The following is a 72089-nucleotide window of genomic DNA, read 5'->3' as shown; positions in this document are numbered from 1 at the left end:
CAGACATTTCCTCATTGCCTGCATATCATTAAGCTACGGGTAGATAACATCTCTCACTGCTAATGCAAAGTATATTTATCATTTCCCGATGCTTCAGCGGAATGGAATTATTAAACCATACCAGGTGCTACACAAGCTCAGCCAGCGAAATCTGCTTGGATATGCCATGTGATCCACAACATACAAATATGCGTCGACTTCAATAAATAATCAAATGGATTTTAAAAATAAGCTTCTTTTTAAATTGGCAACAAGTGCAGTTCGCACATGTTTCCAAACGTGTTCTTAAACGTTGCTATCCTAACTGTATCATTAATTATTGTGGATCAATGATCTGGACACCGAATCACTCCAATAAGTTGTGGACAATTGCGGGCCAGCAACCTTCATATCAATCAAACATAATTAGATTAAACTCCATCTGTCAGGGACAAATTGCCTCAAGCATTTGACAATAATCTTGCTGCTCGTTATCTCGCTTAACCAAGGAGGCGGAACCTCCTTTGGGTTATTCCAATCTGGCCAATGCTGAGGCGCTTCTGCAGCGCAAGGCTACTCCCGAGTATATAAATTAATTTCCAGGAGACGTATGCATTATGTTCTCCAGCGATCTCGAGGACGTTGCTGTTTGATTTGGATAATGCGATCGCTTTCTATTTGGAGACTTCTGCTTCTCCTCTCAGTGAAGAAGGGTTTGGCGATTCAACCTCCATGCAAGCAGCGGGAAAGGTTCAATCGCGGAGTCTCTCAAAATGGAGATATTGTATTGGGTGGCTTATTTCCAATACATTTCGGTACAGCACCAGATGATCACACATTTCGCTCTAAACCTAAGCCAATGCGCTGCTTTCTGTAAGTGAATTTACCAATCTGCTTCGAAGAATCGCAGTTTGAATAGCAATGTTTCCCGAAATATGATCAAAGCTGCGTTTGTCAAATAGCACCCAATTCTTAGAACAGGATGGGCAACAGATTTAAGTTTCGATAGTTCTATAGCGTATCGAAAAACGTGGGCGTTGTGGACACAATCGGGAGGACGAGCCGATGTGTTTCTGTGCCAGATCTTCGGCAGTAGAAACAAAACGGCAAGAGGGCAAGAGTTCTAACGACTGCAATTAAAAGGCAAACTAGTAATTGATTATAAATTCTACATTACAATTGGAAAAATAAAATCAGAGATTGTTCAAGGATCATCAGATGTTTAGCTGCTGAATAATGATGGAGAGTCAAGACCAAATGATTCGCTTCGGTGGCGGGGGGTGAGGGGCGGGGAGGGAAGGGGGGGCGATGGGTGGCGGGGTTGGATGGGGAGGAGTTCTAGTTGGTTCTGAGATGTTGAATATTTCTAACATTTTCTGTGCTTTGTTTTCAATCGCGGAAAGCTAAACACGATTCGTTCTATACACTTCTGATCACGTGTCTCTCGATCTTTTTACTTACAAAGCGAATTGTCTCGAGATTTTCTCACTGGGGTTACATTTGTCCTAATTTCGTATTTATTTCACTGTTGATTTGTTCTATCCAGGGATCTCTCTAGTTTGGAGAACACAATAAGGATATCACAACCTATCTGAGATTTGGTCGAATTTCAATTTGGCGACAAGCAGAAGATAAGCCAATTCGCTTCCTGTTTGTACTCTGACCAAATTCAATCCAGTAACTTCAAGAACCGGGAACTGGTGGCGAGGCCCTTCCATCCGGTTTACGCGGCCGCCCAAGAAAAAATTGCCAAACTAGCCCGTTAGAATTCAGGTACAGGGATTTGGAGAACGCAGACAACTAACAGGAGTGTACTTTTTCACGCTTGTTCTGTAAACTCTATGAGAATGAATTGCATTGCCACAGAGAGACAAAGAACATGGCAATACAACTTGTTAGGGCGGCACGGTAGCGCAGTGGTCAGGACTGCTGCTCCACAGCTACAGCAACCCAGGTTCAATTCCAGCCTTGGGTCGCATTCTGTGTGGAGTTCGCATATTCTCTGGTTAGGTGCATTGACCCGAACAAGCGCCGGACGGTGGTGACTAGGAAAATTTCACAGTAACCTCATTGCATTGTTAATGCAAGCCTTACTTGTGACTAATAAGTTAACTTTATAAACGTTTTGTTCAGTAAACAAGTCCAATTTACAGAATTGGTAAATGGATCTATACATTTAGAGTAAAATGCTATCTCAAATGCTTTCACTTTTGTTGCAATGTCTTATAAAACTGCTCAATCTTTGGCTTGCAAAAGGCCGTCGTAAAATTATACAAAAGCAAAGAACTGCGGATATTGGAAATCTACAATAAAATGCAGGAAACGCTCAGCAGCCCAGATAGAACCTGTGGGGACGAAAACAGATTAGATGCTTCAGGTCGATGACCTTTCATCGGACCTTAAAAAAATCCACGATGTCTATCTAACGTGCTTTCACATTCAGAATGTCGATGTTTATTTAATAGACTCCGGCAAAGAGAGCTGCGCTGGATGCAAACGATGATCTTCGCAATAGAAGAAATAAACAGGAATCCAGAACTGCTTCCCCATGTAACATTGGGCTACAAGATCTTTGACAGCTGTCACACACATTCTAACTCGCTGAAAGGAACTCTCAAATTACTGAACGATGATGAGTCTGAATCCAGCTACAGGTGCGCGGAACTTCCGTCAGTGCCGATCATTGTGGGAGACGCGGCCTCTTCACAGTCCATTGCCGCGTCACGCTTGTTGGCTCCCTTTGATATTGGCCTGGTAAGATTCATTCATTAACTTCATGGATTAAAGCACGTTTACTGAATGTCACATGGGTGCTGAACAAGTGTGTATTTAAATAAATAGGTGCACCCAACGGTCAACTGTAGGCACTGGAGAGCTCGTGTTAGGGTGGCCATGTTTGATTTATTCTGTATTACATACGGGTAGCATGTGCTGGCATATTTTTACCGGAAGTATTCTTTATCACGAAATCTCATTCCACACAATCACTAATTGTATAACATCTCGTGAAGGCAGAATAAATTAAATCACAATCAGAGTAACATACGCAGGGGATTTGATTTGTAGCCCCTTTAGCGGCCAAATTGATCTGATTTCTATCGGGCAGGTGGCTGACATTGATTCGATCCGGAAAAAAACCCAATCGATTTCAAATGAAACAGACCGGGTGATATTCCCTCCGAGCCACTGAGTAAAACTAACGCCAGTGGATCATGTAATATTTTTTTAGTCGGAAGTGTTCGGGATTGCACCTGACACATGCATATTGTCCCAAGTTTTTGCTATTTTTCTGATGATCATCGAGTTTTTTTTACGTTCTGTTCTCTGGTTCAATTCCCCTTGCTAAACAATTTTGGAACTTTATACTCAATGAAATAATTGCTGGTCCCGGAACAATGCTTGAACTTTTCCTTGTTTAGACGCACGACCCATTGAATTACAAATGTGTTTTTGTGTTATAACTGAAAATGTGTGTTAACATCTAGGTCAGCTACTCTTCGTCCTGTACCTGTCTGAGTGACAAGCGCGAATTCCCAACTTTCTTCAGGACAATTCCCAGTGACGGCGTTCAAGTCAAAGCGTTAGTGAGGCTGGTGCAGCGCTTCAAATGGATTTGGGTTGGGATTGTAACTGAAGACAGTGAATATGGCCGATTTGCGACAATGTCCTTTATTGAAGAAGTTTCCAAGTTCGAAACATGTATCGCCTTTATTGAATTCATGTCTCCAGACAGCACCAGAATTAAGCTGCTTCGGGTTGTAGAGACTATTCAAAGGTCTTCTGCTAAGGTGCTCATAATATTCTCCCTTGAGCGCGATACAAAATCTTTGGCAATAGAACTCAGACGGCACAACGTAACCGACATTCAGTTGATTGCAAGTGAAGCCTGGATCACATCCGTCAGATTATGGACAAAAGAAACACGGCAAATATTTTCAGGAACAATCGGATTCGGAATCAGGAGAGCGGAAATTCCGGGATTGAAGGAGTTTCTAGTCAAACTCCATCCTTCCAGAACAGCAGACAATCCCTTTGTGGAAGATCTCTGGCGGGCTGTTTTTGGATGCAGCATTAAAATTTCCAATCAGAGTCTGGAAGAAAACTCATCCCCTTACAAACCGTGTACAGGTTTAGAAAGCTTGGAGACCATTGAAAATACATACACCGATGTGTCACAATTACGAATTTCGTACAATGTGTACAAAGCAGTGTATGCGATAGCTCACGCTCTCCATAATTTAAAGTCTTGTGAAAATGGGAAAGGCCCATTTCTCAACAAAACGTGTGGCCAACTACCTCGTATTCTCCCCTGGCAGGTGAGGAAAGATCTGATCATCTAAGCGAGGCAAAATATAGCCTTTATTTCTTCACAACATATTTATTTAAAATGTTCCTTGGAAGTTAGAATAACATGATACATATCCTTCTCATAGCCATGTCAAATTTTTTATTTGTGTTGCAATAATTGATCAGACAGGCTAGGGACCATTGGATGATTTATTGTTCTTCAGAATGGAATTGATTTTCTGTGTTTAAAGGTCTTGCACTACCTGAGGGAGGTCCGCTTCACAAACCAGTTAGGCGAGGAAATACGGTTCGATAAGAACGGAGATCCTATCGCTTCCTATGACTTGATAAATTGGCAGCAGCGCGCAGATGGATCGGTGCATTTTGTTAAAGTTGGATATTACGATGCCGCATTGCCTGAAGGCGAAGAATTCGTCCTGAATGAAAGCAAAATCATTTGGCATGGATCCGAAAGCAGGGTAAGGATTTTTCTACTGACTGCAGAACTACACAATTTCACAATTACATTTTACTTTCAGTTTCACCCTGTACATGTCTCTGACGCATCTCACCCACTAGACGAAACAATCACTTATTCTACCCATAGCGCACAGTGGAAACTGAACCATCAATCGAATGCAAAACAATAGCTCGCCAAATCTTCTCCCGCTGCATCTCGAAAAACTAGCCACATTCAATCGAGGGGCAATAATGACAAGCCCATGATCGCCAAACTCCCTTCCAAGTCATCCCCTATCTTTGCTCGAACATTTCACATTATTCCTTCATTCGTGGCAAGTACAAACCCTGTAAGTTCAGCTATCTACAGTATTTACCGAGCACTGCAACGGCAGGTTTTGAACAAGGCGCATCACTACCTTAATCTGAAACAAAAACACAAAATGCTGGAAAATCTCAGCAGGTCTGACAGCGTCTGTGGGGAGAGAATAGAGCCAACGTTTCGAGTGTAGATGACCCTACGTCAGAGCCTTGCTGGTGTGATCAGGGATAATTGGAGTTCCTCCTCACAAATCTCACATCTGGGTGATTTGTAAAAGAGTGTCTGTTCCACAACCTTTCTCCATACCAACGGCTTCTTTATCTTTATCATTTGTCTACGGTTTTATTAGTTTGTTTTTTATTTTTCCAAATTCTAAATTGTGCGTTGCAAAAACCGAATTAAACTGGGAAATAAATGTATTAGTCCTGAATTGAACAAGAGGAAATATACTGATGAAGTCTAAAAATTATTGAATACATTGAATATACAATTTATGAAATTAATTATATTCATTAGTCAAAATGACATCCCAAAACCGATCGAATTTTATCACCAACTTCAGCCTTTCCACAGATATGCGAGCCAACAGATAAGATTCAGGCGCTATAAAAGTTGTATAACCAAGGCAAACGAGGTACCTTGCAAAATGAATGCATCCATATTAAGATAAAGTTCTAAACCCAGACTGTGTTTCAGAGTGGATTATTTTTATCTCCACAGGTACCAATATCAGTCTGCAGTGGCATTTGTCCTGTGGGTACAAGAAAGGGCACTCGGAAAGGGCAACCAATCTGTTGCTTTGATTGTTTGCCATGTTCTGACGGAGAGATTAGCAACCAAACAGGTAAACAGCATTAACATCTTAAAGAAGAAGAATGAACATCCAGTACCGACTCATAATGCAAATGTCGGTGAAATAACCTGAGGTTCAGTATACCACAGGCGAGGTGCAACGTTAAAGAGACTAATCTCAGACTGTAGGGGGATGTAAACGCGTGCTGTTGACCTCCCTCTACATCACGAACACGCCGTTTAGCCAACTGGGCTAAAGCGACTGGCATATCAGAATGACCTCGCACAATATTTAATTCGGCAATTCATGCTGACTTTACCCAATTCTTCCACAGGTTCGACAGAATGCATCAAATGCCCTACAGATTACTGGTCCAATAGCCGAAGAGATCAGTGCCTTCCAAAAGAAATTGAGTTCGTTTCCTTTCAAGACATTCTGGGAATAACACTGGCGGCGGTTTCACTGTTTGGAGCATGTATCACAGGAGCTGTTGCAGCAGTTTTCTTATATTTTATCAACACTCCCATCGTAAGGGCCAACAATTCGGAATTAAGTTTTCTTCTGTTAATCTCATTAATACTCTGCTTTCTCTGCTCCATTGCATTCATTGGACAGCCATCACCATGGTCATGTATGGTGCGTCACACTGTGTTTGGGGTTAGCTTTGTTCTGTGTATTTCCTGTATCCTTAGTAAAACTCTGGTGGTTCTGATGGCATTTAAAACAACTCTACCATCCAGTAATGTGATGAAATGGTTTGGACCCAAACAACAACGATCAATTGTCTTTCTCTGCACATTGATTCAAATTGTAATATGTGTGATCTGGCTGCTGACATCTCCCCCAGTCCCAGTTAAAAACACCAAGTATCAAAGCTCTAAAATTATCCTCGAGTGTGATGTGGGTTCTACAGTTGCTTTCTGCTGTGTGTTAGGTTACATCGGGATATTAGCTTCTGTGTGTTTAATTTTAGCTTTCTTTGCCCGAGCTTTACCGGACAAGTTCAATGAAGCTAAATTTATAACTTTCAGCATGCTCATATTTTTTGCAGTTTGGGTAACTTTCATTCCCGCTTACGTGAGCACTCCTGGAAAATATACGGTGGCTGTGGAAATATTCGCAATTTTAGCATCAAGCTTTGGGTTGTTGATCTGTATCTTTGCTTCAAAATGTTACATTATCTTACTCAAGCCAGAAGAGAACTCGAGAAAGCAAATGATGAGTAGAACAGAAACATTATAGAATCATAAATTGATAGAATACAGAAGGGAGCTAATAGGGCCATTTCTCCTCAGCCGGACGAAACAGTGAATTGACTTTATTTTTAAATTTAATGCTTCTTTGAAATTATGAGAAATTATGGAATACTGTGAAGAATGTTCTTATGTTTTGCCTTCACATAAACAAGAGCTGTTCTAATCGATTGTAGCCGTTACAAACTAGGATAGAATGTAACATAGCGCAAGGCTGGAACCTAAAATTTCCCTTTAAGCATTGGCCTTAGGAACGTATTTGTTGATTTGAATGCTGAATTTATTGATTAATAATAATGAATGCTATTCAATAAACCCTTTTGATCTTTTAATGGGCATTTCATACGAATAAACGGACAAGCGAACGTATGAATTCGGAGCAGGAGTAAGCCATTCGGCCCTTCGAGCCTGCTCCACCATTCAATAAGACCATGGCTGTTCTGATGCTATCCTCAACTCCACATCCTTGCCCACCCTCCATAATCTTTCATCATCTTGCGTATCAATAATCTATCAACGTCTACCTTTAAAACATTAAAAGATTCTGTCTCCACCGCTTTTTATGGAAGATAGATCCAAAGAGTCAGGACCCTCTAAGAGAAAATAATGTCCTCGTCTATCTTAAATGGCTGACCCCTTATTTTTAAACAGTGACCCGTAGTTCTAGATTCGCTCACAAGAGAAAACATCCTCTCCACATCCACCTTGTCAAGAGCACTTCACGATCTTATATGCTTCAACCAAGTCGCCTCTCACTCTACACTCCAGCCGATACAAGCCGACTGTGCCAAACCTTTCCTTATAAGATAGCTTGCCTATTCCAAGTATTAATATGACGGATATTACAAGACTGTCATCTTGGCTGTGCAGTAAACATACTACACAGCGCAACTATTATATATGCCAGGTGATCACTTCTGCTCTAATCCGTCCAATTCACTGGAAATAATGTGAATTGACAAAATGATCGCACCCAAAGCATAAACTCGTCCGCGTTATGCAACTGTAGCCAAATCTGGAAACATCCCGCCCAAAAGCATAACGAAGTCAATGTCTGGAATCCCCTTTCTCCCCATTCTTTCCGCAAAACATCCGTTTATTATTTAATCGAGATTTCTACTTACTTAACGTACTGAGATACAGTTTCCGCAACATATTTTAACGCCACATATCAATTAGAGAATCATTGGGTATCAAAGAAAATCTTACTGCCCTCGGGCACTGAATTGAATTCTATAGATTCTGCCATTGTTATCCACTATATATATAGTTTCCTAAACGCATAGGTTCTGGTAAGCTATTAACTTGTTCACGAGTTGTGGATCCCCTGTCGAGGAGAAAGGCAATCCTGAGCTCCACACTTCCCTTTATTTTTCAGCAGTGGATGTTTAACTTCCACTGTTGATATTTTCCCTATCTAAAAAAAACTACCTGGTAGTATTCTGTCCTCCTCAGTTTCTTTACACAGAAGTCGATTATCTGTTACTTGAGTTTTTTCCATCTGCCCTATAGCCAATAATCCAGTTGTGTCCTGGGCTCTGGAACATTTCATGTCATTTCCATTTATATCTCGGAAGAAGATCATTGGTCCATCATTGTCTATGAAGACGCGTTGCTGCAGTGATTAAAAATGTCAACCTTCCCTCCTCACCCTACATTTCTTTTGCTTGTTCCGTGTGTAATAGCCGTTACACTATCACTTCGTCTGGAAGATGCCTGAAAGTTGTGAGACATTTTTACACAAAAGCACGAATAATTACGCCTTTCCTTTAGTTTTGCACTCACAGACTCACTACATAGGGCGGCAAGGTGGCACAGTGGTTAGCACTGCTAAATCACAGCACCAGGGACCCGCGTTCGATTCCCGACTTGGGTCACTGTATGGGTGGAGTTTGCACGTTTTCCTCGTGCCTGCGCAGGTTTCCTCCGCATGCTCTGGTTTCCTCCCACAGTCTGAAAGACGTGCCGATTAGGTGAATTGACCCGAAAAAGCACCGCAGTGTGGCGACTAGGGTAATTTCACAGTAACTTCATTGCTGTGTTAATGTAAGCCTTGCTTGTGACCAATAAATGTACTTTAATTTTTTATTAGGGTCACAAGTAGGCGTACATTAACACTGCAAGGAAGTTACTGTGACAATCTCCTAGTCGCCACACTCCGGCGCCTGTTCGAGTACACTGTGGGAGAATTTAGCACGGCCAATGCACCGAACAAGCACGTCTTTCGAACTCTGGGAGAAAACCGCAGCACCCGAAGATAACCCACGCAGACACGGGCAGAACCGGCCAGGAATTGAGCACGTGTCCCTGTGTTAACCACTGTGCTACTGTGCCGCCGATGCCTCTCGGCAATTAATGACTTGCATTGCAACTCCTCTTGCGCTGCCCCTTTCATTACCCCCTCCCCCTCAAACTTTGCGACGTAAATTCAAGTGTAATTTGAGCGTGATCATTTAACTGTTCATTTTCAGATTGTTCTTGGCTATTTTAAGCAACATCATGCTTCACTCTATTCAGCCAAAGCTGTGTACTGTTTTTTTCTGATTCTAGGGGGTAAGGATAGACACACTCAGTTTCCACTGTGAACAGCTTTTCACGTCATCATTCCACATTACCTCTTCAAGCAACGTGTTGATCGTTTTCTTCACAATAGCTGTTCTAGTGGTCCCTGCATGTCCTCCGGCCCCGGGTGCAGAGCCTTCCAATTCTCAAACTCACGATCCACAAATAACCATTGCCTTACAGATTCTCTTCTTTTCCCCCTTGGTCTCTCCAAGCTTAATCTCTCTTTGAGCTTTCGCAGCTGTCCTCTCGACCCCCTTCATACTCAACCATTAATCACGCAATTCCCATTCCAATTATCAGGCAACCTTTTACTTTCTTCGGGCACGTACAAACATAGGAACATCGAAAATAGGAGCAGTATTAGGCGAATCAGCCCTTTCGGCCTGCTACGCCATTTAATATGGTCATGGCTGGCCCTCTATCTCAACGTCATCCTCCTGCGCTCTCCCTTCGCTTTCAAAGACGTAATTATCTCCCTCTCCTGAAAACATGCGCTCGGGACACACCATTGCACTGGTTGTCTGATTGGCTTGCTCATCCACAAATCGTCTTGCCAATTGGTGATCACCAGTGTTCACTCCCCACTAACAAGGTGACCTATCTTCCGTCAGCAACTCTTCCGGCTTCAATAACTCCAATACCATTTCCAAACTCCAGTTCCAACATTTCCAGACCTGTCCCCACGTCTTCTGTAACCTTCCTTTTGAATTCTTCCTTGCTCTCAGTTTTATTCGTACTTCTGAACAATAATGGCGGCGAATTTGGATGCTCCACTGACCCGTTTTGCCCTCGTTAATCATTCTTTTTGGTTTAGAACATAGAACATAGAAAAAATACAGCACAAACAAGCCCTTCGGCCCACATGTTGCGCCGGTCATGTCCCTACCTACCAAGGCTTATATATAGGCTTACCTATAACTCTCAATCCTATTAGGTCCCATGTACTCATCCAGAAGTCTCTTAGAAGACCCTATCGAGTTTGCCTCAACCACCACTGACGACGGCCGATTCCACTCACCGACCACGCTCTGAGTGAAAAACTTACCCCTGACATCTCCTCTGTACCTACTCCCCAGCACCGTAAACACGTGTCCTCTCGTAGCAGCCATTTCAGCCCTTGGAAAAAGCCTCCGAGAATCCACCCGATCTATACCTCTCAACATCTTGTACACCTCTATCAGGTCACCTCCCATCCTTCGTCTCTCCAAGGAGAAAAGACCGAGCTCCATCAACCTACCCTCATAAGGCATGCCAACCAATCCAGGCAACATCCTTGTAAATCATCTCTGCACCCTATCAATCATTTCCACAACCCTCCTGTAATGAGGCGACCAGAACTGAGCACAGTACTCCAAGTGGGGTCTGACGAGGGTCTTATAAAGCTGCATCATTATCTCCCGACTCCTAAACTCAATCCCTCGATTGATGAAGGCCAGCACACCATACGCCTTCTTAACCACCTCCTCTACCTGCGAGGCCGATTTAAGAGTCCTATGGATCCGGACCCCAAGGTCCTTCTGATCCTCTACACCGATAAGAGTCTTACCCTAGATATTATACTCCTTCATCCCATTTGACCTGCCAAAATGGACCACTATACATTTATCTGGGTTGAAGTCCATCTGCCACTTCTCCGCCCAGTCTTGCATCCTATCTATTTCACGCTGCAGCTTCTGACATCCCTCCAACCTATCCACAACACCACCAACCTTCGTGTCGTCGGCAAACGTACCAACCCATCCCTCCACTTCCTCATCCAGGTCATTTATGAAAATGACAACCTGCAAGGGTCTCAGAACAGATCCCTGGGGCACTCCACTGGTGACCGACCTCCATTCAGAAAAAGACCCGTCTACAACCACTCTCTGCCTTCTGCAGGCAAGCACAGTAAGAAGTCTCACAACACCAGGTTAAAGTCCAACAGGTTTATTTGGTAGCAAATACCATAAGCTTTCGGAGCACAGCTCCTTCGTCAGATGGAGTGGATATCTGTGCTCCAACAGTGCACAGACACAGAAATCAAGTTACAGAATACTAATTAGAATGCAAATCTCTACAGCTCTGCAGGCAAGCCAGTTCTGAATCCACAAGGCAACAGCCCCTTGGATCCCATGCCCTCGCACTTTCTCGAGAAGTCTTGCATGGGGGACCTTATCGAACGCCTTGCTGAAGTCCATGTAAACCACATCTACCGCTTTTCCTTCGTCAATGTGTTTAGTCACATTTTCAAAGAACTCCACCGGGCTCGTAAGGCACGATTTGCCTTTGACAAATCCGTGCTGACTACTTTTGAGCATACTAAACTTCTCTAAATGTTCATTAATCCTGTCCCTCAGGATCTTCTCCATCAACTTACCAACCACTGAGGTTAGACTCACCGGTCGGTAATTTCCTTTGCTATCCCTATTCCCTTTCTTGAATATAGGAATCACATCTGCAATCCTCCAATCCTCCGGAACCTCTCCCGTCTCCATCAACGACGCAAACGTCATTGCCAGACGCTCTTCAATCTCTTCCCTCACGTCCCACAGTAACCTGGGGTACATCCCATCTGATCCCGGCGACTTGTCTATCTTGATGCTATTCAAAATTTCCAACACATCCTCTTTCTTAATGTCCACATACTCAATCTTTTCAGTCCACCTCAATCCTGTAGTACAACCACCCAAGTCTTTTTCCACCGTGAATACCGAGGTAAAATATTCATTAAGCACCTCTGCTATTTCTTCCAGTTCTGTACAGACTTTCTCACCTTCACCTTTTATAGGTCCTATTCCTTCACGTCTCATCCTTTTACTCTTCACATATTTATAGAACGCCTTAGGGTTCTCTTTAATCTTACCTGCCAAGGCCTTCTCATGACCCCTTCTGGCTCTCCTAATTTCTTTCTTAAGTCCCTTCCTACAAGCCATATACTCATCTAGATCCCTATCATCGCCGAGCTCTCTGAACCTTTTGTACGCTTTCCTTTTCTTTCTCTCCAGGTTCAGCGCAGCTTTCATGCACCATGGTTCCCGTAACCTACCAACACCTCCCTGTCTCATCCGAACATTGTCATGCCGAGCTCCAGACAAACATTCCTTGAAAATCTGCCACCTTACTTCATTACTTTTCCTCGAGAATGCCTCCTTCCAATTTACGCCTCTAATCTCCTGCCTGATGGCTTCATATTTCCCCTTACTCCAGATAAACACTTTCCTAGCTTTCCTGATCCTATCTCTTTCCAATGCTAGCGTAAAGGAGATGGAGTTATGATCACTATCCCCAAGATGCTCCCCCACTGAGATATCCGACACCTGTCCAGGCTCATTAGCCAGTACCAGATCGAGTACAGCCTCTCCTCTTGTAGGCTTATCCACATGCTGTGTCAGGAACCCCTCCTGAACACACCTAACAAACTCCTCCCCGACCAGACCCCTTACCCTAGCGATATTCCAATCGATGTTTGGGAAATTAAAGTCTCCCATCACGACAACCCTGTTATTCCTACATCTCTCCAGGATCTATTCCCTATCTGCTCCTCAACATCCCTGTCACTATTGGGCGGCCTGTAGAAAACACCCAGCGAAGTTAGTTTGATGTGGTCCATCATACTAATCTCCTTCCCCCATTATCCGGCTGCACGGAAAGGCTCTTCTGCTCGTCAAGACAATTGTAGCCTCAGCATCTAAAGTAATGGCTTCTCGTCCCAATAACAGAGGGTCTTCCATCGTCTCCCAATGTTGTCCTTAACCATTTCCTAATGGTCACTTACATGCTTCTCCTCAGTTACGTCATCAGCAACAGGAGGTCAGCACATATAGAACAGCTTAAAATCACAACACAGAAACTGACTATTCAGTCCAATTAAACCAGGGACGGGTGGCCTGTTTACGGAGAGGGGGCAGGGGTCTGGAGTTGTCATCGATAATACGGTAGGTGGGCGAACGACGAAATGAACAGCCATTTTAAAATAAACAACTAAGACTCAAGTGACGTTGTCATCAAGCAATGGACGCGGGCAATACGCAGCCCTTGCGCCGTAATATGGTTGGAGAGAGCAGGCGGGCGAGAGTGGACAGACGTTATTTTTAATGCAGATTGATTCAAAGACCTTTGGGAAAGTGTCCCCAGCGCAGCATTAGCACAACTCCCACCCTGCCCACCCAAGGTGATAAATCACTTTGTTCCTACCCAATGGGCCTGCAACACCAGCCGTCTGCACCCTGGCTCCCCTCCCCCGCCCCCCCCCCCCCCCCCCCCCCGCCCCCCCGCACATCTCCCTCCTCCAGGCTCCCCGATCCCTCCCTATCCAAAAGCCCAGACTGTCCTCTCTCCGGTCGCCGTGTCCTCTTTATGGTCATCATTGCACTACCGCAGCGTCCACTACTGAGTGTTGGGACTGAGACTTAGATTGCTAGAACTGCCCGCCAATCCGATTGGCCGCCTTGCCTGCATGAAACACCAAAGAAGCTTTAAATCATCCTGTTCAAAGCAGCCCACTTGATTGCACAACATCCAGGAACATTCACCCCCTTCACCACCAACAAATAGTGACATCCGTGTTTAACATCTACAAGATGCACTGCAGGAACTCAGCAGCATCTTCCAAACTCACAACCACTAGCATCTGAAAGAGCAACAGCCACATCGAAACCACCGAGAGGTTCCTCTCCAAACTACAAACCATCCTGACTTGGAAATATATTGCCGTTCCAGCACTGACGCTGGGTAAAAATGCTAGAACTCACTACCAGCAGAGTGGGTGTACCTACACACATGGACTGCAGCGGTTTAAGAAGGCAGCTCACCACCGCGTTCTCGTTGAAAATTGGAGATGGACAATTAACGCTGGCCTAGCCAGCGACGCCAATGTCCCTTAATGGAATCAAAAAAGGAATCAAAAAGGAAACATGAGCACCTGGAGAAAACTAACGCATACACAGGGAAAACGTGCAAACTCCACACAGTCACCCAAGGCCGGAATTCAACCTGGCTCCCTGGCACAGTGGTTAGCATTGCTTCCTCACAGCGCCAGGGACCTGTTATCAATTCTGGCCTTGGGTGACTGGTTGTGTGGAGTTTGCACGGTCGCGCCGAATCTGTATGGACTTCCTCCAGGTGCTCCGATTTCCTCCCACTGTCCAAACATGTGCAGATTAGGTCTGTTAGCCATGCTCAATTGTCCATTAGTTTTTTTTATTCATTCGTGGGACATGGATGTCGCTTACTGGCCAGCATTTATTGCCTATCCCTACTTGCCTTTGGAGGGCACTTGAGAGTCAGCCACATTGCTGTGGTTCTCGAGTCACATCTCGGCCAGACCGGGTAACGATGGCAGATTTCCTTCTCTAAAGGACATGAGTAAACCAGATGGGTTTTCCGACAATCGACAATGGTTTCACGGTCATCAGTAGCTTCTAAATTGCAGATATTTTTAATTGAATTCACATTCTTTCATCTGCCCTGGTGGGATTCTAACGCCGGTTACCAGAACATGAGCTGAGTTTTTGGATTAATAGTCTAGCGATAATATCACCAGGCCATCACCTCCACTATAATTAGTGTTATTAGTGTCCCAAGATGTGTAATTAGTGGATTAGTGGGGTAGGTACGGGGATCGGGTGTGGGTAAGATACGCTGTGGGATACTTGCTGCAGATCTGCAGAATGGCCTCCTTCGGCAGTGTAGGGATTCTATGATATTTTCCAAAGTGCAGTCACCAGAACTGGATGCTACACTGTAGCTGCTATCTAACAACGCTTTAGAAAGGTTTAACGTTGGTTCTCTGTTTTTGTATTTCTATTGATGAAACCTAAGGCAACATATGCTTTGCCAACCATTTCCTCAGTATGACTGTCCACTTTCAAAAATTGATGCACATTCATTTCCAGGACCCTCTGTTCGTGCATACTCTCTAGAATTATGCCATTAAGCTGACGATGCAAGGACCAAAGGTATGGATTTAAGAGCAAGATATGCCGGGTGAGTGAAAGGAAGAACTTTTACACATTCAGCCTATGTTGTGTCTCCCTATTACTTCTGCCAAAGCGCAGCACCTTCCGGTTCTCTGTATTCAATTGCAACTGCCATTTCTTCACCGGTTCTGTGAGCCTAACTCTTCTGTTGCAAGGGATGCAGACCCACCTCAAAGTTTGGCAATCTTTCAACTTGGGTATCATCAACAAATGTTGAATTGTTACTCCATATTGCAAGCTTCCATGATTTATATTTAACATGAATTGAGTAAAAAAATCTGGAATTAAAAGTCTGGTAATGACCATAAACAATTATCTTAAAAACCCATCTTGTTCATCAATGTACTTTCGGGAAGAACGTGGAGTGGCACGGTGGCACAGTGGTTAGCACTGCTGCCTCACAGCGCCAGGGACCCAGGTTCAATTCCCGGTTTGGGTCACTGCCTGTGTGGAGTTTGCACGTTCTCCCCGTGTCTGCGTGGGCTTCCTCCAGGTGCTCCGGTTTCCTCCCACAATCTGAAAGACGTGATGGTTAGGTGCATTGACCGAACAGGTGCCAGAACGTGGCGACTGTGGGAATTTCACAGTAACTTCATTGCAGTGTTAATGTAAGCCTTACTTGTGACTAATAAATAAACTTTAAATCGGTCGCCTTTAACTGGTCTGGCCTACACGTGACTGCAGATCCACAGTAATACTGTTGACTCTAAACTCCCTCTAAAATGGTCTACCAAGCCATTCAGCTCAATGGCAATCAGGATAGGCAATTGTTGTTGGACGAGTCAGTAACACCCACATCCCATAAATGGATTTAGCAATATATAGCAAAAAAATCATTGGTCCTCGCAGTGACCCATAGGAAACACCAGCGAAACCAAAAAACGACCACCATATACTGCTTTCTCTCCTTGCAGTCTACTTTTATCCAATTAGACACTGACTCTCCTATTCCACAGGCCTCAATTTTTGTTAAAGATTTGTTTATGTGATGCATTGTCAAACGTTTGCCTAATATCCATGTAGACAACATCCACTGCATTGACTTAATCAATTATCTGTGTTATTTCACAACAAAATCCATTAAATTAATGAAACATGTTGTGCATTTCACACACCTGTGCTGACTCTGCTTCATTCATGCAAACCTCTCCAAGTGCCTGTCGATTTTCTTCCACGATTATGGATTCCAAAACCTTATCCACCACTAATATTAAACTAATTCACCTGTCATTGCTGGGACTATCCGTTCACACTTTCTTGAAAAGAGGTATCACATTTTCCTCTGTCCAGTCCTCTGGCACCTCCCTAAAACCTCGAGAAGATATTAATCTAAATCGTTCAACTACTTTCTTTTGCAACCTGAGATGCAATCCATCAGAACAGGCGACTTAATTGATGCAACAACAAAAACAGTGTTTCATCAGATTTCTTGGAAAACATAATTGACATTTCACTTAAAATCAAAGGAGTAAAAAGGATTGAGGTCAGTGTGAAATTAAAGCAGCAGGTTCGCACGAGGAGTGTCAGTTGCGACTTACAAATAGGAGCAATAAAGAATAATATCGTTAATGCAGATCATTCCTGGCATGTAAGCCGAGTTAAATCAAGTCTGAAAAGCTGTAGCACGTCCATAAGAAAAGGTTGAATTTGTTTCCAAATCAATAACCATTCCTTATTAAAACCCAAGTGTTGAAAATGCACCATAGAGCACCAGAAACCATATTCTTCCGAAGACAAGTGTACCCGTTCCCCAGTAATTACTGTCAAAGAAGCGTCTTTAACAATAACAAACAAATAAGTGCAAAATCATAAGAACTGACCAGCTGCCTCACAGACAAGTAAAACAACAGCCTGACATTCTCACAGAAACATGCCTTTCAGATAACACACCAGACACTACCATTATCATTCCTGGATATGCCTTGTTCCACTGGCAGGACAGGCCCAGCAGCACAATAGTATACAGTCTGGAGGGAGTTGCCCTGGGAGTCCTGAACATCGAATCCAAACCCCATGAATCCTCATGGCTTCAGGTTAAACATGGGCAAGGAAACCTCTTACTGGTTACCATACACCATCCTCCTTCGGCTGATGAATCAGTTCTTCTCTCCAACACTTGGAGGAAGCACTGAGAGTGGCAAGGATGCAAAATATACTCTGGGTCGGGGATTTCCATGTCCACCACCAAGAATGGCACGGCAGCAGCACTACTGATCGAGCTGGTCGAGTCCTAACTGATATAACTGCTGGACTAGGTCTGCAGCAGGTGGTGAAGGAACCAACAAGAGGGAAAAACGCACTAGACCTCACCCTTACCAATCTGTCGGCTGCAGATGTATCTGTCCATGAGAGTATCAGTAAGAGTGACCACCGCACAGTCCCTGTGGAGACGAAGCCCCGCCTTCACATTGAGAACAACCTCCATTGTGTTGTGTGGCGCTGTCTACGTGCTAAATGGGAAAGCCTTCGAACAGATCTAGCAACTTAAGACTGGGCATCCATGAGGCGCTGTAGGCCATCAACAGCAGCCATACTCTACTCCAGCACAGTCTGTAACCTCATGGCACATCCCCCACTCAACTCTTACCATGAAGCCAGGCGATCAACCCTGGATCAATGGAAAGTGCAGGAGAGTAGAGCGGGAGCAGAACCAGGCATATGGAACATGAAATGACGACCTGTTGAAGCTACAAAACAGGGCGATCTGAATGCTAAACAACAAGCGATAGATAGAGCTAAGCGACGCCACAACGAACGGATCAGATCGAACCTCGGCAGCAAAGGTGGATAGCTTTTTTCCAGCGTTTTCTCTTTTGGTCTAAGCTCTGCAGTCCTGTCAAATGCAGTCGTGAATAGTGGTGGACAATTAAACTCACTGGAGGAGGAGGTTCCACAAATATCCCATCCTCAATAATGGAGCAGGCCAACACATCAGTGCAAAAGATAAGGCTGAAGCATTCCCAGCATTCTTCAACCAGAAGTGCCCAGTGGATGATCCATCTGGGCCTCCTCCAGTGTCCCCCGACATCTCAGATGCCAGTCTCCAGCCAATTCGATTCGCTCTACGTGATATAAAGAAATGGTTGGGGGCACTGGACACTGCAAAGGCAATGAGTCCTGATAACATTCCGGCAGTAGTACTGAAGACCTGTGATCCAGAACGTATTACTCCCCTAACCAAGCTCTTCCAGTCCATGTACAACACTGCCATCTACCCGACAATGTGGAAAATTGCCCAGGTATGTCCTGTACACACAAAAAAGGACAAATCCAACCCGGCCATTTACCGTCCAATCAGTCTACTCTCAATCATCAGTAAATTGATGGAAGGAGTCATCAACAGTGCGATAAAGCGGCACCTGCTCAGCAATAACCTGCTCAGTGACACCCAGTTTGGATTTCGCCAGGATCACTCAGCTCCTGACCTCATTACAGCCTTGGTTCAAACATGGGAAAGAAGAACTGAATTCCAGAATTGAGGTGAGAGTGACAGCCCTTGATTTCAAGGCCGCATTCGACCGAATGTGGCATCAAGGAGCTCTAGAAAAACTAGAATCAATGGGCATCAGCGGCAAACTCTCTGCTGGCTGGCGTCATATCTGGCACATAGGAAGATGGTGGTGGTTATAGAGGATCAGCTATCTCAGCTCCAGGACATCTCTGCAGGAATCCCTCAGGATAGTGTCCGAGGCCCAACCATCTTCAGCTGCTTCATCAATGACCTTCCCTCCGTCTTAAGGATGTTTACCGATGACTGCACAATCCTCAGCAACATTCTCGACTCCTCAGACACTGAGGTAGTCCATGTTCAAATGTAACAGGATCTGGACAATATTCAGGCTTGGGCTGACGAGTGGCAAAAGAACAAAGAACAAAAGAACAACGAACAAAGAACATTACAGCACAGAAACAAGCACTTCGACCCTCCAAGCCACCACCGACCATGCTGCCCGACTGAACTAAAACCCCCTACCCTTCCAGAGACCATATTCCTCCATTCCCATCCTATTCATGTATTTGTCAAGACGCCCCATAAAAGTCACTATCGTATCTGCTTCCACCATCTCCCCCAGCAGCGAGTTCCAGGCACCCACCACCCTCTGTGTAAAAAAAATTTAACATTTGCACCACACAAATGCCAGACAATGACTATCGCCAATAAGAGACACTCTAACCACTGCCCCTTGACATTCAATGGTGTTACCATCACTGAACCCTACAATGTCAACATTCTTGGGGTTATCATTGACCAGAAACACAATTGGACTCGTCACATAAACACAAAAGCAGGACAGAGCCTAGGAATACTGCGGCGAGTAACTCCCTCCTGACTCCCTTAAACATGTCCATCATCTACAGGGCACAAGTCAGCAATGAAATGGTTGGGTCAGGTCCAACAACACTCCAGAAGCTCAACACGATCCAGCACAAAGCAGCCTGCTTGATTGGCACCACATACACAAATATCCAGTCCCTCCACCACCAATGCTCAGTAGGAGCAGTGCCTACTATCCACTAGATGAACTGCAGCAATTCACCAAAGATCCTTAGACAGCACCTACCAAACCCACGACCACTTCCATCTAGAAGGACAAGGGCAGCAGATACATGGGGACACCACCACCTGCAAGTTCCCCTCCAAGCTAGTCACCACACTGACTTAGACGTATATCACTGTTCTTTCGCAGACGCTGGGTCAAAATCCTAAACTCCGTCCCTAAAGTTATTGTGGGTCCGCCCACAGCACGTGGACTGCAACGATTCAAGAAGGCAGCTCATCACCACCAGCTCAAGGCCAACTAGGAATGGGCAATAAATACTCGCCAGCCAGCAATGCCCATGCCCGACGAATAGATAAATAAAACTCTCGACAGCTGCTGAAAATTAAACAAAGAGCACTTGAGTGACATTTTGATTTGATGTTTTACGTTTCCTTTCGACTTTGTCTTTTATTTCGGGCTGTTCCCCCTCCTTTTGGGGAGCTGCCACTTTTAATTTGTCCCTGAGTTAATTTGAGTTCGTTTATTTGGTTGGTATTAAAAAGAGATACCTGATTGAGGTCTTCCATCAACAGGTCCAGGCAGCGGGCGATCGACGGGGTTGTCCATCGCGACTGTCTGCCCCTCTACCGCGGCTATATTCGCGGTCAGGTGGGTCACGAATGTGGGAAGATGACATTTAGACATATCTTCCTAAAAATTTGTGTGATGCAGAAAACTACTTTTTTTACGTCTTGAATCCTTTTAAGCTTTTATGGTTGCATTTATTAATAGTAATCAAAATACAGTTTAAACCTTGTCAGCAGACACTCAAAATCTTACAATTTCTAGTTCATACAAAATGAAGAACATTTCACAACTTTATCCAATGACGAAAGGCATCTCCAGTCGAAACAATCTTATCATGAACACATTGCCAAGAATATTGAAAGTGAAAACTTTGGTGTTAAGTGTAAAACTGCATTAGTCATTCAACTTGCCCAATTCTTCATCATCGTGCAGACTTCTGAATTTACAAAACTCGGGTAATTAGCTAAGGTTGCACATTTTTAGCCATCAGGTGCTTTTTGGTGTTCTCTTCTGATTTTAACAAGATAATGTAACATTTTGGAGCAAAGATACAGATCAGCAATCCGTAGCTTGATGCTAAAATTGCAAATATTTCCACAACGACCGCATATTTCCCCGGATTGCTCACATAGGTTGGAATAAAAGTTATCCAAACGGCAAAAAAGATGAGCATGCTAAAGGTAATGAATTTAGCTTCATTGAACTTGTCGGGTAAAGCTCGGGCCAGGAATGCTAAAATCAAACACGTGCAAGCTAACAGCCCGATGTAACCTATAACACTCCAGAATGAAACCGTGGAACCCACGTCACACTTAAGGATAATTTTATCACTCTGATACTCCGTGTTTTTAATTGGGACTGGGGGGGATGTCACCAACCAGATCACACATATTATAATTTGTATCAATGTGCAGAGAAAGACAATTGATCGTTGTTGTTTGGGTCCAAACCATTTCATCACATTACTGGATGGTAGGGTTGCTTTAAATGCCATCAGGACCACCAGAGTTTTACTGAGAATACAGGAAATACACAGAACAAAGCTAACTCCAAACACAGTGTGACGCACCATACATGACCATGGTGATGGCTGTCCAATGAATGCAATGGAGCAGAGAAAGCAGAGTATTAATGAGATTAATAGAAGAAAACTCAATTCAGAATTGTTGGCCCTTACAATGGGAGTGTTTATGAAATATAAGAAAACTGCTGCAACAGCGCCTGCGATACAAGCCCCAAACAGTGAAACTGTCACCAATGTTATTCCCATACTGTCGTGAAACGAGAGGAACTCAATCTCTTTCGGAATGCATTGATTTCTTGGAACATTGGACCAGTAATCTGTTGGGCAGTTGATACATTCGATAGAATCTGTGGACAGAAATGTACAAATAATAGTTCAAATGCACTTTTCGGAATTAATGAAAGCTGCTCTGATAACAAATCCAAACAATGCCTTGGTACATCCAATTCCCACGTTCTTGTTTCCTGCTGGAATATTAAGGATGTTCTCATTTTTGCCTACCTGTCTGGTTACTGATCTCCCCATCAGCGCACGGTAGACAGTCAAAGCAGCAAACAGGCTGCCCCTTACGAACAGCTCTTCTTGTTCCTGGAACACAACTATCACTACATACTGAGACAGGGACCTGCGGAAACAGAGACGATATTTTATCCTCAAAATACAGTATTTGCAAAGTGGTAAAATCGGTGCTGGGAAGTCTTATCAGATATTAACTTCCTGTGAAATTAAAACTTTTTGATTTTATTGATAATTGTATCTTTGCTATCTGAGTTACCGCTGTAACTTGGTTACAATTCAAAACTCAAAATGTAATGAAAACACAAATTCATTTTGCAACTGCATACATCGTTTCGGTGATGACTTTGCTGCAATGGAAATATCACAGGACTGCTCATCTAAAGGCCCGGCTAATTCGCTCGAGAGATGCATTCAGAACCCACCACGGCAGCTGGTGGAATCTAAATTTAATTAATATATCCGGAAGTATTAATTTAGTCTCAGTATAATGACAACGAAGCCATCATTGATTTATTTTAAAAGCCTGGGTAAAAGGAAGGAAATCTAACCACATTGTCTGGTCTCGGATGCCACGGTGGCATAATTGTTAGCACTACTGCCTCACAGTGCCAGGGACCCGGGTTCGATTCCCGACTTGGGTTTCCCCAGGGTGCTCCTGTTTCCTCTCACAGTCCAAAAGACGTGCTGGTTAGGTGCATTGGCCATGCTAAATTCTCCCTCAGTGTACCCGAACAGGTGCCGGAGTGTGGCGACTGGGGGATTTTCAGTGTTAATGTAAGCCTACTTGTGACACAAAAAATAAACATGGCGACTCAAAGGGATGTGATTTTACTCTTAACTACCCTCTGAAATGTCAAAGTAAGAGACTTATATCACGGCCAATTACACTGGATAGCAAACACTGTCCTGGCCAGTCAAAGGGTTAAGGAAGTGACGTGCTCAGTTTGACAGTAGCTCTGAAACTGTGAACGTACGTTTGCAGACCAGATAATGATTAACCGAATTCTTTGCAAAGTTTTCAATCGTCATCAACTTAACATTGTTTTCCAGAATACATGAAAGCGGGCAGTTAAGGAACGGCCATTGCAATTGAATCACCGAGCGCATGACTCCATCCAAGGTTGAACTGATGTGTTATTTCGAATGATCCAATTACGTTGGTTCTTTTATTTCATTTGTTAATTAACTTAAATGATCCTCATTGTTGGCTCGAAAAGTCCTCATCTTTCTCTTTGTATTTTAATAAATTCCACTCATCTCGTCTGCCTTTTCGACTTAAATATTGAGTTTTGCCCTCTCCATGCTATTCATTATTGCGCTGCGTTCACACGCCGCTCGTCCTTTTGAAGAAATATAACCAATTTTAAATTGATAAACATGGGATAACTATCGGCACATTTTATATTTGTTGGGATATTTTCCAAAGAACAAAGAACAATACAGCACAGGAACAGACCCTTCGGCCCTCCAAGCCCGCGCCACTCCCTGTTCCAAACTAGACTATTCTTTTGTATCCCTCCATTCCCACTCCGTTCGTGTGGCTATCGAGATAAGTCTTAAACGATTCCAGTGTGTCCGCCTCCACCACCTTGCCTGGCAGCGCATTCCAGGCCCCCACCACCCTCTGTGTAAAATACGTCCTTCTGATATCCGTGTTAAACCTCCCCCCTCCCCCTCACCTTGAACCTATGACCCATCGTGAACGTCACCACCGACCTGGGACAAAGCTTCCCACCGTTCACCCTATCTACGCCTTTCATAATTTTATACACCTCTATTAGGTCACCCCTCATCCTCCGTCTTTCCAGTGAGAACAACCCCAGTTTACCCAATCTCTCCTCATAACTAAGCCCTTCCATACCAGGCAACATCCTGGTAAACCTCCTCTGCACTCTCTCTAAAGCCTCCACGTCCTTCTGGTAGTGTGGCGACCAGAACGAGGCGCAGTATTCCAAATGCGGCCGAACCAACATTCTATACACCTGCAACATCAGACCCCAACTTTTATACTCTATGCCCCGTCCTATAAAGGCAAGCATGCCATATGCCTTATTCACTATCTTCTCCACCTGTGACGTCACCTTCAAGGATCTGTGGACTTGCACACCCAGGTCCCTCTGCGTATCTACACCCTTTATGGTTCTGCCATTTATCATATAGCTCCCCCCTACGTTAGTTCTACCAAAATGCATCACTTCGCATTCATCTGGATTGAACTCCATCTGCCATTTCTTTGCCCAAATTTCCAGCCTACCTATATCCTTCTGTAGCCTCTGACAATGTTCCTCACTATCTGCCAGTCCAGCCATTTTCGTGTCATCCGCAAACTTACTGATCACCCCAGTTACACCTTCTTCTAGATCGTTTATATAAATCACAAACAGCAGAGGTCCCAGTACAGAGCCCTGTGGAACACCACTAGTCACAGGCATCCAGCCGGAAAAGACCCTTCCACGACCACCCTCTGTCTTCTGTGACCAAGCCAGTTCTCCACCCATCTAGCCACCTCCCCCTTTATCCCATGAGATCCAACCTACCATGAGGGACTTCGTCAAACTCTTTACTAAAGTCCATATAGACGACATCCACAGCCCTTCCCTCATCAACCATTCTAGCCACTTCTTCAAAAAACTCCACCAGGTTAGTGAGGCATCACCTCCCTCTCACAAAACCATGCTGACTATCGTTAATGAGTTTATTCCATTCTAAATGCACATACATCCTATCTCTAAGAATTCTCTCCAACAACTTCCCTACCACGGACGTCAAACTCACCGACCTATAATTTCCCGGGTTATCCTTCCTACCCTTCTTAAATAACGGGACCACATTAGCTATCCTCCAATCCTCTGGGACCTCACCTGTGTCCAGTGACGAGACAAATATTTGCGTCAGAGGTCCAGAGATTTCATCTCTCGTCTCCCTGAGCAGCCTTGGATAGATTCCATCAGGCCCTGGGGATTTGTCGGTCTTTATATTCCCTAAGAAACCTAACCCTTCCTCCCTTGTAATGGAGATTTTCCCCAACGGGTCAACACTCCCCTCCGAGACACTCCCAGTCAACACATCCCTCTCCTTTGTGAATACCGATGCAAAGTATTCATTTAGGATCTCCCCCACTTCTTTGGGCTCTAAGCATAATTCCCCACTTTTGTCCCTGAGAGGTCCGATTTCTTTTCCCTGACAACCCTTTTGTTCCTAACGTCTGAATAAAATGCCTTGGGATTCTCCTTAATCCTGTCTGCCAAGGACATTTCGTGACCCCTGTTTGCCCTTCTAATTCCTCATTTGAGTTCTTTCCTACTTTCTTTGTATTCCTCCAGAGCTCCCTCCGTTTTTAGCTGCCTGGGCCTAACATACGCCTCTCTTTTCTTTTTGACCAGTCCCTCAATTTCCCTGGTTATCTACGGTTCTCGAATCCTACCCTTCCTAACCTTCTTTTTTACAGGCACATGCCTATCTTGCAGCCCTAACAACTGTTCCTTAAAAGCCTCCCGCGTGCCAGAAGTGGATTTACCCTCAAACAGCCTCTCCCAATCAACAGCTGCCAATTTCTGCCTAATCCCACTAAAGTTAGCCTTCCCCCAATCCAACACCTTACCCTTGGGACACGACTCATCCTTTTCCATCACTCTCCTAAAGCTAACAGAATTGTGATCATTGTTTGCCACATGTTCCCCTCCCGAAACTTTGAAGACTGACCGGGCTCATTCCCCAGTACTAGGTCCAGTATAGCTCCACTTGGACATTGATTCATCGTAGCTTACTGGAAAGAATTTTAAAAGTTTGTTCTTAGAATGTGTGTGAACAATAAAGTCATCCTTGTTTGGCCATTCTTAAGTACACTTAAAATATTTAAAGTTAACCCTGCAGCGTGGGTCTAAAGCCATGTATCAGCCTCAGCAGGTAAGGCCATTCGCTCCTCTGAATGACATGAATGATGATCTTTGGATTTTTAAATTCATTCAGCAACTTTTATCCTGATGCCAGGCTATGGATTAAATTCAACTTCACACCTTGTCATGCAGAAGGATTGAAACTCATCACCACTGAGTTAAACATCCGAGGCCAGAGAGACTGCAATGTTGTGCCCTCTGTTTGTTGTGAAATAAAACGGCATGTTGAGATATAGTGAGAATAATGTTCATTTGACTATTCATCAAAATAAAGAAACCTCGATGAAAACCAAAATATGAAATGCTAAAATCAGAATAGAATAGGCATTAACATGGAGATGTCGAAGTTTGAAAAACAAGTTGGAATTTTGGAATTAATAGAAACAGAAGAGGAATTTGGTCTGCCGTGTCCGCCTCCTCCCACCCTGATAACCACATGATATAACAACAATGGATTTGCTGATTAAGCATCTCAATCAATCTCTATCAATGGTATTCTTCAACAGACCCAGGCATGGTCTGTGGAAGCCTCACTGCTGAGGAAATATCGAGAACTCTGTGTTCAAACTCACCTATTTTTTTAACGCATGCATATTTATAGCACGCCAGGTCGCATATTACTTCAAATTCTGAATTCCAAAAGGTTACCCTCTGAAAGGATTCGTTCTAAAGTGTAGTTTGATCGATGTCAAGAGCCGCGAATATATCGTTAATACCATAGGTTGAAATGGCGCTCACCGATATGGTGCAGCAGATTGGGTTTCAGTTTGCCACCCCCAAACACTTTCAAGCGAAGGTCAGATCTTCTGCTTGTGGTGCTGAAATGTGTCGGCAGACCCTAAATCACAGAATCACTGTATCTTTACAGTGCAGAATCAGATTATTCGGCTCATCGAGTCTGTACTGGCTCTCTGAAAGAGATTTCTATCCAAACTCAGTCCCCAGCCTTATTCCCATAACTTTGCACATTCACTCATTTCAGATAGAAATTAAATTCCCTTTTGAACACCTCAATAGAAACCACCGCCACCATCTTCCCACGAAGTTTATTCCAGACTCCAAACACATTCAGGACGTAAAACAATGACTTCAAATCATTTTAATCCGTTTGACAATTATTTTAAACCAATGCCCTCGAACTCTTTATCCGCAACTGAGAGGGAATAGTCTGTCACTATTCATATAGTTGATATCCTTGAGAATCTTTATTACCTCAATCAAGTCTCTTCTTAGACTTCTTTTATCTAAAGAAACAGATAACCGCTCCAATCTATCCCTGTCGCTACAGTGCGTTTACCCTGGAGTCATACTTATAAGTCTTCTCTCTACTTTCTCCAAAGCCTTCATATCCTTCGTCAAGTATGGCATTCAGAACTGAACGCAATCTCAAGATCAGGCTTAACTAGTACAAGTTCAGGAAGACTTCTTTCCTCAATGCCGCTATTAATAAAGAGTAAGGTAGTATATAATTTATTAACTGGTCTCTCAACTAGTCCTGCCATTGCAATGGCTTCTGTACATATACACCGAGATCCCTCTGTTGCTGCACCTCCTTTAAAGTATTTCCCTTCACTGTCAGATGCCACTCCACATTCTAAAAATGAATCACCTCGCACTTCTCTGCACTAAACTTCATCTGTCACATGATTGCCCAACCCACAAACATGTTTTTGTCCTTTTGAAGTTCATCAAGCTTCACAGTTTTCCGAATCTTTGTACCAGCTGAAAAAAATGCAAGGACCGCAGTCCACGTCATTAATATATATCAGGAAGAGCAGTAACTCTAACATTGACGCCATGCATTCAAAACAATTCTCGGAAAGCGTAACTGAACCCCAGAATTGCCCGGGTCGCTACCGCTGGAGTCTGGTTCAATCTCATCCACAGTAATAGTTCAAATAAACGCGGTTATGGGGCAGCTGTAAACAGTGACCAGAGACATCCTTTCGAGTCTTCTGTGGATTGAAAATCTGCTTACTTTCCTTTCTAGCCCTGTTTTGTGCCAAACGAATCTACTTTCATCCAACGCGAGTTCTTCTCCTTCCGGTAACGCTGCATCATAATAACCAACTTTAACAAAATCAACCGACCAATCAGGGCGCTTCTGCCAGTTGACCAGATCATAGGAAGCGATTGGATCTCCGTCTTCATCGAAAGTTACTTCCTCCCCAAACTGGTTTGTAAAACGTACCTCCCGCAGGTACCGTAAAAGCTTTACAAAAGAGAAAACAACTATTATCTTCTGTAACTCTGACTATGTTTCGCATTCTCTGCAAAGAGATTAAGGCAGCATTAAATAAATGACCATCATTCGACTTTGGAACAGGTCTCCTGTGTGCCCTTGGCGATGTTTCTGACGAAATAAGAAATTATTCAGTTTTACAGAATGAATCGGCGTTTGAGACAATTCCTCACCTGCCAGGATAGATGGTTTGACTTTTGACCACATGTTTTATTGAGAAATGGGCCTTTCCCATTTTCGCACGATTGTAAATTATGAAGTGCGTGCGCTGTAGCGTACACCGCTTTGTACACATTGTAGGAAATTCTTAACTGCGATACATCAGTGAATGGAGTCTCAATTGTCTCCAAGTTCTCTAAACCTGTGCATGGCTTGTAAAAGGAAGCTGTTATGTTTTCTCCCAGAGTTTGATTTGAGATTTTACAGCCAAAGATTTCCCCCCAGAGTTCTTCTACAAATGGATTGTCTACTGCTGTGGAAGGATGGAATTTGACTAGAAACTCTCTCAGTCCTGCAATTTCCGCTCTCCTGATTCCAAACCCGATTGTTCCCGTTAAAATGTCCTGAGTTTCCGCTGTCCACATTTGGAATGATGTGACCCAGGCTTCACTCGCTATCAGTTGGATGTCGGAAATGTTCTGCGTTCTGAGTTCGCTTACCAAAGACATGGTGTCACTCTCTCCGCAGAATATTATCATCACCTTAGCCGAGGAATTTCTAATAGTATTCACAACCTGCCGCATCCTTTCTCTGGTACGGCCGGGTGAGAGGAATTCGATGTAGGCGATGCAAATGTCAAACTTCGCAGCCTCTTCAATTAAAGACCTCATCCCGAATCGGCCATAATCATTATCTTCAGCCACAGCTCCGATCCAAGTCCATCGGAAGTGGTGTATAACCCGGACTAAAGCTCTCATCTGAACGGTATCGCTGGGAATTGTCCTGAAAAACGTTGGGAACTCACGCTTATCACTGAGGCATGCGCATGAAGCGAAGTAGCTGACCTGTTTGGGGTGGAGGGAGCGGAGAGAGAGAGAATATATGAACTGAGACATTTATATTCATTGATCACACATGAAGCACACAAGGTCCGTCTATAGAATTATTCTCACTCTCGTCCACTGCACCTTTACAGATCCTGCTCTACCTGCGTGCTTTCTTCCAGCGACTGATGCACGTGGACACCAAGTTCTCGCTGAATACCCACATTCCTCAATTTACACACTTTCAAGCAATAATCTGTCTGCCTATTATTGCTACCAGAATGGAGAACCTCACATTTATCCACATTACATTGCATCTGTCATGCATATGCCCAAACACTAAACCTGTCCTAATCACGCTGAAGCATCTCTGCATCCTCTTGAAAGCTCACCCTCCCACCCAACTTTGTATCATCTGAAAATTTGGAGATATTGCATTCAGTTCCCTCTTCCAAATCATTGATATATAATGTGAACAGTTGGGGTCTGAGCACAGATCTCTGCAGAACCCCACTAGTCACTGCCTGCGAATCAGAAAAAGACCCATTTATGCCCATTCTTTACTTCCTATCTGTGAACCAGCTTTCTATCCACAACAAGACATTACCTGCAATCCCATCTGCTTTAACTTTACACAGTAGTCTGTTATGCAAAACCTTGTTGACAGCCTTCTGAAAGTCTAAATAAAACACATCCACCGGTTCTCCTCGGTCAATTCTACGAGTTACATCTTCAAAGAATTCCAATAGATTCCTCAAGCATGATTTCCCTCCTGTAAATCTATACTGACTTTGTCTGATATTACCACTGCCTTCCAAATGCTGAGTTATGAGATCCTTGATAAGAGAGTCCAGCATCTTCCCCAGGACCGACGTTAGGCTCACTGTTTTCTCTTAACCTCCATTTTTGAATAGCGGGCTTACATTGGCTACCCTCCAATCTATCAAAACCAATCAAGTGTCCAAATGATTTTAGAAAATAATCACCAATGGATCTACTATTTCCAGAGCCACTTCCTTAAGAACTCTGGGATGAAGATTATCAGGACCTGGAGATTTGTCCACCTTCAATCCCAACAATTTCCGCAAAACTATTTCACTACTAATGCTTCGCACTAAAACTGAGAACGTATCGAAACCCATTGCTTCTGGAAACAGTTAAATGTATTTTCATATAAATACAAAGAATGACGAAATAATCAGCAGGACTTGCAGCAACCGTGGAGAGAGAAACAGAGTTACCCTTTCGGGCCAACACTCCCCCCCACCCCTCCCCGCCCCCCCCCCCGCCCCGCTTTCCGCCCCCCCCCCCCCCCCCCCCCCACCCTCCAACTTTTCCCTCTCTCCATAGATGTTGCTAGACCTTCTGAGTATTTCCAGCATTTTCTGACATTATTTCTGATTTCTGGAACTTGCAGCATTTTAATTTTGTAAACGTAATTGCAGGCGCGTGCCTTTCCCACGTCCGTGTAAATGCATTAACACATCTTACCATACCAATGGCAAAACGAGCCACCACTCGCGATACTGCGATAGATTGCGATGATCCGGCATCCCCCACAATCATGGGCACTGATGGAACGCCAGCACACGTGTCACTGGAAGTACTTCTGTCTTTCCCATTTAGTAAATTGAAAGCTGCTTTAAGCCCTTCAGAAGCTGCGCCACAGCTATCGAAAATCTTGTAACCCAGAGTGATGTTAGGAAGCAAATCTGCGTTCCCATTTATTTCTTCAATGGCAAACACCATAGTTAGCGCCCAGCGGAGTCCACTTTGGCTAAACCTGCCACACATTTATAGAGTTACACTTATTTCAAGACAATATCATTCCGTGTGTATCATTGTTCTTTGCAAAGTTGAGAAAAAACACCATACATTTTTCTCGTGCAGATTACATCATAGAGATCTTTCAAGTGAGGGTACATGGAACAGGGTAGATAGAGTCAATCCGTTCCCCGTAATTCAGAGGCCCCGAATAACAGCCCACAGATGCAAGATTTAGAGCAATAAATTTGGTCAGGAGGGAAGAAGCCTATGGCCAGGCAGAGAACTATGACGCTGCGGCTTTCACTTCCAAGGTTAGGTGGATGAACGAAAATGATTCGAGGCGATATGGGAACCTGGCGGCTAAATCTCATTAAAAACATTTCCCGCATCGACACGGGCTGGTTCTGTCTACGTTATAACCCTGTTCCAAATGGCCACTTTGTCATGGTCAATTCGGGTTATGACAGGAAAAGACTGCCCTGGGCATCTATTCTATGAGAAGAAGGTGTCACGCAACCTTTTGTTGGCTCCTAACATAAAGCATTGTATTCGGTTCAGCACCGAATTACCGTTTATTCTAACGAAATGTAGACGAAGGCTTTGAGACCCAGAATGATAACGCAGTTTCTTTCTCCACAGTTGCTGCCAAACAAACTGAGCATTTTCTGCATTTCTTTTTTCTTTGTTTGTTTTATTACTCTTTACAGTTCGGCTATGGGAAGTCCAGAAAAAAACTCACAATTACGGGCGGAAATTTCTGAAAAAGGAGTTCGCATTCTTGGAAAGTGGCAGATGCCGGGTAATTGTATTGTTAATGTGATTGTATCTGTTTTCTTATTGCTAAGTTTATATCCAGACTGTTCGTGACAGTCCACGACAATAATTTTGTTCAAAAACAGAAAATGCTGGAAAATCTCAGTAAGTCTGACAGCATCTGTGGGGAGAGAATAGAGCCAATGTTTCGAGTCTAGATGACTGGAAACGTTGGGGACGGCATGGTGGCACAGTGGTTAGCGCTGCTGCCTCACAGCGCCAGGGATCCGGGTTCAATTCCCAGCTTGAGTCGCTGTCTGTGCGGAGTTTGTACATTCTCCTCGTGTCTACATGGGTTTCGGTTCCGGTTTCCTCCCACAGTCCAACCATGTGCGGGTTAGGTTGAGTGGCCGTGCTAAATTGCCACTTAGCGTCAGGGGAACCAGTAGAGTGGATGTATGGGGTTATAGGGAAATAGCCTGGGTGGGATTGTGGTCGGTACTGACTCGATCGGCCGAATGGCCTCCTTATTCACTGCAGGGATTCTATGACCCTTCGTCAGAACTAATAATTTAATTACTTTGAACCTGCCAATTTCCTACAATGAAACATCATTTTTTCAGAAAATGTATTAGGTTTATTCCCGAAATTGTGACTCCTTTTTCGACCTTCAGCTAACTGAACAACAACAGGCTGCAATAAAAGCAAACAAATGTTGGAAATCCATGCGTAGCATTTTTTGTACCACCCGGCAGACTCCTTTGTTTTATCCCAACCACTCATTAGATAAACCCAGCTTCTAGAAACATAGAAACCCTACAGTGCAGAAGGAGGCCATTCGGCCCATCGAGTCTGCACCGACCACAATCCCACCCAGGCCCCACCCCCACATATTATTACCCGCTAATCCCTCTAACCTACGCATCCCAGGACTCTAAGAAACAATTTTTAACCTGGCCAATCAACCTAACCCGCACATCTTTGGACTGTGGGAGGAAACCGGAGCACCCGGAGGAAACCCACGCCGACACGAGGAGAATGTGCAAACTCCACACAGACAGTGACCCGAGCCGGGAATCGAACGCGGGACCCTGGAGCTGTGAAGCAGCAGTGCTAACCTCTGTGCTACCGTGCCGCCCTCACCTGAACCGCTCTGTACAAAGAAGTGCTTGCGGCCCTCTGCTCCAACCTTATATTTCATAACCAAGAGTCCCTCTCTGCTGCACTACTTCTGTAGCAGCTGGAGCTAAGCGGCATCGCCTCAGCTAAACTCAAAACAGAAAATGCTGGATAAACTGAGCCGCTCCGGCAGCACCCGTGGAGAGAGAAACAAGGTCAAAATTATGAGCCTGTTTGGCTCTTCTACGAATTGAACAGGAGCAGGAATGTGATGAATTATATAGTTGCACAAGGGAATTGGGAGGGGGGGGGGGGAGAATAGAAGGTCACGGATAGAGTCATAAAGTTTTGCAGCATGGAAACAGGCCATTCGGCCCAATTTGTCCATGCCGACTCTTTTTCTTAACCACTAAGCTAGTCCCAATTGCCCGCGTCTGGCCCATCTCCCTCTCTACCCATCTTACCCATGTAACTGTCTAAACGCTTTTCAAAAGACAAAATTGTACCTGCCTCTGCTACTACCTCTTCCAGCTCATTCCAGACACTCACCACCCTCTGCCTAAAAACATTGCCCCTCTGGATCCTTTTGCATCTCTCACCTTAAACCTATGCCCTCTAGTTTTAGACTTCGCTACCTTGGGGAAAAGATATTGACTATCTCGCTGATCTATGCTCCTCATTAATTTATAGACCTCTAAAAGATCACCCCTAAGCCTTCTACGCTCCAGGGAAAAAAGTCCCAGTCTATTCAGTCTCTCCTTATAACTCAAACCATCAAGTCCCATAAACATGCTAGTAAATCTGTCCTGCACTCTTCCTGGTCTAATAATATCCTTTCTATAATAGGGTGACCAGAACTGTACGCAGTATTCCAAGTGTATTCCAAGATAGACTAAACCTGATCTGTTGGTCTCCAGATCCGTTGTCCATAATTGCACATACAATCGCGAGATTTAACAGCAATTTAAGTTATTCAGCCCATTGTGTCACTGCAATCTCAATAATCGCACTCCACGTGGAAATATCTCCGGTTCAACTGAATATTCAATTCATTCCAGAAAATTACAATGAAATCCGTTTCCTCCATCCTTTCATGCAATGAATTCCAGATCAGAAAAAGGTACAATGGAAAATAAGACCATAAGACCATAAGACATAGGAGCGGAAGTAAGGCCATTCGGCCCATCGAGTCCACTCCACCATTCAATCATGGTTGATTTCAACTCCATTTACCCGCTCTCTCCCCATAGCCCTTAATTCCTCGAGAAATCAAGAATTTATCAATTTCTGTCTTGAAGACGCTCAACGTCTCGGCCTCCACAGCCCTCTGTGGCAATGAATTCCACAGACCCACCACTCTCTGGCTGAAGAAATTTCTCCTAATCTCTGTTCTAAAGTGACTCCCTTTTATTCTAAGGCTGTGCCCCCGCGTCCTAGTCTCCCCTGTTAATGGAAACAACTTCCCTACGTCCATCCTATCTAAGCCGTTCATTATCTTGTAAGTTTCTATCAGATCTCCCCTCAACCTCCTAAACTCCAATGAATATAATCCCACGATCCTCAGACGTTCATCGTATGTCAGGCCTACCATTCCTGGGATCATCCGTGTGAATCTCCGCTGGACCCGCTCCAGTGCCAGTATGTCCTTCCTGAGGTGTGGGGCCCAAAATTGCTCACAGTACTCCAAATGGGGCCTAACCAGTGCTTTATAAAGCACTGGTAACTCTCATCTCGCTTCTGGTTAATTTGCCAGTTAGGTTAAACTGTGCATTTTGCTCACTGATTCACCTGCACTTTTAAACGGATTACTGCAACTGCACTCAACTACCCTCAACCGCGTCACAAGAAAGCGAGGAATGCAAAACAATTGACACATCTAATTGTACCAACGGCAAAAGAGGCGACCACACTGGACCCTGCGAGGATCCTCTGTCTCCCCCACAACAGATAGATTGATTGGTTCTGAATAAGAGTCATATTCGACTCACAATATTAACATCGCTTCTCCCTCCACAGATGCTGCCAGTATTTCCAGAACATTACGTTTTTTTAAATATCTGTTGACTTACTTAGCACATCAAAAACCCTGACAAAATTAAGCACCTCTACCCGAAGGAGAACAACCGAGTTTCTCTCGTCTCACCGAATTACTCAACATATAAGAATTCGACAACTAAATGAACCAAGGGAAAACGGGAGAAGGAAAGCCAAGAATGTGAAAACATGGAAGGATAATAACTACCCAAAAGAGACACAGTGATCTAAACATTAAGCAACGCTTAGGGAAGATTCCATTCCAGACTGGAGAATTGTCAAACAGAATGACCAATGATAACTCTCACTCACTCCACACAGCGCACCGGTTGAGGTTTTGTTTGGAATGAGTTATAATCCGGAGCGGTTCTTAAATGGATCGGGAATAAACCGCCCAGGATGACATCTCCATCCTGAAACATTCCAGGGTTGAACCTTTCGCGAAGTTGGCATGTCTGATCAAGGCCGGATCCTAGAATCTGGATCGGCATCAGTAATAAAACGCTCCAAATGGAATAAAATGGCATCAGGAAAATCGAAACAGTTTTTCAGGAGTCACTGGGAAGGATGTTTCGGATCGGAGTGACAGCACTCTGCTGCAAGCAACCCCCTACATCGGGAATATTTAACCTCACACACCAGTCCCAAGTGTTTTCAAACACAAATCTCACTGACGCTCATTCGCTGTCATATAGGGAAGGCTCATGTCATATTTTCCAACGCTCGGGGCTATTGTATCCCTAACATTTTAGTTAGATCAAATGTGCACGCCGAAGACCCGTTACCACATTTGGAAGATAGTCAGTTCCATGTTCAGTACATGCTCAGTACCGGCAAGGTGTCGGACTGCTATTGTCAGTGCATCTATTGAGAAAGTGTTCGGTGTCGATCTGCGGGGAAGTAGCCCCATATTCAACATTTCAAACCATTACACAGGCACTGAAAAGAGACATTTAGTATCAGGATGAAGATTCATTTAAAGGTTAACATTCCATAATTTCATGCGAATTTGAAATTCCAGGAGTCGCACAGAGGTGAAACTAAATCAGCAGCGGCTCATCCATTAACAAAAACTCATCCATATTGTTCTCCTGCTGTGAAATGAGCTGGCTCACATTCTGAGTGTGATAACAGATGTTGTCAATGAACCGCACTGAGGAGGAGCTTGCTCTCATTGCTTAGTATTTCTTGTAGGTGAAAAAACGGAGTAAAAAAGTCATCGAAATAAATTGGTTTTGTTTTCTCTCTCTCTCTCTCACTACAACTGCTGCCAATCTTTATGAATATTTCCAGCATTTTCTACTTCTTTACAAATTCATGAGGTTTCTTTGTCTTTTATGGAGAAATGTAGGCCAGGGCAAACGATGTGATCACATTACAGATATTTTCACTCCTGTCGAAAACAACAATCAAGTCCCTTCAAACAGGAAGTACGATAATCCTGTCCCCAAAACCTTACAACAGCTGCTGATATAAGCTACCATAAACCTACTACACCTTCATGACGAACACGAATTCTTTCGAGTCTTCTTGCGCTTTAATGGAATGCGGGTGCGGCTGGTAATTAGGGATAAGCAATGAATGTTGGCCGACGCAGCGACACCCACGTCCCATTAATAGATTTAAAAATAGATAGCAAAAATATCATTGGTCCTGGCAGTGACCCTTAGGGAACGCCACCGAATCCAAAAGACGACCATGCACCACCATTCTCTGCTTTCTCTCATTTAAGTGTTTTTTTATCCAATTTAACTCCAACCATCCTATTGCACTCCAACCATCCTATTCCACAAGCTTAATTTTGTTAAACAACATTTGATGCGATGCATTGGCAAACATTTTCTTAATATCCATATAGACAACATCCACTGTATTGACTTCATCAACTATCTGTGTTGTTTCACAACAAAATCTCTCTCTATGGGCGGCACAGAAATCATAGGAACCCTACAGTGCAGAAGGAGGCCATTCGGCCCATCGAGTCTGCCCCGACCACAATTCCACACAGGCCTTACCCCCATATCCCTACATATTTTACCCGCTAATCCCTCTAATCTACGCATCCCAGGACACTAAGGGGCAATTTTAGCATGGCCAATCAACCTAACCCGCACATCTTTGGACTGTGGGAGGAAACCGGAGCACCCGGAGGAAACCCACGCAGACACGAGGAGAATGTGCAAACTCCACACAGACAGTGACCCAAGCCGGGAATCGAACCCAGGTCCCTGGAGCTTTGAAGCAGCAGTGCTAACCACTGTGCTACCGTGCCGCCCAATGGCTAGCACTGCTGCCGCACAGCGCCAGAGACCCAGGTTCGATTTCTGGCTTGGGTCACTGTCTGTGTGAAATTTGCACGTTCTCCACGTGTCTGTGTGGGTTTCCTCCGGGTGCTCCGGCTTCTTCCCACAGTCTGAAAGACGTGCTGGTTAAATGCATTGAACCGAACAGGTGCGGGAGTGTGGCGACGAGGGGAAGTTCACAGTAACTTCATTGCAGTGTTAATGTAAGCCTTACTTGTGACTAATAAATTAACTTTAAAACCCATTAAATTAGTCAAACATGTTGTGCATTTCACAATCTGTGTTGGCTCTGCTTCATTAGTTCAAACCTCTCCAAGTGCCTGTCAATTTTCTTCCACGATTATGGATTCCTATAACTTATCCACCACTAATATTAAACTAATTGGCCTGTCGTTGCTGGGACTGTCCTTACACCCTTTCTTCAATTAAGATGTCACATTTTCCTCTGACCAGTGCTCTGGCACCTCCCCAACACCTAAAGAAAATATTAATGAAAGTCCTTCCACTACTTTATTTCTCAACCTGGAATGCAATCCATCGGAGCAGGCGACTTCATGGGTGTAACAACAAAAATTGTGTTTCATCAGATGTCTTGGAAAACATAATTGATATTTCACTTGAAATCAAAGGAGTAGAAAGGATTGAGGTCAATGTGAAGTTAAAGCAGTACGCTCGCATTCGGATTGTCAGCAGCGACCTAAAAATAGGAACAATAAAGAGTAAAATAGTTGTTGCAAGCTATTCCTGGCATGTTAAACGAGGTAAATGAAGTCTGACAAGATGTAAAACTTCCATAAGAAACGCTTCAAATTGTTTCCAACTGAATAACCCTTCCTTAGTAAAGACCCAAGTGCTGAAAATGCACTATAGAGCACCAGGAAACATATTCTTCAGCACCGAAATGTACCCGTTCCCCAGTAATTTCGGTCAGAGAATCTTCTTTAACAAAAACAGCCAAATAAGTGCATAATCACAAGGACTGACCAACACTCTCAAGAGCTGCGGAAAATGTAACAAATCGCTGGTGTGCTCGGGAGAGAAACGTGCCTGAAACAATTGGAAGTCATGAATGCGGGATGATGAACTTCAGGCATTTCTTCCCAATACATTGGTGTTATATAGAAACCATCTTTGGTCATTTGAATCCTTTTACGATTTTATAGTTGCATTTATTAATAGTAATCAAAATACAGACATAAGCCTTATCAGCGAACACTCAAAATCTTACGATATGTGTTTCTAGTTTATACAGAATGAAGAACATTTCATTACTTAATCCACCGATGAAAGGTATCTTAATTCGGGGCAATCTTATCAGAAAACAGTGCCAGGAATATTAGATGTCAAAACTTTTGTGTTAAGTGTAAAACTGTATTATTCATTCAACATGCCCAATTCTTCATCATCGTGCAGACTTCTGAATTTACAAAACTCGGGTAATTAGCTAAGGTTGCACATTTTTAGCCATCAGGTGCTTTTTGGTGTTCTCTTCTGATTTTAACAAGATAATGTAACATTTTGGAGCAAAGATACAGATCAGCAATCCGTAGCTTGATGCTAAAATTGCAAATATTTCCACAACGACCGCATATTTCCCCGGATTGCTCACATAGGTTGGAATAAAAGTTATCCAAACGGCAAAAAAGATGAGCATGCTAAAGGTAATGAATTTAGCTTCATTGAACTTGTCGGGTAAAGCTCGGGCCAGGAATGCTAAAATCAAACACATGCAAGCTAACAGCCCGATGTAACCTATAACACTCCAGAATGAAACTGTGGAACCCACGTCACACTTAAGGATAATTTTAGCACTCTGATACTCTGTGTTTTTAATTGGGACTGGGGGAGATGTCACCAACCAGATCACACATATTATAATTTGAATCAATGTGCAGAGAAAGACAATTGATCTTTGTTGTTTGGGGCCAAACCATTTCATCACATTACTGGATGGTAGGGTTGCTTTAAATGCCATCAGGACCACCAGAGTTTTACTGAGAATACAGGAAATACACAGAACAAAGCTAACTCCAAACACAGTGTGACGCACCATACATGACCATGGTGCTGGCTGTCCAATGAATGCAATGGAGCAGAGAAAGCAGAGTATTAATGAGATTAATAGAAGGAAACTCAATTCAGAATTGTTGGCCCTTACAATGGGAGTGTTTATGAAATATAAGAAAATTGCTGCAACAGCTCCTGTGATACAAGCTCCAAACAAGGAAATCGCTGCGAGTATTATTCCCATACTGTCGTGAAACGAGAGGAACTCAATCTCTTTCGGAATGCATTGATTTCTTGGAACGTTGGACCAGTAATCTGCTGGGCAGTTGATACATTCGATAGAATCTGTGGACAGATATGTACAAATAATAGTTCAAATGAACTTTTTGGAATTAATGAAAGCTGCTCTGATGACAAATCCAAACAATGCCTTGGTACATGTAATTCCCACGTTCTTGTTTCCTGCTGGAATATTAAGGATGTTCTCATTCTTGCCTACCTGTCTGGTTACTGATCTCCCCATCAGCGCACGGTAAACAGTCATAGCAGCAAACAGGCTGTCCCTTACGAACAGCTCTTCTTGTTCCTGGAACACAACTATCACTACATACTGAGACAGGGACCTGCGGAGACAGAGACGATATTTTATCCTCAAACCACAATATTTGCAAAGTATTAAAGTCGATGTTGGGAAGTCTTAACAAATATTAACGTCATGCGAAATCACAACCGTTGATTTTATTGATAAATGTACCTTTGCTACCTGAGGGTGTGGTCTCTTCTTACTACTGCTGTAACTTGTTTATAATTCAAAATTCGAAATATAATGAAAACACAAATTGTCTTTGTAACTACATTCATTGCTCAGGGGTACACGCTGCTGCAATGTTAATGCAACTAGACGACAATACATTTAAAACCACCACGACAGCTGGTGGGATTCAAATTTAGTTAATATTTCCGGAATTATTAATTTTCATTCCGTAAAGATAACAACGAAACCATTGTTGATTTCTCTTAAAAGTCTGGTTAAAAGGAAGGAAATCTGACCACCTTGTCTGGTCCGTCCTACATTGAGACGCAAAGCGATGTGGTTTAACTCTTAACCATCCTCTGATAAGGCTTTGTAAGCCATTCAGTTTAAGGGCAATTAGGGATGGCCAGCAAATATTGGCTTTGCCAGCGATTCCATCAAAGAATAAAGGAAAAACTACAGCTAATTACGAATCCAAATATCCAATTACTCCAGAAAGGAATAGAATGAATTGCGGGACATATTTAATATATTTCAAGGGACGAATATCCCTTGAAACTCTTTCAATAAAACACAGACCAGACAGAGACAGTACCTTAACACCTCAGAGGCTAACAGTAAAATATTTCATCAGATCGACAGGGTTAAGAAGTGGCGTGCCGAGTGTGAAAGATTTTATTGAACTGTGACCATAAATGTTGCAGACCCGATGATTAATCAAATGTTTTGTCAAATTTCCAATGTTCATCAACATAACATTAATTACCAGAACGTAGGAAAATGGTGAGTTCAGCAAAGGCCATTGCATTACAATCATCTGGCGCATTAAATCTTCCACTGTGGATTCTGCATGATTCTGATGCTATGGGTTCTCTTATTTCATTTGCAATTAACCTACATATTCCTCATTGTTTGCTTGATAAGTCTTCACGTTTCTCGTTAGTATTTCAATAAATTCCACTGATCTCGTCTATCTCTATATTCCGGTGCACCTGAAATTGAATTTTGCGTTTACTTTGTCCATACTATTCATTATTATGCTACCTTCACCTGGCGCTCTTCCTTTCGAAGAACTAAACAAATTATAAATTGATATACAGGTGATAACTATCTGCAAATATCATATTTGTTAGAATAGTTTCCACGTGGACATTGATTTATCAAAGCTTCCTAGACAGATTTGTTAAATTGTTTTTGGTTAACAGACAAGACATTCTTCGTTGGCCATTCCTAGGTACCCTGAGAATAGTATATAAATGACGAATAAGAGGGGACCCAGCACATACCCCTGTGGTAAACCCACTGGATACTGGCTTCCAGTGACGAAAGCAGTCATCTGTCATCAAACTTTGTCTCCTACAACTAAGCCAATTTTGAATCCACTTTATCAAGTTATCCTGTACCTCATGTACATTTGACTTATTTATATCTCCCACGTGGAACTCTGTCAAAGGTTTAGCTGTGTATACGATTATGAGACGAATGGACAGGGGGCATAAGGGACAGCTGGCCCCCTTAGTTCAAGGGTCAGTCACGAGGTGACACAAGCTCAAGCTGAAGGGTAGGAGGTTTAGGGGGAATGTGAGGAAAATCCTTTTAAACCCAGAGGGTGGTGACGCTCTGGAATGCGCTGCCTGGGAGGGTGGTAGAAGTGAGTTGCCTCATATACTTTAAAAAGCACCTGGATCAGCACTTGGCACATCATAACATTCATATGGGTCAGGTGGTGACAGATGGGATTTGGTAGGTCGGTCAGGTGTTTCTCACGTGTCAGTGCAGACACGAGCGGCCAAAGGGCCTCTTCTGCTATGTGTGATTCCGTGATTCCACTTACCCGCTCCATACCCCTCAGATTTTTAATTCCCCTACCAAGTCTCCTTTCGGCTTTCGTTTCTCCAAGGAAGACAATCCCAACCACTCCAATCTATCCTCATAGCTAAAATTCTTTATCACTGGAATCATTCTTGTTAAACTCTTCTGTGCTCTCTCCAATGTCTTCATACCCGTCCTCAAGTAAAGCGCCCAGGACGTGATGCAATCTCCAGCTGACGACTAACTAGTGCCTTATACAAGTTCAACATGACCTCCTTACTTGCGTACTCAATGTCCCTACGAATAGAGCCTACGATACCACCTCTGCTCTATCGACGTGTCCTATCATTTCAATGACTAACGTACTTGTACAAGGAGGTCCATCTGTTCCTGCATCTCCTTTCGAGAATTTCCCTTTGGTTTAAGATGTCTCTCCATATTCCTCCTGCTAAAATGCATCAAATCACATTCCTCTCCGTTAACTTCTTCTGTCACCTGTCAGCCCAATGCACAAACATGCTTTTGCCCTTCTAAAGATCAAAAATCTCCTCATCACTGTTGACGACTTTTCCAATTTTTGTATAATCTGAAAAAGTTACAAACATACCCTGAACATCACAGTCCATGTCATGAATATATATCAGGAAGAGAAGTGATCTTAACCTTGACCCCAAACATTCAAAACCATTCTCGAAAAATGTGACTGAACAGATTCACTCGAGTCGCTACCGCGGGAGTCTGGTTGAGTCTAATCTACAATAATAGCTCAAATAAACTCGATTATGGGGCAGTTGTACACAGTGACCTTTTCTTTCATTTGTTCATGGGATGTGGGCGTCGCTGGCTGGGCCAGCATTTATGGTCCATCCCTGAGAGCACTTTGTCAACCACATTGCTATGACTCTGAAGTCACATGTAGACCACACCAGGTAAGGACGGCAGACTTCCTTCCCGAAAGGACATTAGTGAACCAGATGGGTTTTACAACAATCGACAATGATTTCATAGTTCTCGGTAGATTCTTAATTCCAGAAATTTTTGAGTGAATTCAAATTCCACCATCTGCCGTGGCGGGATTTGAACCCAGGTCCTCAGTCCATTACCGTAGGTCGCTGGATTAGTAGTCCAGTAACAATACCGCCATGTCACTGCCTCCCTAAGGCATTAGAGGCATGGTTTCTAGTCTTTGATGGATTAAAAATCTGCTTACTTTCTTTTCTAGCCCTGTTTTGTGCCAAACGATTCTACTTTCATCCAACGCGAGTTCTTCCCCTTCCGGTAACGCTGCATCATAATAACCAACTTTAACAAAATCAACCGACCAATCACGGCGCTTCTGCCAGTTGATCAGGTCATAGGAAGCGATGGGATCTCCGTCTTCATCGAAAGTTACTTCCTCCCCGAACTGGTTTGTGAAACGTACCTCCCGCAGGTACCGTAAAAGCTTTAGAAAAGGGAAAGCAATTATTATCTTCCGAAACTCTGACTCTGCTTTACAGAATGAATTGGAGTTTGAGATGATTCCTCACCTGCCAGGATAGATGGTTTGACTTTTGACCACATGTTTTATTGAGAAATGGGCCTTGCCCATTTTCGCACGATTGTAAATTATGAAGTGCGTGCGCTGCAGCGTACACCGCTTTGTACACATTGTAGGAAATTCTTAACTGCGATACATCAGTGAATGGAGTCTCAATTGTCTCCAAGTTCTCTAAACCTGTGCATGGCTTGTAAAAGGAAGCTGTTATGTTTGTTCCCAGAGTCTTATTTGAGGTTTTTACGCTACAGCCAAAGATTTCCCCCCAGAGTTCTTCGACAAATGGGTTGTCTACTGCTGTGGAAGGATGGAGTTTGACTAGAAACTCTCTCAGTCCTGGAATTTCAGCTCTCCTGATTCCAAACCCGATTGTTCCCGTTAAAATGTCCCGAGTTTCCGCTGTCCACATTTGGAATGATGTGACCCAGGCTTCACTCGCTATCAGTTGGATGTCGGTAATGTTCTGCATTCTGAGTTCGCTTACCAAAGACATGGCGTCACTCTCTCCGCAGAATATTATCATCACCTTAGCCGAGGAATTTCTAATGGTATTCACAACCTGCCGCATCCTTTCTCTGGTACGACCGGGTGAGAGGAATTCGACGTAGGCGATGCAAATGTCAAATTTTGCAGCCTCTTCAATTAAAGACCTCATCCCGAATCGGCCATAATCATTATCTTCAGCCACAGCTCCGATCCAAGTCCATTGGTAGTGGTGTATAATCCGCACTAAAGCTCTCATCTGAACGGTATCGCTGGGAATTGTCCTTAAAAAAGTTGGGAACTCACGCTTATCACTGAGGCATGCGCATGAAGCGAAGTAGCTGACCTGTTTGGGGTTGGGGGGTGGGGACGGAGAGAGAGGGAATTAATGAACTGAGACATTTATATTCATGAGTCACACATAAAGCACACAAGGTCCGTCTATTGAATTGTTCTCATCCCCTCCACAACACCCCCACCATGCCATTCACATCGCCTATCCCCACCCCCCCCCCCCCCCCCCATCCCTCCACATTATCCTGTAAACATTTCCTTTTCGGCGATTTATCCAATAAACTTTTCAAAGTTGTTCCTAACTCTGATTCCACCGTTCGGGATAACAACTCAAGTTGTAAGCATCGCTGACTGGGCTAACATTTATTTCCCGACCCCGATTGTCCGGCGACATCATTTCAGAGGGTATTTCAGAATCAACCACAATGCTGTGGATATGGAATCATACATAGAACAGGCCAGATGAGGGCGGCAGATTTCCTTCCCTGAAGGACATTCTTGGGCCAGGTGGGCTTTTATGGCAATCGACAATGATTTAATGGTCATCGTCAGACTTTTAATTCCAGACCATTTTATTGAACTGTGTTTCCACCATTTTTCAAGATGGGATTCGAACCCGGGTCCCCAGAGTATTGCCATGCGCCTCTGAATTACTCGGAACGTCAAAATACCACTAAGTCACTGCCTCCCTGTGCGCCACCACCTTCCATTTTCTTCTGGCTCATTTGCAAATTCCTCTTCAATCTGTGTACCCTAATTATCGAAATTCGTTGCTTAAAGAAACAGTTAAATGTAATTTAATCTAAACACCAAGCGGTGGAGAGAGAAACAGAGTGAACCTTTCAGGCCAACTCTTTCCTCTCTGCACAGATGCTGCTGCACCGTCTGAGGATTTCCAACATTTTCCGTTTTATTTCAGATTTTTCGCATTGGCAGTATTTTACTTTTGTCAGTGTAATTACAACCGCATGCTTTTGCCGCGTCCGTGTAAATGCATTCGCACATCTTACCATACCAATGGCGAAAGGAGCGACCACTCGCGATACTGCAATAGATTGTGACGATCCGCCATCTCCAACAATCATGGGCACTGATGGAACGCCAGCACACGTGTCATTCGAAGTGATTCTGTCTTTCCCATTTAGTAATTTGAAAGCTCCTTTAAGCCCTTCAGATGGTGTGTCACAGCTGTCGAAAATCTTGTAACCCAGAGTGATGTTAGGAAGCAAATCTGGGTTCCCATTTATTTCTTCAATGGCAAACACCATAGTTAGCGCCCACCGGAGTCCACTTTGGCTAAACCTGCAACACATTTATGGAGATACACTTATTTCAAGAAAATATAATTGCCGCTGTATCATTGTTCATTGCACCGCTGAGAAAAACTTGAAAGAATATATGTTTCGACGGGCAGATTACATGCTGGAGACGTTTAAAGTGGGGGTACATGGAACAAGATAGGTAGATAGCAGCAACAAAAACAGAAAATACTAGAAAAACTCAGCAGGTCTGACATCATCTGTGGAGAGAGAATAGAGCCAACGTTTCGAATCTGGATAAGCCTTTGTCAGAGTGAATGCACAGACTCTAACGAAGGGTCATCCTGTCTCGAAACGTTGCCTCTATTCTCTCTCCACAGATGCTGTCAGACATGCTGAGATTTTCCAGCACTTTCTACTTGTTGCCTCAGATTCTAGCATGCGCAGTATTCTGTCTTTTTCTGCTAATCTCCAGACCTGGTTTCGATATTCGCACATTCAATCGCAAGATCTTACAAAAAATGAGTGTTTTGGCCCATCTGATCCGCTGCAATCCCAATAATCCCACTCCGCATGGAAATGTCTCCAGTTCAACTCAATATTCAATTCACTCCCGAAAATTACAATTAAATCCGTTTCTCCATCCTTTCGGGCAATGGATTCCAGATCAGAAAAACACACAATGAAAATAACTCTCATCTTTAACTTTGAGGAGAAGTTGGATAAACTTAGTTTGTTCTGACTGGAACGACGGAAGTTGAGGGGTGACCTGATAGAGATCTACAAGATTATGAGTGGCACAGACAGAGTGGATAGTCAGATGCTGTTTCCCTGGGTAGAAAAGTCAAGTGCTATGGGACATAGGTTTAAGGTGCATAAGGGAAGTATGGAGGCGATATGCGAGGCAGTTTTTTACACTGAGGATGGTGAATGTCTGGAACTCGCTGCCTGTGGAGGTGGTGGGAGCAGGTACGATAGCGGCATTTAAGGGGCAACTAGACGAATACATGAATAGGATAGTAATGGAAGGATATGAACTCCGTAACTGCATACAGTTTTAGTTTAGGCAGCCATCATGATCGGCGCAAGCTTAGAGAGTCGAAGGGCCTGTTCCTGCGCTGTACTTTTCTTTGTTCTCTTTGTTTTCCTCTTTGTTCTCCCCTCAGCTTATTTTGCCAGTTAGGTTAAGCTGTGCATTCTGCTCACTGATCGACCCGCATTTTTAAACAGATTACTGCAACTGCTCTCAACAACCCTCCACCTTGCCCCAAGTAAACGCTTAATGCAAAAAAAATACATCTCATTGTGCCACGCTGGACTCTCCGAGGATCCTTTATCGCCCCCACAACATATATGTCGATTGATTCTGATTAAGAATCATATTCGACTCACAATATTAGCCCCGCTTCTCCCTCCACAGATGCTGCCAACCTTGACCAGCATTCCCAGCACTTTATGTTTTTTTTTAATAACTGTGAACAAATTTACCGCATCAAAAACCCTTATAATATTAAGCACCTCTACCCGTTAGCATTCCCTGCCCTGAGGAAAACAATCCGAGTTTATCTGGTCTCAGCGAATTACCCAACATATAAGAGTTCGATCATGAAATGAATCAAAGGAAGACGGGAGAAGGAAAGCCAAGAATGTGAAAACATGGAAGGATAATAACGACCCAAAAGAGACACAGTGATCTCAACGTTAAACTATCCTTCGGGGAGATTCCATTCCAGACCGGAGTATTGTCAAACAGCATGACCAAACATAATTCTCACTCACTCCACACAGCGCACCGGTTGAGGTTTTGTTTGGAATGAGTTATACTCCGGGGCTGCTCTTAAATGGATCGGGAATAAACCGCCCAGGATGACGTCTCCATTCTGAAGCATTCCAGGGTTGAACCTTTCCCGAAGTTGGCATGTCTGATCAAGGACGGATCCTACAATCTGGATCGGGATCAGTAACAAAACGCTCCAAATGGAATAAAATGGCATCAGGAAAACCGAAAGAGTTTCTCAGGAGTCACTCGGAAGAATGTTTCGGATCGGGGTGACAGCACTCTGCTGCAAGCAACTCTCTACACGGGGAATATTTAACCGTCACATACCAGTCCCAAGAGTTTTCAAACACAAATCTCACTGACGCTCATTCGCTGTCATACAGGGAAGGCTCATGTCATAATTTCCAGCGCTCGGGGCTATTGTGCCCCTGACATTTTAGTTAGATTAAATGTGCACACCGAAGACCCGTTACCATATTTGGAAGATAGCCTGTTCTGTATTGGCAAGGTATCGGATTGCTATTGTCAGTGCATCTATTGAGAAAGTGTTCGGTGTCAATCGGCGGGGCAGTAGCCCCATATTCAACACTTCAAACCATTGCACAGGCACTGAAAGAGACATTTAGTATCAGGATGAAGATTGATTTAAAGGTTAACATTCCATGTTTTGATGCGAATTTGAAGTTCCAGGAGTCGCACAGAGGTGAAACTAAATCAGCGGCGGCTCATCCATTAAAAAAACTCATCCATATTGTTTTCCTGGTGTAAAATGAGCTGCCTCACATTCTGAGTGTGATAACAGATGTTGTCAATGAACCGCACTGAGGAGGAGCTTGCTCTGATTGCTTAGTATTTGTTGCAGATCATAACACGCAGTAAAAAGTTATAGAGTCAGAGTGGTTTACAGCATGGAAACAGGCCGTTCGGCCCAATTTGTCCATGCCGCCCTTTTTTAAAACTCCCGAGCGAGTCCCAATTGCCCGCATTTGGCCCATATCCCGCTATACCCATCTTACCCATGTAACTGTCTGAATGCTTTTTAAAGACAAATTTGTACCCGCCTCTACTACTACCGCTGGCAGCTTGTTCCAGACACTCACCACCCTCTGTGTGAAAACATTGCCCCTCTGGACCCTTTTGTATCTCTCCCCTCTCACCTTATACCTATGCCCTCTAGTTTTAGACTCCCCTGCCTTTGGGAAAAGATATTGACTAGCGAATCTATGCCCCTCATTATTTTTTAGACCTCTATAAGATCGCCCCTCAGCCTCCGACTCTCCAGAGAAAAAAGTCCCGGTTTATCCAGCCTCTCCTTATAACTCAAACCATCAAGTCCCGATAACATCCCAGTCAAGCGTTTCTGCTCTTTCTAGTTCAATAATATCCTTTCTATAATAGGGTGACCAGAACTGTACACAATATTCCAAGTGTGGCCTTACCAATGTCTTGTACAACTTCAACAAGACGTCCCAACTCCTGTATTAAATGTTCTGACCAATGAAACCAAGCATGCTGATTTTCATCATCACCACTCTGTCCGCCTGTGACTCCAATTTCAAGGAGCTATGAATCTGTACCCCTAGATTTCTTTGTTCTGTAACTCTCCCCAAAGACCTACCATTAACTGAGTAAGTCCTGCCCCAGTTCAATCTACCAAAGTGCACCATCTCGCATTTATCTAAATTAAACTCCATCTGCCACTTATCAGCAAGATCCCGTTGCAATCCGAGATAAACCTTCTTCACCCTCCACTGTGCCACGGATCTTGGTGTCATCTGCAAAGCTACTAACCATGCCTCCTATATTCTCATCCAAATCATTAATATCAATGACAAATAACAGTGGACCCAACACCGCTCCCTGAGGCACACCGCTGGCCACAGGCCTCCAGTTTGAAAAACAAACCCTCTGCAATCATTCTCTGGCTTCTGTCATCAAGCCAATTTTGTATCCATTTTGCTACCTCACCCTGAACGCCGTGAGATTTAACCTTATGCAACAACCTACCATGCGGTACCTTGTCAAAGACTTTGCTAAAGTCCATGTAGACAACATCAACTGCACTGCTCTCATCTACCTTCTTTGTTATCCCTTCAAAAAACTCAATCAAATTTGTGAGACATGATTTTCCACTCACAAAGCCATGCTGACTGTCCCTTATCAGTCCTTGCATCTCTAAAAGTTCATCGACCTAAATTAGCTTTATTTATTCTCTCTCTCACTACAACTGCTGCCAATCATTCTGAATATTTCCAGCATTTTCTACTTCTTTACCAATTCATGAGATTTCTTTGCCTTTTATGGAGAAATGTAGGCCAGGGCAAACGATGTGATCAAATTACAGATATTTTCACTCCTGTCGAAAACAACGAATCAAGCCCCTTCAAACAAGGAAGCACGATAATCCTGTTCTACCTGCGTCCCCAAAGCTTACAACAGCTGCTGATATAAGCTACCATAAACCTACTACACCTTCATGACGAACATGAATTCTTTCGAGTCATTTTGTGATTTCATGGAATGTGGGCGTGGCTGGTAATTAGGGATAAGCAATGAATGTTGGCCGAGGCAGCGATATCCACATCCCATTAATAGATTTAAAAATCCAAAGCAAAAAATCATTGGCCCTGGCAGTGACCCTCAGGGAACTCCACCGAATCGAAAAACCGACCATCTACCACCATTCGCTGTTTTCTATCCTTTAAGTGTTTTCTTATCTAATTGCACTCCAACCATACTATTCCACAGGCTAAATTTTGTTAAACAGCATTTGATCTGATACATTGTCAAACATTTTCTTAATATCCATGTTGACAACATCCACTGTATTGACCTCATCAACTATCTTTGTTATTAACAAACAAAATCCATTAAATTAGTCAAACGTGTTGTGCATTTCACAATCTGTGCTGGATCTGCTTCATTAATTCAAACCTCTCCAAGTGCCTGTCAATTTTCTTCCACGATTATGGATTCCAAAACTTTATCCACCACGAATATTAAACTAATTGGCCTGTCGTTGCTGGGACTGTCCTGACACACTTTCTTGAATAAAGGTGTCACATTTTCCTCTCACCAGCGCTCTGGCACCTCCCCACCTAGAAAATATATTAATGTAAACCCTTCCAATACTTTCTTTCTCAACATGTGATGCAATCCATCGGAATAGGCAACTTAATCGATGTAACAACAAAAACTGTGATTCATCAGATTCCTTGGAAAACGGAATTGATATTTCATTTGAAATTCGACGAATAGAAAGGATTGAGGTCTGGGTGAACACCATTATTCTTACGAAACTCATCTCCAATTTCCGTGGCCTGGGCCTCGTCTGCTCCTACAGTGACTGGACCCTGAACTTCATAACCGACAGATCACAATCAGTAAGGATAAGCAAAAACATGTCCTCTTCGATAATCCTCAACACTGGTGCCCCACAAGGCTGTGTTCTCAGCCTCCTACTATATCCCTTATCTACCTATGATTATGTCGCCAAATTCCACTTCAACTCGATTTTCACGTTTGCTGACAACACCACCGTGGTGGTTCGGATCTCAAACAATGACGAGACAGAGTACAGGAATGAGATAAAGAGTCTGGTGAACTGGTGCGGCGACAATAAACTCTCGCTCAATTTCAACAAAACAAATGAGATTTTCATCGACTTCAGGCAGCATAGTGAGAACATGCTCCTGTCTACGTGAACGAGGACGAAGTAGAAATGGTCGAGAGCTTCAAGTTTTTAGGTGTCCTGATCACCAACAACCTCTCCTGGTCCACCCCACGCCGACACTGTAGTTAACAAAGCTCACCAATGCCTTCACTTTCTCAGAAGACGAAGAAAATTTGGCATGTCAGCTACAACTCTCACCAAGCTTTACAGATGCACCATAGAAAGTATTCTTTCTGGTTATATCACTGCTTGGCCTTGGTACAAAAGGCCATGAATGTAGCCCAATCCAGCACGCAAACCAGCTCCCATCCATTGACTCTGCCTACACTTCCCGTTGCCTTGGCAAAGTAGGCAGCATAATTAATGACCCCATTCACCCCGGACATTCTCTCTTCCACCTTCTTCCGTCGGGGAAAACATACAGAAGTCTGAGGTCACGTACCAACTGACTCAAGAACAGTTTCTTCCCGGCTGCCATCAAACCTTTGAATGAACCTACCTTGCATTAAGTTGATCTTTCTCTATACCTTAGCTATGACTGGAACACTAAATTCTGCATTCTCCCCTTTCCTTCTCTGTGAACGGTATGCTTTGTTTGTATAGCGCATAAGGAACAATACTTTTAATTGTATACTAATACTTCTGATAATGATCAATCAAATCAACTCAAAAGTTAAAGCAACATGTTCCGGTTTGCATTGTCAGCAGCGACCTAAAAATTGGAACAATAAAGAATAAATAGTTGTTGCAGATTATTCCTGACATGCAAGACGAGTTAAATTAAGTCTGACAATACGTAACACTTCCATAAGAAACGGTTCAAATTGTTTCCAACCAGATAACCATCCTTATTAAAAGCCACGTGCTGAAAATGCACCACAGAGCACCAACAAACACATTCTTCAGAAGGGAATTGTATCCTTCTCCCAGTAATTTCTGTCAGAGAAACCTCTTTAACAATAACAGCCAAATAAGTGCAAAATCACAAGGACTGACGAACACTCTCAAGAGCTGCGGAAAATGTAACAAATCACAGATGTGTGCGGGACAGAAGCGTGCTTGAAGCAATTGGGTGTCACGAATGTGGGATGATGAACTTCAGGCATTTCTTCCCATACATTTGTGTTGTATCGCCACCTACTTTGTTCATTTGAATCCTTTTACGATTTTATAGTTGCATTTATTAATAGTAATCAAAATACAGACTTAAGCCTTGTCAGCAAACACTCAAAATCTTACTATATGTGTTTCTAGTTTATACAGAATGAAGAACATTTCATTACTTAATCCACCGATGAAAGGTATCTTAATTCGGGGCAATCTTATCAGAAAACAGTGCCAGGAATATTAGAAGTCAAATCTTTTGTGTTAAGTGTAAAACTGCATTATTCATTCAACATGCCCAATTCTTCATCATCGTGCAGACTTCTGAATTTACAAAACTCGGGTAATTAGCTAAGGTTGCACATTTTTAGCCATCAGGTGCTTTTTGGTGTTCTCTTCTGATTTTAACAAGATAATGTAACATTTTGGAGCAAAGATACAGATCAGCAATCCGTAGCTTGATGCTAAAATTGCAAATATTTCCACAACGACCGCATATTTCCCCGGATTGCTCACATATGTGAGAATAAAAGTGACCCAAACGGCAAAAAAGATGAGCATGCTGAAGGTAATGAATTTAGCTTCATTGAACTTGTCGGGTAAAGCTCGGGCCAGGAATGCTAAAATCAAACACGTGCAAGCTAACAGCCCGATGTAACCTATAACACTCCAGAATGAAACTATGGAACCCACGTCACACTTAAGGATAATTTTATCACTCTGATACTCCGCGTTTTTAACTGGGACTGGGGGAGATGTCACCAACCAGATCACACATATTATATTTTGAATCAATGTGCAGAGAAAGACAATTGATCGTTGTTGTTTGGGTCCAAACCATTTCATCACATGACTGGATGGTAGGGTTGCTTTAAATGCCATCAGCACCACCAGCGTTTTACTGAGAATACAGGAAATACACAGAACAAAGCTAACTCCAAACACAGTGTGACGCACCATACATGACCATGGTGATGGCTGTCCAATGAATGCAATGGAACACAGAAAGCAGAATATTAATGAGATTAATAGAAGGAAACTCAATTCAGAATTGTTGGCCCTTACAATGGGAGTGTTTATGAAATGTAAGAAAACTGCTGCAACAGCTCCTGTGATACAAGCTCCAAACAAGGAAATCGCTGCGAGTGTTATTCCCATACTGTCGTGAAACGAGAGGAACTCAACCTCTTTCGGAATGCATTGATTTCTTGGAACGTTGGACCAGTAATCTGCTGGGCAGTTGATACATTCGATCGAATCTGTGGACAGAAATGTACAAATAGTAGTTCAAATGCACTTTTCGGAATTAATGAAAGCTGCTCTGATGACAAATCCAAACAATGCCTTGGTACATGTAATTCCCACTTTCATTTTTCCTGCTGGAATATTAAAGATGTTCTCATTCTTGCCTACCTGTCTGGTTACTGATCTCCCCATCAGCGCACGCTAAACAGTCAAAGCAGCAAACAGGCTGTCCCTTCCGAACAGCTCTTCTTGTTCCTGGAACACAACTATCACTACATACTGAGACAGGGACCTGCGGAGACAGAGGCGATATTTTATTCTCAAATCCAACTATTTACAAAGCGTGCAAATCAGAGCTGGGAAATCTTAGCAAGTATTAACGTCATGCGCAATTATAACTGTCAACGTTATCAATAAGTGTACCTTTGTCACCTGAGGGTATGTGATCTCTTCTTACTACCGCTGTAACGTGGTTATAATTCAGAAACCGAAATGTAATGAAAACACAAATTGTCTTTGTAACTACATTCATTGCTCAAGGGAACACGGTACTGCAATGGTAATGTCACTCGACTACTAATCTAAAGGCCGAGGCCAATGCTCTGGGGCATACGTTCAAAAACACCACTGCAGCTGGTGGGATTTAAATTTAATTAATATATCCGGAATTATTCATTTTCTTTCCGGACGCTCACTACGAACCATCGTAGATTTCTCTATAAATAGTTTAACGGCTGCGGAAAGGCACTTCGAGGGGAATCTGCACACTGAGGTAATATGGGCTGAGGTTAGAAATAGGAAAGGAGCGGTCACGTTGTTAGGAGTTTACTATAGGCCCCTAAATAGTAATAGAGATGTGGAGGAAGAAATTGCTAAGCAGATTATGGATATGTGTGGGGGTCACAGGGTAGTTGTCATGGGGGACTTTAACTTTCCAAATATTGATTGGAACCTTTGTAGGTCAAATAGTTCGGATGGGGCAGTTTTTGTGCAATGTGTGCAGGAGGGTTTCCTGACACAATATGTGGATAGGCCGACAAGAAGTGAGGCCACGTTGGATTTGGTACTGGGAAATGAACCGAGCCAAGTGTTAGATTTGGTTGTGGGAGAGCACTTTGGAGATAGTGACCACAATTCGGTGTCTTTTGTTATTGCAATGGAGAGGGATAGGGCCGTACGGCAGAGCAAGGTTTACAATTGGGGCAGAGGTCATTATGATGCGATTAGGCAAGAATTAGGGGGCATAAGTTGGGAACAGAAACTGTCAGGGAAAGGCACTAATGAAAAGTGGAACTTTTTCAAAGAACAAATACTGGGTGTCCTTGATATGTACGTCCCTGTCAGGCAGCGAGGAAATGGCCGAGTGAGGGAACCATGGTTCACGAAAGAGGATGAACGTCTTGTGAAAAGGAAGAGGGAAGCTTATGTAGGGATGAGGAAACAAGGTTCAGATGGCTCGATTGAGGGTTACAAGTTAGCAAGGAACTAGCTGAAAAAGGGGCTGAGGAGAGCTAGGAGGGGACATGACAAGTCCTTGGCGGGTCGGATCAAGGAAAACCCCAAGGCTTTTTACTCTTATGTGAGGAATAAAAGAATGACCAGGGTGAGGTTAGGGCCAGTCAAGGGCAGTAGTGGGAACTTGTGTATGGAGTCAGTAGAGATAGGCGAGGTGATGAATGAATACTTTTCTTCAGTGTTCACCAAGGAGAGGGGTCATGTTTTTGAGGAAGAGAAGGTGTTACAGGCTAATAGGCTGGAGGAAATTGATGTTCGGAGGGAGGATGTCCTAGCAGTTTTGAATAAACTGAAGGTCGATAAGTCCTCTGGGCCTGATGCAATATATCCTAGGATTCTTTGGGAGGCAAGGGTTGAGATTGCAAAGCCTTTGGCTTTGATCTTTGTGTCCTCACTGTCCACGGGGATGGTGCCAGAGGACTGGACAATGGCGAATGTTGTCCCTCTGTTTAAGAAAGGGAATAGGAATGACCCTGGTAATTATACACCGGTTAGTCTTACTTCGGTGGTTAGTAAATTGATGGAAAAGGTCCATAGGAATGGGATTTACGACCATTTAGAAAGATGCGGATTAATCCGGGATAGTCAGCACGGATTCGTGAACGGCAAGTCGTGCCTCAGAAATTTGATTGAATTTTTTGAGGAGGTAACTAAGTGTGTTGATGAAGGTAGGGCAGTTGATGTCATATACATGGATTTTAGTAAGGCGTTTGATAAGGTCACCCATGGTTGGTTTATGATGAAAGTGAGAAGGTGTGGGATAGAGGGAAAGTTGGCCGATTGGATAGGTAACTGGCTGTCTGATCGATGGAAAATTTTCGGATTGGAGGCAGGTTGCTAGCGGAGTGCCACAGGGATCAGTGCTTGGTCCTCTGCTCTTTGTGATTTGTATTAATGACTTAGAGGAGGGGGCTGAAGGGTGGATCAGTAAATTTGCTGATGACACCAAGATTGGTGGAGTAGTGGATGAGGTGGAGGGCTGTTGTAGGCTGCAAAGAGACATAGATAGGATGCAAAGCTGGGCTGAAAAATGGCAAATGGAGTTTGACCCTGATAAATGTGATTCATTTTGGTAGGACTAATTTAAATGTGGATTACAGGGTCAAAGGTAGGGTTCTGAAGACTGTGGAGGAACAGAAAGATCATGGGGTCCATATCCACAGATCTCTAAAGGTTGCCACTCAAGTGGATAGAGCTGTGAAGAAGGCCTATACTGTGTTAGCTTTTATTAACAGGGGGTTGGAGTTTAAGAGCCGTGGGGTTATGCTGCAACTGTACAGGACCTTGGTGAGAACACATTTGGAATATTGTGTGCAGTTCTGGTCACCTCACTATAAGAAGGATGTGGAAGCGCTGGAAAGAGTGCAGAGGAGATTTACCAGGATGCTGTCTGGTTTGGAGGGTAGGTCTTATGAGGAAAGGTTGAGGGAGCTAGGGCTGTTCTCTCTGGAGCGGAGGAGGCTGAGGGGAGACTTAATAGAGGTTTATAAAATGATGAAGGGGATAGATAGAGTGAACGTTCAAAGACTATTTCCTCGGGTGGATGGAGCTATTACAAGGGGGCATAACTATAGGGTTCGTGGTGGGAGATATTGGAAGGATATCAGAGGTAGGTTCTTTACGCAGAGAGTGGTTGGGGTGTGGAATGGACTGCCTGCAGTGATAGTGGTGTCAGACACTTTAGGAACATTTAAGCGGTTATTGGATAGGCACATGGAGCACACCAGGATGATAGGGAGTGGGATAGCCTGATGTTGGTTTCAGATAAAGCTCGGCACAACATCGTGGGCCGAAGGGCCTGTTCTGTGCTGTACTGTTCTATGTTCTATGTTCTAAAAGTCTGGTTGAAAGGAAGGAAATCTGTCCACCTTGTGTGGTCCGACCGACATTGAGACGTAAAGCGATGGGGTTTAATTTTTAACCACTCTCAAATAAGGCTTTGTAAGCCACCCAGTTTAAGGGCGATTAGGGATGGCCAGTAAATATTGGCTTTGCCAGCGATAGCCACACTCCATCACAAAATAAAGAAAAAAACTATGGCTAATTACGAATCCAGATTTACAATTACTCCATAAAGAGCAATAGAATGATTTGTGGGACATATTTAACATACTTCAAGGGACTCATATCAACTGTTTGAAACTCTTCCATAAAACACAGACCAGAGACAGTGCCATAATACGTCAGAGGCTAAAAGTAAAATATTTCATCAAATCGACAGGATTCAGAAGTGGCGTGCGGAGTCTGAAAATTTTTATTGAACTGTGACCATAGATGTTGCAGACCCGATGATTAACCAAACGTTTTGTCAAATTTTCAATGTTCATCGACATAACATTAGTTACTCGCACGTAGTAAAATGGGGAGTTAATGAAAGGCCATTGCATTTCAATCATCTGGCGCATTAACTCTTCCACTGTGGATCGGAGGTGCTATTTTGAATGATCCCGAAAAGAACATAAAAACAAAACAACGAGGAGAAGGAGTAGGCCATCTGGCCCCTCGAGCCTGCTCCGCCATTCAATAAGATCATGGTTGATCTTTTCATGGACTCAGCTCCACTTACCCGCCCGCTCACCATAACCCTTAATTTCTTTACTGTTCAAAAATTTATCCATCCTTGCCTTAAAAACATTCAATGAGGTAGCCTCAACTGCTTCACTGGGCAGGGAATTCCACAAATTCACAACCCTTTGTGTGAAGAAGTTCCTCGACAACTCAATCCGAAATCTGCTCCCCATTATTTTGAGGCTGCACCCCCTAGTTCTAGTTTCACCCGCCAGTGGAAACAACTTCCCTGTTTCTATCGTATATATTTCCTTCATGATCTTATCTGTTTCTATAAGAGTTTCCCTCATTCTTCTGAATTCGAATGAGTATAGCCCCGGTCTACTCAGTCTCTCCTCATAAGCCAACCCTCCCAACTCCGGAATCAACCTCGTGAATCTCCTCTGCATCCGCTCCACTGCCAGAATATCCTTTCTCAAGTAAGAAGACCAAAACTGTACACAGTACTCCAGGTGTGGCCTCACCAGCACCTTATACAGCTGCAACATAACCTCACTGTTTTTAAACTCCATTCTTCTCGCAATTAAGCAGAAAATTCCATTTGCCTTCTTAATTACCTGCTGCACCTGCAAACCAACTCCTTGTGATTCTTGCACAAGGACATATAGGTCCTTCTGTACAGCAGCATGCTGCAATTTTTTATCATTTAAATAATGTCCATTTTGCTATTATTCCTACCAAAATAGATTACCTCACATTTAGCAACATTGTGCTCCACCTACCAGACCCTTGCCCACTCACTTGGTCTATCTATATCCCTTCGCAGGCTTTCAGCCTCCTCTGCACACTTTGTTCTGACAGTCACCTCAGTGTCATCTGTGAATTTTGACAAACTGCACTTGGTCCCCAACTCCAAATCAGCTCTGTAACTCGTAAACAATTGCGGTCTCAACACTGATCCCTGATGCACACCACTAGTCACTGATCGCCAACCAGAAAAACACCCATTTACCCCGACTCTTTGCTGTCTGTTAGTTAACCAATCCTCTATCCATGCTAATACATTACCCGTAACACCATGCACCTTTATCTTATGTAGCAGTCTTGGGTGTGTCACCTTGTCAATCCAGATACACCACATCCACATGTTTCCCATTGTCCACTGCGCATGTAATGTTCTCAAAGCATTCCACCAAATTAGTCAAATAATACCTGCCCTTCATGATATGTGTTCTCTTACTTCATTTGGCAATTAACCTACATGTTCTTCGCTGTTTGCTCGATAAGTATTCACGTTTCTCGTTCATATTTCAATAAATTCCACTTATCTCGGGTCTCTCTATTTTGTGGTGTACTTGAACTTAAATGTTGGTGTTTGCTTTGTCCATGCTATTCATTATTATGCTACCTTCACATGGTGCTCTTTCTTTTGAAGAACATAATAAATTATAAATTGGTATACAGGGGATAACTATCTGCAAATATCGTATTTGTTGGAATAGTTTTCACTTGGACCTTGATTGATCAAAGCTTACAAGAAAGATTTTGAATTTGTACTTGGTGTGTGCATTAACAGACAAGCCATCCTTTGTTGGTCATTCCTCGGTACCCTGAAAATAGTATATAAATGACGAATAAGAGGGGATCCAGCACACATCCCCGTGGTACTCCACTGGATACTGGCTTCCAGTAACTAAAGCAGCCATCTGTCATCAACCTTTGTCTCCTACAACTGAGCCAATTTTGAATACAGCTTCTCAAATTATCCTGTATCTCATGTACATTTGCCTTCTTTATTTCTCCCACGTGGAACTTTGTCAAAGGATTCGCTGTGTATAAGATTATGAGGCGAATGGACAGGGTGGATAAGCAGCAGCTAGCCCTCTAGTTCAAGGGTCAGTCACGAGGTGACACAAGCTCAGGGTGAGGGGCAGGAGGTTTAGGGGGAATGTGAGGAAAATCCTTTTTTACCCAGAGGGTGGTGGCACTCTGGAATGCGCTGCCTGGGAGGTGGAGGAGGTGAGTTGCCTCGCGTCCTTTAAAAAGTACCTGGATGAGCAATTGGCACATCATCGCAGTCGCTGGGTCAAAATCCTGGAATTCCCTCCCTAACGGCATTGTGGGTCAACCCTCAGAACATGGACAGCAGCGTTTCAAGAAGGGAGCTCACCACCCCCCACCTTCTCAAGAGCGACTAGGGCTGGGCAATAAATGCTGACCAGCCAGGGACGCCCATGTCCCACAAATGAACAAAAAATACATTCATATGGGTCAGGTGGTGGCAAATGGGATCAGGTAGGTCGGTCAGATGTTTCTCACGTTTCAGTGCAGACACGTTCGGCCAAAAGGCCTCTTCTGCACACTGTGATTCTGCGATTCTACTTACCCTCTCCTCACCCCTCAGATTTTGGATTTCTCTAACAAGTCTCCTTTCGGCCTTCTTTTCTCCAACGAAGACAATCCCAACCACTCCAATCTATCCTCACAGCTAAAATTCTTTATCACTGGAATCATTCTCGTCAATCTCTTCTGCACTCTCTCCAATGTCTTCAAGTCCGTCCTCAAGTATAGCGTCCAGAACGGGTCGCAATTTCCAGCTGACGACTAGTGTCTTGTACAAGTTCAACATGACCTCCTTACTTGTGTGCGAAATGCCCCTATGAATAGAGCCTACGATACCACCTCTGCGCTATCGGTGTGTCCTACCATTTCAATGACTAATGTACTTATACACGGAGGTCCATGTGTTCCTGCATCTCCCTTCGAGAATGCCCCTTTAGTTTAAGATGTCTCTCCATAATTTCTCCCTATAAAATGCATCAAATCACATTTCTCTCCATGAACATCTTCTGTCACCTGTCAGCCCAATGCACAAACATGCTTTTGTCCTTCTAATAATCAAAGATCTCCTCATCACTGTTGACGACTTTGCCAATTTTCGTATGGTCTGAAAAAGTTACAATCATACCCTGAACACCACAGTCCATATCATGAATATATATCAGGAAGAGAAGTGATCTTAACCTTGACCCCAAACATTCAAAACCATTCTCGAAAATGTGACTGAACAGATTCACTCGGGTCGCTACCGCAGGAGTCTGGTTCCGTCTAATCTACAATAATACGCCGCTGTTTAAAAAAGTAAGTAGACAAAAGGCGGTTAACTACAGGCCGGTTCGCTTAACGTCTGTAGTTGGGAAAATGCTGGAATCCATCATTAAAGAAGAAATAGCATGCCACCTGGATAAGAATGGTTCGATCAAGCAGACGCAGCATGGATTCATGAGAGGAAAGTCGCGTTTGACGAACTTACTGGATTTTTATGAAGATGTGACTAGTGCGGTTGACGGAGGGGAACCGGTGGATGTGGTGATTTTGGATTTCCAAAAGGTGTACGATAAAGTACCTCACAAAAGTGTGCTGCGGAAGATTGGGGCACACAGAGTTGGGGGTAGGGTATTAGCATGGATTGGGGATTGGCTATCAAACAGGAAGCAGAGAGTTGGAATAAATGGGTGCTTTTCTGGTTGGCAGATGGTGACTAGTGGTGTGCCGCAGGGATCGGTAATGGGGCCTCAACTGTTTACTATTTACATAGATGATCTGGAGGAGGGGACTGAGTGTAGGCTAACAAAGTTTGCTGATGACAAGAAGATAAGTGGGAAAGTGAATTGCATGGAGGAAGCGGAAGGTCTGCAGAGAGATTTGGATAGGCTGACTGAGTGGGCGAGGATCTGGCAGATGGAGTACAATGTTGGCAAATGCGAGGTTATTCATTTTGGAAGATATAATAGCAAATTGGATTATTATTTCAATGGAAAAAAATTACAATAAGGACCTGGGGGTCCTTGTGCATGAGTCGCAAAAACCCAGTCTGCAAGTGCAACAGGTGATCACGAAGGCAAATGGGATGTTGGCATTTATCGCGAGGGGGATAGAATATAAAAGCAGAGAAGTCTTGCTGCATCTGTACAAGGCATTGGTGAGGCCGCAGCTGGAATACTGTGTGCAGTTCTGGTCCCCTTACTTGCGAAAGGATATATTGGCCTTGGAGGGAGTGCAGAGAAGGTTCACCAGGTTGATACCCTCGATGAGGGGTGTAGATTATGAGGAGAGATTGAGCAGATTAGGTTTGTACTGGTTGGAGTTTAGAAGGCTGAGGGGTGATCTTATAGAGGCATATGAGATAATGAAGGGGCTGGATAGGGTAGAAGTGGAGAGATTCTTTCCACTTAGAAAGGAAACCAGAACTAGAGGGCACAGCCTCAAAATAAAGGGGGGTCAGTTTAGGACAGAGTTGAGGAGGAACTTCTTCTCTCAGAGGGTGGTGAATCTCTGGAATTCTCTGCCCACTGAAGTGTTGGAGGCTACCTCCTTGAATATGTTTAAGTCACGGATAGATGGATTTCTGATCGGTAGGGGAATTAAGGGTTCTGGGGAGCAGGCGGGTAAGTGAAACTGATTTACTTCAGATCAGCCATGATCTTATTGAATGGCGGGGCAGGCTCGAGGGGCCAGATGGCCTACTCCTGCACCTATTTCTTATGTTCTTATGTAATAGCTCAAATAAATTCGATTATGGGGCAGCTGCAAAGAGTGAACTTTTCTTTCGTTTGTTCATGGGATGTGGGCAACACTGGCTGGGCTAGCAGTTATTGTACATCCCTGAGGGCACTTTGTCAACCACATTTCTGTGGCTCTGAAGTCACATATAGGCTAGACCACGTAATGAAGGCAGATTTCCTTCCCTAAAGGACATTAGTGAACCAGATGGGTTTTACAACAATCGACAATGGTTTCATAGTCCTCGGTAGATTCTTAATCCCAGAAATTTCTGAGTGAATTCAAATACCACCATCTGCCGTGGCGGGATTCGAACCCGGGTTATCAGACCATTACCCTAGGTTTCTGGATTACTTTTCCAGTAACAAAACTGCCATGTCACTGTCGCCCCAAGGCATCAGAGGTATCGTTTCTCGTCTTTGGTGGACTGAAAATGTACTTACTTTTCTATCCAGCCCCGTTTTGTGCCAAACGATTCTACTTTCATCCAACGCGAGTTCTTCTCCTTCCGGTAACGCTGAATCATAATAACCAACTTTAACAAAATCTACCGACCAATCGCGGCGCTTCTGCCAGTTGACCAAGTCATAGGAAGCGATGGGATCTCCGTCTTCATCGAAAGTTACTTCCTCCCCAAACTGGTTTATGAAACGTACCTCCCGCAGGTACCGTAAAAGCTTTAGAAAAGGGAAAGCAATTATTAACTTCTGTAACTCTGAGTGTTTCGCATTGTCCGCAAAGAAATTAAGGCATCATTGAATAAATTCCAAATCATTCGACTTTGGGACAGGTCTCCTCTGTGCTCTTGGGTTGTCTCTGCCGAAACAAGAAATGATTTCGCTTGACAGAATGAATAGGAGTTAGGGTTAGGGTTAAGGTTGGATAATTCCTCACCTGCCAGGATAGATGGTTTGACTTTTGACCACATGTTTTATTGAGAAATGGGCCTTTACCATTTTCGCACGATTGTAAATTATGAAGTGCGTGCGCTGCAGCGTACACCGCTTTGTACACATTGTAGGAAATTCTTAACTGCGATACATCAGTGAATGGAGTCTCAATTGTCTCCAAGTTCTCTATACCTGTGCATGGCTTGTAAAAGGAAGCTGTTATGTTTTCTCCCAGAGTTTGATTTGAGATTCTGACGCTACAGCCAAAGATTTCCCGCCAGAGTTCTTCGACAAATGGGTTGTCTACTGCTGTGGAAGGATGGAGTTTGACTAGAAACTCTCTCAGTCCTGCAATTTCCGCTCTCCTGATTCCAAACCCGATTGTTCCCGTTAAAATGTCCCGAGTTTCCGCTGTCCACATTTGGAATGATGTGACCCAGGCTTCACTCGCTATCAGTTGGATGTCGGTAATGTTCTGAGTTCTGAGTTCGCTTACCAAAGACATGGCGTCACTCTCTCCGCAGAATATTATCATCACCTTAGCCGAGGAATTTCTAATGGTATTCACAACCTGCCGCATCCTTTCTCTGGTACGACCGGGTGAGAGGAATTCGATGTAGGCGATGCAAATGTCAAACTTCGCAGCCTCTTCAATTAAAGACCTCATCCCGAATCGGCCATATTCATTATCTTCAGCCACAGCTCCGATCCAAGTCCATTGGAAGTGGTGTATAATCCGCACTAAAGCTCTCATCTGAACGGTATCGCTGGGAATTGTCCTTAAAAAAGTTGGGAACTCGCGCTTATCACTGAGGCATGCGCATGAAGCGAAGTAGCTGACCTGTTTGGGGTGGGGAGGGGGTGTGGTGGGGGGGGGGGGGGGGCGGGGCGGGCGGAGAGAGAGAAAACTAATGAACTGAGACATTTAAAATCATGGGTCACACATGAAGCACACAAGGTCAATCTATTGAATTATCCTCACTTCCGTCCACAGCACCGCCACCACACCACAGACAATCCGCCCCCCCCCCACCCCCCGCCCCCCAACCACTCCGCCGCCCCCCCCCCCCCCCCCCCCCCCACCTCACTCAGTGGGCAGGGAATTCCACAGATTCACAACCCTTTCTGTGAAGACGTTTCTCCTCAACTCAGTCCTAACTCTGCTTCCCCTTATTTTGAGGCCACACCCCCTGGTTCTCGTTTCACCCGCCAATGGAAACAACTTCCCTGCTTCTGTTTTATCTATTCCCTTCATAATCTTATATGTTTCTATAAGATCTCCCCTCATTCTTCTGAATTCCAATGATTACAGCCCCAGTCTACTCAGTCTCTCCTCATAAGCCAACCCTCTCAACTCTGGGATCAACCTAGTGAATCTCCTCTGCACCCCCTCCAGTGCCAGTACATCCTTTCTCAAATAAGGAGACCAAAACTGTACACAGTACTCCAGGTGTGGCCTCACCAGCACCTTATACAGCTGCAACATAACCTCGCTGTTTTTAAACTCCATCCCTCGAGCAATGAAGGACAAAATTCCATTTGCCTTCTTAACTACCTGCTACACCTGCAAACCAACTCCTTGAGGTTCCTGCACAAGGACATCCAGGTCCCTCTGCACAGCAGCATGCTGCAATTTTTTACCATTTAAATAATAGGTCTTGCAGCAACCGTGGAGAGACAAACAGAGTTCACGTTTTAGGGGAATTGGTGAAGGCACACCTAGAATATTGTGAGCAGTTGTGATTCCCGGATTTAAGGAAAGATATCATTTCATTGGAGGCAGTTCAGAGAAGGTTCACTAAGATGTTCAGAGGTATGGAGAGATTGCCTTAAGGAGAAAGGTTAAACCAGTTCGGACTCCACTCAATGTAATTTAGAAGAATGAGAGGTGATCTCATTCAAACATTAGGATTTCTGAAGGGGGCTTGTCAGATTAAAAATTGAGATGAAGTTTCTCCTCATGGGAGTGACTTAGACCAAAGGGCATAGCCTCAGAATGAAGGGATGCCAAGTTCAGACAGAGACGAGTAGGAATTTCTGGAACTCTTTGCCACAGAGAGCTGAGGAGGCAAGGTCCTTGTGTATTTTTAAGGCTCAGATAGATAGATTTTTGATCAATGAGGGAATAAAGGGAAAGGGCAGGGAAGTGGACGTGAGGAATGTTGGATCAGCAATGATACGATTGAATGAGGAGCAGGTGCTAGGTCCGAATACCATACTTCTGTTTCTATTTCTTAAGGTCTAACTCTTCAACTCTTTTCCAGCTTTTTCTATTTTTATTTCAGATTTCTAGCATTTGCAGTATTTTACTTTTGTCAGTGTAATTACAACCGCAAGCTTTTCCCATGTCCGTGTAAATGCATTCACACATCTTACCATACCAATGGCGAAAGGAGCGACCACTCGCGATACTGCGATAGATTGCGATGATCCGCCATCTCCAACAATCATGGGCACTGATGGAACGCCAGCACACGTGTCATTCGAAGTGATTCTGTCTTTCCCATTTAGTAATTTGAAAGCTCCTTTAAGCCCTTCAGATGGTGAGTCACAGCTGTCGAAAATCTTGTAACCCAGCGTGATGTTAGGAAGCAAATCTGGGTTCCCATTTATTTCTTCAATGGCAAACACCATAGTTAGCGCCCACCGCAGTCCAGTTTGGCTAAACCTGCCACACATTTATGGAGTTAGACTTATTTCAAGACAATATAATTCCCGCTGTACCTGGTCATTGCAACGCTGAGAAAAACTTGAAAGGATTTATGTTTTGACGGGCAGTTTACATAGAACATAGAACATAGAACAGTACAGCACAGAACAGGCCCTTCGGCCCACGATGTTGTGCCGAGCTTTATCTGAAACCAAGATCAAGCTATCCCACTCCCTATCATCCTGGTGTGCTCCATGTGCCGATCCAATAACCGCTTAAATGTTCCTAAAGTGTCTGACTCCACTATCACTGCAGGCAGTCCATTCCACACCCCAACCACTCTCTGCGTAAAGAACCTACCTCTGATTTCCTTCCTGGATCTCCCACCACGAACCCTATAGTTATGCCCCCTTGTAATAGCTCCATCCACCCGAGGAAATAGTCTTTGAACGTTCACTCTATCTATCCCCTTCATCATTTTATAAACCTCTATTAAGTCTCCCCTCAGCCTCCTCCGCTCCAGAGAGAACAGCCCTAGCTCCCTCAACCTTTCCTCATAAGACCTACCCTCCAAACCAGGCAGCATCCTGGTAAATCTCTTCTGCACTCTTTCCAGCGCTTCCACATCCTTCTTATAGTGAGGTGACCAGAACTGCACACAATAATCCAAATGTGATCTCACCAAGGTCCTGTACAGTTGCAGCATAACCCCACGGCTCTTAAACTCCAACCCCCTGTTAATAAAAGCTAACACAGTATAGGCCTTCTTCACAGCTCTATCCACTTGAGTGGCAACCTTTAGAGATCTGTGGATATGAACCCCAAGATCTCTCTGTTCCTCCACAGTCTTCAGAACCCTACCTTTGACCCTGTAATCCACATTTAAATTAGTCCTACCAAAATGAATCACCTCACATTTATCAGGGTTAAACTCCATTTGCCATTTTTCAGCCCAGCTTTGCATCCTATCTATGTCTCTTTGCAACCTATAACAGCCCACCACCTCACCCACTACTCCACCAATCTTGTTGTCATCAGCAAATTTACTGATCCACCCTTCAGCCCCCTCCTCTAAGTCATTAATAAAAATCACATTGCTGGAGATGTTTAAACTGGGGGTACATCGAACAAGGTGGGTAGATAGCAGCAACAGAAACACAAAATGCTGGAAAAACTCGAGGATCCTCGCAGTATCCATCGCGGCACAATGAGCTGTATCTATTTCGAGTCATAGAGGCATAGAGGTTTACAGCATGGAAACAGGCCCTTCGACCCTACTTGTCCATGCCGCCACTTTTTTAATCACTAAGCTAGTTCCAATTACCCCCGTTTGATCAATGTGCCTCTATACCCAGCTTATCGATGTAACTGCTTGTTGCCTCAGATTCTAGCATCCGCAGTATTCTGTCTTTTTCTGATAATCTCCAGACCTGTTTTCGTTATTCGCACATTCAATCGCGAGATCTAACACAAAATGATGTTTTTCGGCCTATCAGATCCGCTGCAATCCCAATAATCCCACTCCGCGTGGAAATGCCTCCTGTTCAACTCAATATCCAATTCACTCCCGAAAATTGCACTTAAATCCGTTTCTCCCATCCTTTCAGGCAATGAATTCCAGATCAGAAAAACACACAATGAAAACAACTCTCACCTCCCCTCTGCTTATTCTGCCATTTAGGTTAAGCTATGCATTCTGCTCACTAATCTACCCGCATTCTTAAATAGATTACAGCAACTGCACTAAACTGCCCTCTACCTTATCTCAAGTAAACGTTTAATGCAAACAAACTGTGTAGAGTGCTGGTCACCTTGTCATAGAAAGGATATTGTTAAACTAGGAAGAGTGCAGAAAAGACTTACGAGGATGCAACCGGGACTTGATGGTTTGTGTTATAAGGAGAGGCTGGATAGAGTGGGACTTTTTCTCTGGAGTGTAGGAGGCTTAGGGTTGATCTTATAGAGGTCTATAAAATAATGAGGGGCATAGATCAGCGAGATAGTCGATATCTTTTCCCAAAGGCAAATATGCCTAAAACTAGAGGGCATAGGTCTAACGTGAGAGGGGAGAGATACAAAAGAGACCAGAGGGGCACTTTTTTCACACAGAAGGTGCGTGACTGTCTGAACAAGCTCCCAGAGGTTGTCGTAGAGACGGGCACAATTTTGTCTTTTAAAAAGAATTGAGAAAGTTACATGGGTAAGATGGGTATAGAGGGATATGGGCTAAACGCGGGCAATTGGGACTAGCTTAGTTGTTAAAAAAGGGACGGCACGGACAGGTTGGGCCGAAGGGCCTGTATCCATGCTGTAAACCTCTATGACTCTATGACTCCAAATAGATGCAGCTCATTGTACCTCTCTGGACCCTGCGAGGATCCTCTATCTCCCCCACAACAGATATATCCATTGGTTCTGAATAAGAATCATATTCGACTCACAATATTAACCCCGCTTCTCCCTCCATAGATGATGCCAGACCGAACCAGTATTCCCAGCACTTTATGTTTCTTAAATAACTGTAAACAAATTTACCGCAACAAAAACCCTGATAATATTAAGCACCTCTACCCCTTAGCATTCCCTGCCCTAAGGAGAACAATCCGAGTTTATCTGGTCTCAGCGAATAACCCGAAGTATAAGAGTTCGATAAGTAAATGAATCAAAGGAAAACGGGAGAAGGAAAGCCAAGAATGTCAAAACCTGGAAGGATAATAACTACCCAAAAAATAAGGCACAGTGATCTCAAAATTAAACTGTGCTTAGGGGAGATTCCATTCCAGACCGGAGTATTGTCAAACAGAATGACGAAAGGTAACTCTCACTCACTCCACACAGCGCACTGGTTGAGGTTTCGACTGGAATGAGTTATAATCCGGAGCTACTCTAAAATGGATCGTGAATAAACCACCCAGGATGACGTCTCCATTCTGAAACATTCCAGGGTTGAACCTTTCCCGAAGTTGGCATGTCTGATCAAAGCCGGATCCTACAATCTGGATCGGGATCAGTAATAAAACGCTCCAAATGGAACAAAATGGCATCAGGAAAACCGAAAGAGTTTCTCAGGAGTCACGAGGAAGAATGTTTCGGATCGGAGTGACAGCACTCTGCTGCAAGCAGCCCTCTACACGGGGAATATTTAACCTCACAAACCAGTCCCAAGTGTTTTCAAACACAAATCGCACTGACGCTCACTCTCTATCATATAGGGAAGGCTCAGGTCATATTTTCCAGCGCTCGGGGCTATTGTGCCCCTGACATTTTAGTTAGATTAAATGTGCACACTGAAGACCCGTTACCATATTTGGAACATAGTCTGTTATGTTCAGTACATGCTCAGTACCGGCAAGGTGTCGGACTGGTATTGTCAGTGCATCTATTGAGAAAGTGTTCGGTGTCGATCTGCGGGGAAGTAGTCCCATGTTCAACACTTCAAACCATTGCACAGGCATTGAAAGAGGCATTTAGTATCAGGATGAAGATTCATTTAAAGGTTAACATTCCATAATTTGATGCGAATTTGAAGTTCCAGGAGTCGCACATAGGTAAAACTAAATCAGCAGCGGCTCATCCATTAACAAAAACTCATCCATATTGATTTCCCAGTGTGAAATGAGCTGCCTCACATTCTGAGTGTCATAACAGGTGTTGTCAATGAACCACACTGAGGAGGAGCTTGCTCTGATTGCTTAGTATTTCTTGAAGGTTATAACATGCAGTAAAAAGATCATTATCTTTGTTTTTCTTTCCAAACAGCTGCTGTCAAACTTGATGGATATTTCCAGCATTTTCTAAATCTGTTACAAATTCATAAGATCTCTGCTTTTTCTGGAGAAATGTAGGCCAGGGCAAACGATGTGATCGCATTGCAGATATTTTCACTCCTGTCGAAAACAATGAATCACAATGTAACAGCGAAACTGTATCCAGCTCGACAACATATAAATACTGCCCATCAAAGCGCACTCTGGGATGGAAAACATGTGTTAGAACACAACTGAAAAGATTTCAGGTGCCTTCAAACCAGGAAGCACGGTGAACTTGTTTTATCCGCGTCCCCAAAGCCTGCAGCAGCTACTGGTACCAGTTACCACAAACCTACTAAACCAAACATGATTCATTTCGAGTCTTTTTTGTACTTTCATGGAATTTCGGCATCGTTGACAAGGCCAACATTTGCTGCACTTATCTATGTGTCCATAAAAATGTGGTGTTGAGTCCCCTTCTTGCACCGCTGAGGCCCATGTAGTGTAGATGCATCACAGTGCTGTTAGGAAACGAGTTCCCGATTTTGACCTAACGACAGTGAAGGAACAGCGATATATTTCCTAGTAAGCATGGTGTATGCTGATCAAATGGGCTGCTTTGTCCTGGATGGAGCTTCTTGCGTGTCCATGGAGCTGCACTCATGCAGGCCGGTGGAGAACATTCCATTATGGGGATATAGGCTATCGTGATATTGTCATTGGCCTAGCAATCCAGAGACCCAAGGTCGCCCTGCGGAACCGGGTTCGATCCTGCCATGACGCTATTGAAATTCAACAAATATCGAATGATGACCATGAAACTATTGCCGGTGGCCATGAAAAACCACGTGGTTCATTAATGTCCTTCAGCGAAGGAAATCTGCCATCCTTACCTGGTCTGGCATACACGTGTCTCCAGATCCACAGAAATGTGGTTGACTTTTGAAGGGCCTCAGTTCAAGGACAATTAACAATGAGTAATAAATGTTGGCCCAGCCAGCAACTAGCCAAATTCCCTGAAGGAATTTTTGAAAATCATGTCCCTGACTTGTGCCTTCAAGTTTATGAACAGAATTTGGACAGTCAGGAGGTGAGTTACTTGCTGCGATTTTCCCGAAAAAATTCAAATTGCCCAATGGGTGGGAAAGCAGAAGGTTTTCCACCCGTTTTTGGATGAACTTAGTGAAATGAATTTATGGCAATATGAGCAACAAGAAGGCCGTCAGCCGATTCATACCAATCCCACTCTCGAGGCCAGCATCCGACTGTCGGGGGAGCCACTGTGCCTGCACTGATTTCCCAGTACATAGGGATATGGGTTGACATGCCCCTCCTCACTCCTGATCGCCGATCCCGACTCCCCCCACCCCGCACATTGCCAGCCCCGCCATCCGCACACCCTCGCCCACCCCTCAACCTAGAATCTTAGAATCATAGAAACCCTACAGTGCAGAAGGAGGCCATTTGGCCCATCGAGTCTGCACCGACCACAATCCTGCCCAGGCCCCACCCCCACATATTTACCCGCTAATCCCTCTAACCTACACATTCCAGGACTCTAAAGGGCAATTTTTAACCTGGCCAATCAACCTAACCCGCACATCTTTGGACTGTGGGAGGAAACCGGAGCACCCGGAGGAAACCCACGCAGACACGAGGAGAATGTGCAAACTCCACACAGACAGTGACCCGAGCCGGGAATCGAACCCGGAACCCTGGAGCTGTGAAGCAGCAGTGCTAACCACTGTGCTACCGTGCCGCCTCAAGCATCACCAGCCCCAATCTTCCATGCCGAGTTCCCCCTTCCCTCCCATCCGCCCCCGTCTGGTTCTGCCCCCAACTGGATCTGCCCCATGAAGCTCTTCCCTCTTGGCACTGCCCAGTGCCCGGTGGGCATTTCCAGTTTGCCAATCTGGCAGTGCCACTGGTGCCCGGTGAGCAGTTTCAGGATGCCAGGCTGGCAATCAACCTAATCAAACCCTGAAAACCCTAGGGGAAAACAATAAAATAACAAAACCGCATTAGCCCAGGTTAAAGCAAACATTCCAGCCATAAGGATCAATTAGGCTTCTGCAATATAACAATGTGGGCTGGCAGTTATAGACTAAGCGGCACTGGGTCAATAGAACTGACTTCTAAACAAAATCCTGCAGAAGAAACATGACTCAAATACATTTCTTAAAGGCAAAGTATTGTTATCACATCCTTTGCAAGACTCTACATTTTCCCTACTACTAATGTCAGATAACCAAACTATAATTCCCTGTTTTTTCTCCGACTCCCTTTTGAAGATTGGGGTTATATTTGCCACCCTCTAATCTGCCAGGACAATTCCTCAATATTCAACAAACGTTTCCATTGCTTCCATTTCCACCTGCTTTAGTGCCAAGGGATGTTGATTATGAAGCCTTGGGGACTGATTGGTTTTCAATTCCATTAATTTCACCAGACTTTTTTTTCACAAATACTAATTCACTTCAATTACCCATTCTGACTACATCCTTGGTTGCTTAGCATTTCTGGAAAGTTATTTGTGTCTTTTGTGAAGACATCTCAAAAGTCGTTGTTTAATTGCTCTCCCATTGCTTTGTTATTTATTGTAAATTCTTCCATTTAATACCATAAGGGGCCTACGTTTGACTTCACTAATCTTTTTATTTTTACATGCTTATTGAAGCTTTTACATTCTGTTTTTACCCTCCAGGCAAGTTTACCCTCATTCTCTATTTCCCCTCTTAATCAATCATTTTGGTCCTTCTTCGGTGAATTCCAAATTGCACCCAATCTTTGCTGCTTTTCCTAGAAACTTCATATGAATGCTTTTTGCATTTCATAAAATCCTTAATTTATTTTGTTAGCCATTTTTGGGCCATTGTTCCTGTTGGGCTTTTTTGCGAGAAAGGAATGTTTAACTTTGGATTTAGGACCCTAATTTCTGACGA

At 43.8% G+C, this 72089-nt stretch overlaps 4 protein-coding genes across 4 annotated transcripts in view; 1 reads left to right on the top strand and 3 right to left on the bottom strand.

Moving 5' to 3' along the window:
* LOC144485254 (extracellular calcium-sensing receptor-like) overlaps positions 1–7082 on the top strand; it is a 7166-nt gene extending 84 nt beyond the window's left edge. Inside the window, exons 2-6 of the mRNA XM_078203473.1 lie at positions 2445–2733; positions 3465–4295; positions 4518–4745; positions 5768–5891; positions 6175–7082. Coding sequence (XP_078059599.1) covers positions 2445–2733; positions 3465–4295; positions 4518–4745; positions 5768–5891; positions 6175–7082 — 2380 coding nt within the window. The remainder of the gene's footprint in view (positions 1–2444; positions 2734–3464; positions 4296–4517; positions 4746–5767; positions 5892–6174) is intronic.
* Positions 7083–21147: 14065 nt separating this feature from the next.
* On the bottom strand, positions 21148–31112 carry LOC144485245 (extracellular calcium-sensing receptor-like). Its single transcript, XM_078203464.1, has 5 exons — positions 30840–31112; positions 28539–29369; positions 28102–28335; positions 22210–22333; positions 21148–22055 (listed from the first exon to the last, which is right to left on the bottom strand). Exons 1-5 carry the CDS (start codon positions 31095–31097, stop codon positions 21148–21150), a joined length of 2355 nt encoding a protein of 784 aa, XP_078059590.1. The 5' UTR covers positions 31098–31112.
* A 7656-nt stretch (positions 31113–38768) lies between these two features.
* Positions 38769–47401, bottom strand: LOC144485239 (extracellular calcium-sensing receptor-like). Its single transcript, XM_078203455.1, has 6 exons — positions 47250–47401; positions 45222–45513; positions 43427–44263; positions 43108–43341; positions 39831–39954; positions 38769–39676 (listed from the first exon to the last, which is right to left on the bottom strand). Exons 1-6 carry the CDS (start codon positions 47357–47359, stop codon positions 38769–38771), a joined length of 2505 nt encoding a protein of 834 aa, XP_078059581.1. The 5' UTR covers positions 47360–47401.
* A 4977-nt stretch (positions 47402–52378) lies between these two features.
* LOC144485236 (extracellular calcium-sensing receptor-like) lies at positions 52379–68370 on the bottom strand. The gene is made up of 6 exons (XM_078203447.1): positions 68228–68370; positions 65125–65416; positions 62753–63589; positions 62302–62535; positions 53441–53564; positions 52379–53286 (listed from the first exon to the last, which is right to left on the bottom strand). Exons 1-6 carry the CDS (start codon positions 68335–68337, stop codon positions 52379–52381), a joined length of 2505 nt encoding a protein of 834 aa, XP_078059573.1. The 5' UTR covers positions 68338–68370.
* Positions 68371–72089: the final 3719 nt, after the last annotated feature.

The sequence above is a fragment of the Mustelus asterias genome, chromosome 3, assembly GCF_964213995.1.
Source record: "Mustelus asterias chromosome 3, sMusAst1.hap1.1, whole genome shotgun sequence".
Taxonomy (NCBI): domain Eukaryota; kingdom Metazoa; phylum Chordata; class Chondrichthyes; order Carcharhiniformes; family Triakidae; genus Mustelus; species Mustelus asterias.
This window is presented reverse-complemented; position numbering and strand designations above follow the sequence as displayed.

Coding starts and splice junctions, on each gene's coding strand:
- LOC144485245 (XM_078203464.1), bottom strand. CDS start 31,097: ATGGTGTTTGCCATTGAAGAAATAAATGGGAACGCAGATTTGCTTCCT. Junction 29,370..30,839: donor CTCGTTTTGCCATTGGTATG/GTAAGATGTGTT, acceptor CACCCCAAACAG/GTCAGCTACTTCGCTTCATG. Junction 22,056..22,209: donor GGAGATCAGTAACCAGACAG/GTAGGCAAAAAT, acceptor TTCTGTCCACAG/ATTCTATCGAATGTATCAAC.
- LOC144485239 (XM_078203455.1), bottom strand. CDS start 47,359: ATGCTTCAGAATGGAGACGTCATCCTGGGCGGTTTATTCCCGATCCAT. Junction 43,342..43,426: donor CAAACCATCTATCCTGGCAG/GTGAGGAATCAT, acceptor CCTTTTCTAAAG/CTTTTACGGTACCTGCGGGA. Junction 39,955..43,107: donor AAACAGGGCTAGAAAAGAAA/GTAAGCAGATTT, acceptor CTGTCTCCGCAG/GTCCCTGTCTCAGTATGTAG.
- LOC144485236 (XM_078203447.1), bottom strand. CDS start 68,337: ATGTTTCAGAATGGAGACGTCATCCTGGGTGGTTTATTCACGATCCAT. Junction 65,417..68,227: donor CAACCAGTGCGCTGTGTGGA/GTGAGTGAGAGT, acceptor AATGTGTGGCAG/GTTTAGCCAAACTGGACTGC. Junction 63,590..65,124: donor CTCCTTTCGCCATTGGTATG/GTAAGATGTGTG, acceptor CACCCCAAACAG/GTCAGCTACTTCGCTTCATG.